Source organism: Dermacentor variabilis, chromosome 9, assembly GCF_050947875.1.
Source record: "Dermacentor variabilis isolate Ectoservices chromosome 9, ASM5094787v1, whole genome shotgun sequence".
Taxonomy (NCBI): domain Eukaryota; kingdom Metazoa; phylum Arthropoda; class Arachnida; order Ixodida; family Ixodidae; genus Dermacentor; species Dermacentor variabilis.
The window spans coordinates 63,614,691-63,686,779 of NC_134576.1; the positions used below are offsets into that span (position 1 = coordinate 63,614,691).

General features: G+C 45.4%; 1 protein-coding gene and 2 long non-coding RNA genes across 7 annotated transcripts; 1 reads left to right on the top strand and 2 right to left on the bottom strand.

The window, feature by feature from the left end:
• Nucleotides 1–31,201: 31,201 nt before the first annotated feature.
• LOC142558035 (uncharacterized) lies at nt 31,202–32,739 on the bottom strand. Of its 2 annotated transcripts, none has more exons than XR_012822931.1 (3): nt 32,403–32,739; nt 32,170–32,257; nt 31,202–31,329 (listed from the first exon to the last, which is right to left on the bottom strand). It is a non-coding gene; the product is annotated as an uncharacterized LOC142558035 (long non-coding RNA). The 2 variants fall into 2 exon arrangements; XR_012822930.1 differs by having other exon boundaries at nt 31,249–31,329; nt 32,165–32,257.
• Nucleotides 32,740–37,046: 4,307 nt separating this feature from the next.
• On the top strand, nt 37,047–41,304 carry LOC142592749 (uncharacterized). 3 transcript variants are annotated; one of them, XM_075704402.1, is made up of 5 exons: nt 37,047–37,371; nt 37,453–37,581; nt 37,893–37,988; nt 38,557–38,616; nt 38,674–41,304. In XM_075704402.1, exons 3-5 carry the CDS (start codon nt 37,935–37,937, stop codon nt 38,731–38,733), a joined length of 174 nt encoding a protein of 57 aa, XP_075560517.1. In that variant the 5' UTR covers nt 37,047–37,371; nt 37,453–37,581; nt 37,893–37,934; the 3' UTR covers nt 38,734–41,304. The 3 variants fall into 3 exon arrangements, with proteins under 3 accessions (XP_075560517.1, XP_075560516.1, XP_075560515.1); XM_075704401.1 differs by having other exon boundaries at nt 38,557–41,304; XM_075704400.1 differs by lacking the exon at nt 37,047–37,371 and having other exon boundaries at nt 37,379–37,581.
• On the bottom strand, nt 41,039–44,753 carry LOC142592750 (uncharacterized). 2 transcript variants are annotated; one of them, XR_012830795.1, is made up of 3 exons: nt 44,418–44,730; nt 43,804–43,877; nt 41,039–43,194 (listed from the first exon to the last, which is right to left on the bottom strand). It is a non-coding gene; the product is annotated as an uncharacterized LOC142592750 (long non-coding RNA). The 2 variants fall into 2 exon arrangements; XR_012830794.1 differs by having other exon boundaries at nt 41,039–43,877; nt 44,418–44,753.
• Nucleotides 44,754–72,089: the final 27,336 nt, after the last annotated feature.

Below are 72,089 nucleotides of genomic sequence, written 5' to 3' on the forward strand. Positions count from 1 at the left end.
CTTCAAATTCTACAAGTTACAGAATGGAAGCGATGTGCGCGTCGTGAGGCTCGGGCTATTGTACTAGAGCAGTCATGCGGGTACGATGAAGCTGTTGTACGTCACTCAAAAGCTGTGGATGCATCTCTTGGTGATGTTGTAGCGGCTGCTGTGGAGAAAGCTATGGCAAAAGCCCTTTATTGACTTTTTTAACCTTTCTGAGACCATTGGGCAAGTTTCCATTGCTCAGATGTCACAAATTTTCACAGGTTGCTGGGCGACCAAGTGTTGTTTCTGAGATTACAGCTTCTCATGAAAATACAGATAAAAAAGGCCTCGCGCCGTATAGTGCTGGCGACACAGAACCTTCCGCATCGCAGTCGAATGCCAGGGTCCCGTTCAGAAAATATTGAGAACATGGATCTGGATGCAAACGTCGCGCTTCTCCGTACTCTCTTAGAACTACTATCCTTCATAAACTAAAGACTAAAAGCAGTCAAAATGACAACCTATCAAAGGATGACTTCCTAAAAGATATTATTTTACAGACGGTAGTTAATACTGCCGGAATATGGTCAAGATATTGTCGATATGCAGCACTTAACAGTGCTGCAGTGGAACTGTCACTCCTCTTTTGCTGCAGCCACTGATTTGTGACATCTTTGTGAAGCACTTTCTCCTGATTTGATTATTTTGCAAGAAACATGGTTATCTACAGAAAAGAGATTACTTTTATAGAGTTATCGTAGTTTTCGTCTACATCGCCCTTCTCGTAGAGAGGGGTTTAGCATTTTTCATCTTATCGAAAATTTGTCACAGTGTTAACATTAGTCACCAGTCATTCTCTGCAGAAAGTGAGGCGCTAGCATTGGACGTGATGCTGCCTGGTTGGGCCCCATTTTCAATAGTAAATGTGTATTTTCCTACAGGAGTCATAAATACAGGTTCTCTTGATTCCGGGGTTGCATCATGTAGAAAGAATAAAATCGTAGCTGGTGATTTCAATTCTCACCATGTATCATGGGGCTATCGGTCCGATTCTTGTGGCAAACTATTGTAGACTGGGTTTCAACAAATGACCTTGATTGTGTGAATTCAAGAACCCCAAATTAAGTATCCGGTAAATCGCGTTCGGTGCTAGACCTGACTTTTTCCACTTTGGGTTATGTCATCCACAGCAAAGATAAAAAAAATATTCTAATTGTCTCCACAGGATTTGCTTAACTTTATAAATTTTTTCATATCAGTAATAATAATATTATTTGTGGTTTTATGTGCCAAAACCACTTTCTGATTATGAGGCACGCCGTAGTGGAGGACTCCGGAAATTTTGACCGCCTGGGGTTGTTTAACGTGCACCTAAATCTAAGCACACGGGCGTTTGCGCATTTCGCCCCCATCGAAATGCGGCCGCCGTGGCCGGGATTCGATCCCGCGACCTCGTGCTCAGCAACCAAACACCATAGCCACTGAGCAACCACGGCGTGTTTTTTTCATATCAGAATGCATGGATTTATCCAGATTGGAAAGTTGCCAAAGTAATTCCGCTACTTAAAAAGCAGGGCGATGGGTACACAATGGATAACATTAGACCTATTTCTGTGACTTCAAGTCTTGTAAAGTTAATCGAGAGGGCATTGTATGGCTATATCGATAGGTGGATGGGCGACAACCAAATATTGAGTGACTCTCAAATAGGATTCAGGCCTGGGTGCTAAATTCTGTTTGCCCATGTTGACTTTGAGAGTCGAATTAAACTCGCTCGCCGCAACAACCAGTATACGCCGCCTTAGCGACATTACACATTGCGAAGGCGTATGAGAGTCTCGAGCACACCATCTTGATCGACAGACTTGAAAGCGCGAATCTCCCGCAGTATATAATTGCATGGATTCGTAGTTTCCTAAGCGGATGTACATTTTAGTGCTATAAAAGCGGTTAAATTCAAATTGTTTACAAAGACGCGGACAAGCGCTTGTCCGCGTCCTTCTTGTCTTCTTTATGTGTCTGTGTATATTTAGCGCTGTCTTTGCAATTTAGAATGTTAGACGGTCTAGCTCAACGGCCCTGGAGTATATTTCTTTATAGAGCGCCGTAGGCTCGACGTGCAGAGAAAATAACTTCTAGAATGTCCCCTTCCCGAACTTGGATTTTGCATTACGCTCCCTGTGACACTGTCTATGGGGCGTCGGCACTTGGACACTGCAACGGGAACGTATTTGACGCCATATTTAATTTTGTAAGTGATACGTAGAGACGGCCATGTTAATTTCATTGGTTTGCTTTCCTCAATATGAACACAAAAATATTAACTTCGAATTTTAAAGCAATACAGCCTGAAAATTGATAATAACAATTAGTGTTCATTTAATATCATTTCTAAATCACAAAATTCTATTTCAGTGTTCTTCCCTGCTTACTTACTGCTTGCCGATTCATGGCCGATCCCCCGTAGTGAGTTGATCCATATCCGTGCGCACCAAACCAAACCAAATCTAGGTGTTGCTGGTATGAGCAATTTAATTTCTTCTTTCCCAGCTGTTAAAATTATGCAGATCCACGCATTGTGGGAATCGATGTAGGCGAAACTTTCCGGGCCGGATGCTTTGATTGATGATAATTAGCGCTGATGCTTACGTCTAAAGCTTATTTTCTTCAACGTTTAGGCTAACACGAGAGTGGTGAGTTGATATTAAACATTAATTACCTTGCACTCCCCACTGCTGTTTGTCGGCGTAGTACACAGATCACAGAGGGAGAGGTGTTTGCTTGAGGCGTTCTTGTGCGCCATATTTTATAACTTTTGAGAGGGTTGAGCGTTGTCATTTCCTCACATGGTCCATCGTATTGTGGCAGAAGTGTTGGATTATGGGGCTGTACTTGCGAAAACCACACTTAGATTACGAGGCAAGCCGGAGTGCCACCACTCCGGATTAATTTTGACACCGTGATATTTTTTTGACGTGTGCCACATTTTAAGTGCACGTGTGTTTTCTATTTCGCCCCCATCGAAATGCCGTTGCCGCGATTGGGATCAAATCCACGACCTCAAGCAATGTCATAGCCGCAAAGCTAACGCGACCGGCTCAGAAGTGTTGAGCGGTCGACTGCTTCCATAGGTCTCCTGGTGCTTGCGGTGCTATTTAAGTAAAGGCCGCCCCACATTCAGCGTTTTCCCGGCGTTTTCTGGCGTTTTGTCACCCGGCGTGGCTCGGCGTCGACGCTGAGGCTGGCGCCAAGCCAAAACGTCGTGCTCAAGGGACACCGGATCTCGCCGCCGCCGTCGGAAGCGGCTCGACAGCGCCGACCAATCAGCGCGTGGCAGGGTGTGGCCGCCCTGCTTGCAACTCTTGCAATAGACTTCCGCAGATTCGCAGTTCGCGCCGCCATTGCTGTTTGTTTGGTTGCTTCAATCATGCTATCGGCGAACATCGATAACGAGCTTCTTATAGCCATTGTAGAAGCAAGGCCGATATTGTGGCAGACCAAACACAAGGAACACAAGAATCGTGTTAAAAAAAACGTTTTGTGGATTGAAGTCGCCGCCATCGTCCTGCCGGGTGTACCAAATGCTTGTAAGATTTCTGCGTTTGAATTGCATGCCTTCCAACTCTCTGAAATGTGTCTTAACGTTTACGAATGTAGGATCGTTTAACAATATTTTACGAAAGTCGTATCAACCTAATATCGCAGTATACCATCGCGACCAGATATGCTAGTCTGCGGCGATGGCAGAGTGAAAAAAAAAATAGGGTTAGTGAAAAAAAAAACAGCGCCAATCCAGACTGTGACGGCTACAGTGCTGCTTCCCGGGAAACTCATGCAATGACCCCACGTGCTTTGCATTGTTCGAACGCGCATGTAGTTTTGACACCTCTTGCGTTTTTTTTATTTATTTGAACGAACACTGGGGTGTGCATTTTTCGCTTCAATTCGTAGATTGATGTGTCGACGGATACGAATGAACCCCGGGTGTCATGTACAGCTTCGCTGTAACAGAAAGCTGTTTTTTCTCTTTGAATTGTCACAGCAGATGCTACTACTATGGTATAAAGTATGCTGCGATGAGTGGACACAGGTCCTGAATCTGTAAATGGTGCCAAACTTTACCCATTGCCGAATTTCGCGATGAAATAATTTATTGCATGTGATAATGTTTAGCCGAGAAAGTGTGGCCAACTGAGCAATGCTTCGTGCTCCAGTGTGTTATGGCCATTGTGGATTGGATTATTATCGCATTTTTGCTTAACTGCAATGTTTCATCATGTACTGTCGGCAACAGAGTACTCGCAACAAAGTATTCGCAACATTTTATTTCAAGATATGACTATTTGATTCGATGATTGATTGCAGTAGGACCATATTCTTCTCGTTATTGGAAAGCTTCCAATTTTTACAAACTTCAAGAGACAAGTTCTTTAAGCAGGCAAAGTTGACAATGTTGAAGCCACTGAAACAGTAACTGCAAACTAAAGACTGCGTTTCTTGTCAGTGGGTGCCGTGCCAATTTTATTTCCCCGCGTGTGCTGCATCCGATGGTGAATGATCTTAAATAAAATGTAAATATATGCGTCAAATAGTGTTCATGGCTAAAAAAAGATGCATGCCATTTTGCCCCCCCCCCCCTCACCGAACACGCAGGTGTAGTGTGGGCAGTTGAGGTTCATGGTTGCCAGGTGTGGAGTTGCGAAGCTAACAGGTGTGTTATGATTATTGCAGAGAATATTGTGCAGACCCGATGGAAATCCCTGCGGGATAAGTTCCGCCACTTGCTTATGGCAATGAAGAAGGAACAAAAGAGTGGAGCCGGTGCGGAGGAGACGGATGCAACAGAGCACGTGGCTTGGCCATATTTCGAACTGCTAATGTTCTTAAAAGACAGTGTTGAAGGAAGGCCGTAAGTTTTTTGGTGTAAATTTTGTGACCTTCTAGAACCAGTCATGTTTTCATCGGGGAACCTCAGTTTAGGCAGCAGTGCCCACTTTGTAAAACCTGTATTGCAGAAAGAACACTCATAAACTGTCTTGAAAGCAAGAAAAAATAACTTAAATTTCCAGATTTAGTGCAGGCTTAAAATAAACTTTAGCATTACAGCTCAGCTAAAGAAAAAAATAGCGACACATTGCTGCTGCACACATTAGTTGTAAGTTCACTTTTAACGGACCAATTATCAGCAGATCAATCTCGCTTCCTTCATGCTGTGTATAGTCGGACTGCAGTTCATTGCACTTCTAAAGTATTTTCAGAGTTCTATCTCTGGGCTTTGCATCACTGGGGGCCTTCATTTATGCATGTTGTGGAATGGTGCAACTGGTTGTTGCGATAAACATTTAAAAATTCATTGCGAATTTTTATTACCAGTCACAGGCTCTCGTGCAAGAATGAGGGGTGAAAATAGATAGCATATTCGGGATGGCTAGCATTCTAACCTGTCTTCAGTGCACACCTGCGGGTTTAATAAGGCAAGTGTTATTCTATTTCGGTCGTAGTTTTGGTTTTTAATGCTTTGCACAGCTTTTTGTGGGAATGCATCTCAACTGATACTTTTTTCTATGTTTATTGGGTGTGCAGAACTTAGTTTTTGTTCCTGCACATGCATAATTTAGACGTAAACCATGGCTCACTTGCTTTTGAATTCTGTAGGGGGCTCGTGCCTTGTCAAGCTGCAATATGCAGCTTTCTTTCCCCACTACCACAACATTTCTCATGGAGAAATAAAAGTACCTTTGACTCATTTACACTCAGGCAGGTAGGATAGCTTGTTCATGGTAGAAGCTACAGTGCTTTCAGCAGCTTTTTCTTTATGATAAACAAATTGGTCAAATGGCTAAGAAATTCTTGTAAACTCTAGAGAAAGGCCGTTCATCTTAAAATAGCTCCCTTAAAAAGGCTGGCAGCCCAACTTATCAAATGTCGCAAACATCATTTGGCAACTCGGAGAAATCATGATGCTTGTTAGTCTTTTTTACTGGTGTTGAATGTGATCACATATACATTTTCAGAACATCTGGCAACATGAAAACGGCCGAACAACTGCTGCTTGATATCAGCAGCCACGGCAGCTGCAGCAATATAGATGCTGTGTCAGTGACATCTGAGTGCACACAAGATGTGCCACTGACACCGGCATCCGGCACAGCAGAGGACACAATCTCGGACGAGAGCACACCGAACGAGCCAACCTTTACAAACATCCAGCCACAACAACAACAACAAAAAAAAAACGAAATAGGGACGTGTATGAAAAGGAGCTGCAGAATGTCGCTCACCAACTCAATAATTACAAACCAAGGGATATGGACGAACATTTCACCCTCGCGTTGTTGGAACACATGCGAACTGTAAGGCCGGAAAAGAAGATTGACCTGCAGCTGAAGCTGCTGCAGGTTGTAAAAGAATCTGAAGACTAGTGAAAATAAATGGAGATATGAAACTTGATTTTGTCTTCCAGAATAAATATCATTTGCATTGTAGGACTACACAAACAAAGAATCTTAAAGGTTCACTTCCATTCACCACATCGGTTATGACTTTGCTGCCCTGTACTAGGAGGTAGTGGAAAAAGGCAGTTACACAGGCCAACAAAAATCAAGAAGCACAGTAATGCTTGCATGGCCTTCTGATGTGATGTCGTGATAATGTCGCAGAATTCTATTTTCTCGCAAAGGCCAGTACAGCTGGTTATTTATTTTACACATACTGCAGCCCCTATATGGGGCTATTGCAACATGAAAACTGCGAGCAGAGTGTGAGCATCTGTGCACACAATGCCACTATTGCTGGCATTGAGTATGACTAGTTTCGCAACACCTGTTGATGTTAGCTTAGTAAAAATGATGAATACAGCCCCTCTCTTCTGAACAAAATCGTGACAGAAACTAGCAATATATACCTAGTTAACTTTTCATGAAATTAGTGTTCATGTGTGTAACGTGGACAATGTAAATTACCTGCTGTACTGAGATGTGCTACACCGATGACCCGAAAACAAACCAGACTTTCACCACAACTGAATTTTTTATTGTCCCGCCATTTTGACAGAAACGGTACAGTTGATGCACATACAGGGGTTGGGAATGTGAAAAGTGATCCTGCAGTGATTTTTCAAGCAGGTAAAAATGATTCTGGAGCAGTCTTGTTTATGCAAGTCTGCAAAGTGGGGTTACAATTGCTACACCTTGCGTTCTGCACCTGCAGCATTAAAGAAGTGTTGCGCAGCCTAAAGACGTTTTTCATACTATTTTTGTATTAGGTGCTGGTGAAGTGGCAAGAGGTGCTTCTCAACAAACGATGTGAAAAAGAAAACGAACACCACAGACATTTTTAAGTAATGCAACAGCATGGCATAGAAGCACCTCAGATACTTTATTATGATTAGATACATGTCTCTTCATGTCTCGAAAGAATTGCAGTTGCATTTCCAATTGCAACCTCAAGGTTCAAGTTTCCCTTTGCTCGAAGTAGGCGGTCTCTCTGAACTTGGCCATATCTTTATTTGTTTGCAATATGCAAAAATCAGCCAGCACGACCAGTGTATGTGAAAGGAGACTGTGTAGCCCGCAAGCTCAGATATTGGAACTGTGAAAAAATGCAGAGTGAAGTTTCTCCTTACGAAACAATCTATAATGGTCACTTCTGCACGCGTGCAGACAGCCGTGAGGTGCACTGTGCAATTAAAACAGCATGCACATAACAGAACAAAACATGGAAAAAACATGCACACAAAGTAACAGCTCAGTAAATATCAAACTAGAAGTCCTCCAAAAAATTATTGACTGCCCTTTGTCCAGCTTGCAGAAAACACAATAAGAAAACGTGTACAATCTGCATCAACTTATAGCACACTAAAGGCATCATTAGAATAACACCAATAAGCTTTTTTGTCATGTTCTCCGTCACTGTAGGATGGTCCATATGCATGATCAGTGAAAAACAAAACTGTTAGCAGGACTACATGAGAGGTGCCCTATGCGGGCAACAAATGCATTTTATATGGAGACGGTGCTAACAATGTGACAGCTGAACAGCTATAAAACCACACAGAAGGTGTATAAACTCACGTGACTGAATGAAAAAGCTCTGCAACGCAAATATATGTGAACAGAGAACACACACAAAGGAATGGACGCCATATTGTACGTGTTCGCTGTCCACGTCTAGCTAGTGCCATAAAATTTCTGGTTTTACACTTCAACTAGCTCAAAGCTCGCTTCTGCTCATGACTGACTTTGCTTTGCCTCTTACTAGACTCGCGATTGAGGCACTGCAACATCTGGAGTTCACACTAAGTGAATGTGTACGCCTGTTCACACCCACTAGTGGCCAGAACATGAAAGTTACGGCCCACACTGCGCTGGCGAATTTTTGTTAATGCCTGGAGGAGCCACAGCTGATTTGGCACAGCATGACGCAATTTCCATTATTTTTTTCACTTTCAGTGCTATTTGTGAGCAGCATGTAGAACGACTGCGGGCTGTCAGGATTGGGAGCTCAATCCCATCGCTCGTGATCCGTTGTCAAGATTGGAGTCCGGCATGAATTCGAAGGTAGCTGGCCCATGCCGTCGTCCAACTTATCCACGCTGAGGACGTTGATGAAGGGAAGAACTGCTTCTCAACGAGAACGAGGAATATGGGTTTATTTACAGTATTTAAATCAGTCTAACATGACTGCTTGAGAAAAAGAGTGTCAGTCCAACATGACTGCACGAGAGAAGTGTATCGGTCTAACATGACTGCTCAAGAGAAGTGTCGAGCATTCGCCCCACAGCACTTTTTAAACACTCGGTCCTGCCGCGATACAAGGTGACGCGAACGTTCGTTTTCTCATTGTAAACTCGCCGCCGCCCCGCAGGACCGTTTACACACACAAAGGCTCACACGTTCGAGCCCACACACACAAAGGCTCACACGGGCGAATGTCCAGAACCGACGTCAGAGGGGAGCCGTTCCGGGTAGCTCGGAGCCATTCTGGGTAGCTCGTTGTCCTGCGTCCCCGTCGGCGCGTGGGAAGCAACAAAAAACGGCTTTCCCGCGGCAGCTCGCGCACGCCTAGAAGATCAAGTCCGCGCTGGGGAGTTTGGGCACAATAGTTCGCCCGCCGAACTCATTCCGTCACAACGGCGATTTAGTCACGCTGTGGCTAGAGGATGGCGGCGGTGTCAGCACAAAGCACGCTTCATCGAACGCATCCTAGCTGAAGCGACGGAGAGTGGAGGATGCGCGTCTTGTTTCCCGGTCGTAACTGGGTGGCAATCTTGCATTGCAGCTCGCCATTCTTAACAGCGCCTCCATGGCCCGAAAAATCTCGACTGTCTAGCGCTGACAACCGCTAGGCAGGAAGAGAACGGCTGGTGATCGGGGGGGGGGGGATTGATGTCTTGGCTCGCAGCGACCACTTGTGTATTGATGTCACCGCCCCAAAACATCCAACAAGGACAGGAAACTGCAAAATGAACCCCATAACACGGCTCTGCGCCGAGATGACGTGCATTGGATCTCACTTTAGACCCGCTAGGCTTAAAAAAACAACATAAGTGCAGAAACAAAAAAAAAATACTGCGTAACTGGGTGGCAATCTTGCATTGCAGCTCGCCATTCTTAACAGGGCTGTGATGAAAGCTATTAGATTAGCAGGTCTGACGATAAAACGCAGAAATATCATTTCGGCTTTCGCGAGCTTCTTTTCCTCGGCCATGTCGTCAGTTCAGAGGACATTCGCCCGGACCCTGAGAAGACTGCAGCAGTGGAGAAATTTCCAAAACCAACCGACAAAAAGGCTGTCAGGCGATTCTTAGGACTTTGCGCCTACTACAGACGCTTCGTCAAAAATTTTTCAAGGATCGCTGAACCACTAACGCAGCTAACAAAGGAGGACATGCCTTTCGGCTGGTTCAATGAGCAGAATGCTTCCAATGAGCTCCGAAAGCATCTTCAGAACCACCCGGTGCTTACTAATTTCCATGAGGAAGCCAAAACTCATATTCACACAGACGCAAGCAATTTAGGCCTCGGTGCCGTCCTCATTCAGTGCCAAAACGGAGAGGAACGAGTCATTGCGTATGCTAGTCCAACACATTCCAAGGCTGAGAGGAACTACTCGGCGACAGAAAAAGAATGTCTCACGGTGATATGGGCCATCAGCAAGTTTAAACCATACTAATATGGCTGACCATTCTGAGCTATCGGCGACCATCATTCGTTGTGCTGGCTGGCGAATCTCAAAGACCCATCTGGACGGCTGGCAAGATGGAATTTACGGCTGCAGGAATACGATATAACGGTCGTATACAAGTCCGGTCACAAGCACAGTGATGCTGATTGCTTGTCACGTGCACCGATTGAATACACGGAATCTACGCTTAGGGAAAATGGACAGGATCGCCCCTTCTTAGGAGCTGTGACAACATCGCAAATGGCTCAGCATCAGCAATCTGAACCGGACTTACGCCTGCTCATTGATTACCTAGAAGGACACCCTGTCGACATTCCACGAGCTTTTGTCCGCAGTTTGTTGTCATTCGTCCTTAGAAATAATGTCCTGTAGAAAAGAAATTTTTAACATAGTGCGGGGACATTTCTGCTCGTCGTACCTTCCAAGGTACGACTCGAGATTTTTGAAGCATGCCACGACGACCCATCAGCAGGACATTTAGGAGTGAGCAGAACATTCGCACGCATTCGCATGAAGTATTACTGGCCATAGTTATTGACTTCTGTGCAACAGTACGTAAGAACCTGCCGGGACTGCCAAAGACGCAAAATACCACCATTCAAACCAGCAGGTTTCCTACAACCGATACAGCCACCGAATACTCCATTCGCACAAGTGGGAATGGACTTACTTGGCCCCTATCCCACATCGTCATCAGAAAAGTGTTGGATCGTAGTTGCAACTGACTACATAACTCGATTTGCGGACACAGGGTCTCTTGTCAAGGGAACGGCCAGTGAAGTAGCCGATTTTTTTTGTCACTATAACATAGTAATACGGCATGGCGCTCCTAAAGTTCTCATCACGGACCGAGGAACCATATTTACTGCCGACTTGACACAGTACATTATGAAATTGACGCACACCAGTCACCGAAAAACCACCTCATATCACCCACGACAAATGAACTGACTGAACGACTTAACAGAACGTTGACTGATATGTTGTCAGTATACATGGACACGGAGCACCGAACATGGGACAGGATACTACCATACGCAACGTTCGCGTGCAATACCGCTGTGCAAGAGACGACTCAAATGACACCTTTCCAACTCGTTTTCGGCCAGACCGTCAGCACGACCTTAGATGCAATGCTACCAGTAGATATGACCTCCGAAATTGACAATGACGTCAGTGACTTCACACAAAGAGCTGAAGCACGGCAGCTGGTGCAACACCGCATACAGCAGCAACAGCAAACCGACGCGGAGCGATACAACTTGCGACGAAGAGACGTAAAGTATGCACCTGGACTTCCGTACGGATGCGCGGCCTATCCGACAAGCTTCTTCATTGTTATTTTGGCCCGTATAGGATAATTCGCCGAATTAGGCCCTTGAACTACGAAGTTGCTCCAGAAGGTCCAGTAACCTCATCACAACAGCGGCATCGAACAGAAATCGTCCATGTCGTCCGAATGAATCCGTACTACGACAGGCAATAACTGCTTCCGCCTATAAGCATTGCGAATTCATGAGTCTAGAAAACGCCGCCCTCTGTATGCGCATCGGGACGATGCACTCTTGGAAGGGGGACAATGACAAGATGATTTCAAATTACGCATGCCAGCCGCCTCCTGGGTCCGTCCAGTTGTTTACTGCTACCTGCGAAAGATAGCGGCACAATAGAAGAAGAGGTGCGGGTCTCTTGTGAAAAGACTGGACGTTCTAGTGAGGCTCTCATTTAGCTGTTTGTCCGGCACAAGTTAGCCCAAGGTAAAGTGATTAAAGTACCGTCACTCAACTGTGCGTTACAATATGAAATTGCCCCAGGATTTATGTTTGCATGTGACGGCTCACGGGTGGATAGGGAATGAAGATGAGGATGGGTGCCGATTGTCAATAAACTGGTGTTCTGATTGACGCCATGACTGATTCATCGCATAAGTCGAAAGGATCTACCGCAACAGCCTCATGGGCACATCTAAGAAGATCGACCTGACCAAGTACACCAAAGATGATGCTTCTGTGGACAAGTGGTTGTGCCTGTTTGAGATGAAAGCAACCAATACTACATAGAGAACATCAGCTTCATCAGAGAGCATCTCAAAGGTGAGGAATCCTGCTGCTACCTGACAGATTTTGAACATCCAAAACTCATGGGAAGGCATGTGACCTATATTTGAATAAATACATTCAATGAAATTTACTTCCTTGCAAGTGGCAAAAGCTGTTGCTCCTGTAGATGCTTTAAAGCAACATCTTTTGACAGGCATGGATGTTGCCACTGCCAAGCAACTTCCCCAAATGTGCTGCAGACGTAGGCAGTGAAGATATTTCTCGCATTAGCTGCCTGTGTGTGGAAATTTCGAGCATGTGTAGAAGCAAGCGAAAAATAATTTGGATGTGATCCATCCTGAGCTTCCCCTCCCACACTTTGCCGCCAGGGGCCTGGTATCACATTTCCAAAGCTATCTTCCCTATCCACATACCCAGGCCTCTGTGCATTTGACGTCATTATGAAGTTGTGCAGGATGCAGGCTGCTTTGATGATATAATCGACGTTAGTCGGATGGAGGTTTATTGTGCGTAGGAGCACTCTCCACCTTGCTGCTGTAATCCCAAAGGCATTCTCGGCACACCTTCTGCAAGGCAAACATGCAGGACACTGTCAGCAAATAAAAAATTATTGTTAAAGCACTCGGTGCATTAACCATCGGTACATTTAAACTTACAGTAGATAAAATGAATAGCCTTTCTCTTCATTTTTTCAATTTCTCTAATGTTATGTTTAGTGTACGGGTCCCACATAATAATAACATATTCTAGCTTGCATCTAATTAAAGTAACATTGCTAAGTAATTCAACACTGGCAGGTTAATTTCTGAGCTTGTGTTCTTAAAACAAGTTTTTCGGAAAACATAATGGAAAATATTGTTAAGATGTAATTTCCAAGAAGGGGTATTAGTGAATGTTACACCTAGGTATTTGTAGTTCTTAACTTCCTTTAGCGGCACGGAGGCCACTGTGCACTCTTATTTTAGCAGCTTCTTATGTGTTTTGCAAAAACGGACCGTTCTGCCTTTGTTTAAAGCTGCGCCCCGCTCATCACACTATATATTGAAGGTTTAAATCAAGTTCAGTTTGCTCATGCACTGAAAGATATTTCACAAAAAATGCAGGCATCCGCAAAGAGTCGAATTTTTGCATCAGCTGTACAATATCATTAATGTACAATAAAAACAGCAATGGCCCCAGGACACTGCCCTGGGGTATATATACCGGATGTAACGGGGAGATTGCTAGAGTTGTTACCATAAATTGAAGCAAACTGCATGTAACCAGAAAGATAATCTGCTATCCATGCAACAAGAATATCAGATAAATTAATATTTCTGCGCTTTTGAATAGTTAATGAAAGCTCAGAGTGCTAAAAACACGAAGGACGTAGAAAAAGAAACATACCACACGCTGTGCATACACGTGCGGTATAGGCTTCTTCAACAGCATCGCAGTGACACACAATACTGAAAGTATTTTCCATGCTTTACCTTGCTCTGCTCAGCCTGTAATTGAAGACCCTCCTTACATCAGTGAGCTGCTTTGCCGGGAAGGGCCTCATGAAATCCTTGCGTAATTGAAATGCCTCATCCCCAACAAAGGCATAGGGTGCGACAGTTCTTGTACCAGGCACGCAGCTTGCAGAAGGCGTACCGAGAGTCCCAATGGCCAGTGCCTTCCCGAATTCCGAGCTTTTTAATGTTCCTCCATCACTCTGCCGACCTTGAGCACCAACGTCAATGATGGTGTACTGATAATTGCTGTCGACGGCAGCCATCAGCACAATGGAAAAGGTGCTCTGAAATAGGTTATCAGTCACCATATTGGTACACCATCTTTGCAAATGTAATGGAAGCACACATGAAAACCGCACTCAAATGACATTCTTTATGACCTTGGAAATATACATTAAGAACAAATGCATCAATTCTACAGAGTAGTAAGATGCCTCAATTTTTAGCATGAAATACCTACATTTCAAATGAAACAGTTGTGACTGCTCCAAGTCACTCACGACTTGTGAAAAGCAGCATCTGTAGTAATTAATCAATTGCAATTTGCAGCAATCATCTGCTTTTACCTAGAAACCACATGCACATCCGCCACCTTGTTCGAGCAACAATTTGAGTTGGGCAAGTTGGTTTATCTTCAATGTATGCTGAAGCAGTGCAATAGGATGCTGACTGTCACCCGAACTTCATTCAAAGCAGCACCAGCCTTTTATTATCTATCGAATAACAAGAATCACCCGGATTGACAGCACGCACGGGAGAGGGGGGAGGGTGGCATCACACATACAGGTATTTAGCCAAAGAAATGTCTCTTCGAATGATAGACACTTTTGCTATTGTTATGTAGTACACTTTCACAATTTTGCTCCTATGGGTCCTTGCAAATTTCAAGAACCTGGTACTATTAAAGAGTGCAGTGCATGCATGTTTCTTATTATTGGCAGCTAGATGGCTACCATACCAATTTTTAACATTGTTATAGTGCTCTCTCGCTCTATCATAGACCATTGTCCATTCTGTCCAATGTATACATTTCTGCAGCTTCAACGAATTTCATGGACGACATCAGAAGTGCACATGGTGAATTTGGTATTGCGACTAGCAGAACATTGTGGCCGTATTCGATGTTTATATTGGAGTCTACAATTTTGAAATTTTGCACTGAGCAGAGAACACTAGGTTTATTTGATGTCTGCTGGCTTAATGTCAACTCAGTATTCGAAGGGGACATAACACTGCCAAAGTAAGGTAAGGTAAGCAGACATTGCCAACATAAGCAGATATTCTCTGCAGTGGAGAAGACAATAGCTGATAAACAGAGAGCACTAATGTGCACACAAAACTAAGTGAAACATAAAATATAGTGAATATGCATATACAACAAAAGAATGCCACAAACAAGAAAGTGATTTGCTGGAATAATTTCACATCTTGTGCAACTGATCAGATGTACGGTTTACTGATGTACTCTTTAATATGTGACAGATGGCAAAAATTGTGTGCTTAAACGTGCCTAGTGAGCAAGCTTACCTTGTAGTTGAAATATAGGCTGCCGGAATTGGGAGGTGCATTGATGGCGACATGCTTGCTCCTCAGCTCCCAAACAGTTGGGAAACTGCCACTGGGAGGCAAAGCATTGGGCAATTTCTGTCCTGTCTGCCTCAGAGGCCACCTGAATTTATTAAAATGTTTTTCAGAAGCCATTACACAGGCAGTGCATATGATTACAGTACAGGGCTTAATACTACTAGATGGTTTTTATTGATGAAGTATATACTATGATCAACCCTGCCAAGACTAATAATATTATGGTGAAGTATAGGAGTATCCACTAAGTGTACTGGTGTAGATTGTTAAAGAATAGGTTTAGTGTGCTAGGCTGTGCTAAAGAATCTTAAGTTAGGGTGACAATATTACAAATCATTTTGTACTCAGAACTGCACACTAATTTATATGAAAGAATGGCTGTTTGGCCAGGACCCCCCACCACTTAATGGTTTCAAACTAAGTGTACATGGGTGCATGTATCACAATTAACATTTCATGTGCATTACTCTACCACCCTGTGCTGAAGAACAGCTGTTTCAAACAAGCAAGATGAATACATGTCACATGCCTCCTTTATGCACTGCCATCACTGCTCAATGAAACAAGTACAAAAGTGCCCGCAGTGGTAAAAGGCAGTTACGTTATGTATGCCTGCATTTAACATGCAAAAAGGTATGTCAGCATATTGTGAAATATGTCGAACAGCATGGAATTAAAATAAGTTCATCCACACTAACACAATCATCAACAGAATGATACTTTCAGAAAGGGAACTGCAAGGACTAATGCAGTACATGCATCAAGGTAAATAAGCTAATAATAATAACATAGGCACACAGATAAGGTCAGCTGAAAGCCATCATTCATGTGTAAATGCCAAATAATGATTGGCAAATGAACTCAAAATCATTTAATGTTATTATGTGCTCCCTACCTTCATGAAGTGATCTTTTAGTCGCGCCCAAATGCTTCGACAGCATAAATGGATGCATAGCGTAGCCGTCTCTATGCCCACTCTATAAGCCAGTGCCACGTCCTTAATTTCCTGGCCAGATGCAAGGTAGCAGAAACAAAAGATGGAAGGCCAGTAAATGTATGCATGGTTATCTACAGGTTTATTAGCAATACTATTATCATTATGTGACAGTAATGATGTCAGGCATGAAGTACTCGTTACACAGATGCTCCGACAGCTTGGGAGTTCCTGTTTACTACTCATAATCTTGAATAAGATACTAAGCACATGTTTCATTGCAATAATTGCTGTTGCATAAATAGGAAGGTATAGTACACAGACATTAGTTAACCACCAATCAACAAATGCAAATCTGACAGCTTACTGAAAGATTGTAATGATTTTTGCAACACCTTGGCTTGTTGTACAGGAAATCAAGTTGTACCAGTAGGTTATTTATAGGCAGTGATAGAGCCACTCAAATTACCAGAGCAGTGCAAACTACACACGTAGCTTGGCTCTTTACCTACAGCAAAATGTACTTGTAAAACCGACTTAAACGTCATATCACCAGCTTTCAACTGATTATTCTAGTGTTCCAAATTAAATACAAATAAACTGAACTTATACCAACATTAAGGTTATTCCAAGCCGTTCACCAGGTTCCAAGGGGCTCCCTCACAACATACTTGCGTTTGAGGTCCTCAACCACAAATGAAAGTAATGTGTCGAAAATTTCTGGAGTCATTCTATAGAACTTAAAAAAAATTAATGGTCCCCCTCTCTCATCCGACGCATCTGTAAGTAAAAAATATATGGTGATTAATGCAATGGTGATTAATGAAAGTTTACAAGCTATGGAAAACTTCCAGAAGTAGTTCATGCACATGCCCAATGCGAGTTGTTGACACAAAGATGTAATGAGGACAAAGACAATGCTTGATGTTTGTTGAGGGAAGAATGGTTGGGAGAGGTTACGAAAAGATAAGTGAGGCACATACCCTGTCGCCCAGGAATGGGGTAGGTTAAATATAAGAGAAGCAAAGCAGGCAATGTAAAACATGCGCAACTAACTGTTTTGCTAGAAATGTGCTCAATTCTGGTGCTTCTGTGTTGTGAAGTTTTATTTCAAAACATATTATACTTGCAACGTACAGTGTCACAAATTAAATTTTATGCTGATCATTCATGCTTTGAATGGTAGTAAAGCAGAAATATTTGCTCAGATACTTTTTGACAATTGTTATGTAAAACTTCAAAGAAGCACCTCATTAAGCGTGAATGCAAGTAATAAATTGATATTTTCAGTATATGCACAGAAAGTAAAAATCTGAAGAATCTGAAATGCACAAAATATGTGCCTTGCTCCTAGTTCTCCACTTTTGCAAGTTAAACCATGGGGGAAAAAAAGTCGTATTAGGTGGCGCGAATATCAGCCATAGTGAACGAAGTACATGTTTTGCGGGAAAGCTGTCTCTTTGCAGGTATGAAAAGGGGTAAGCACCTCTGGTGCAGGGAGCAGTTGCGTAGTCTCTCGAAGCAATGGTTCGCAGATTTGGGAGCTTGCACAAGCCTCCTCGTATTTGATTATTGTGTTCAATCAGCTTTTTTGTGCACAACTTGGTCTAATCATGCCCCAAGAACTAGTGCTGGAGCCTTCACATTCTTTGTACAGCAATAGTACTGCACTCTACAGTTATGTACGAGGTTGCACAGTATTGTACAGTAATAAATTAGGGCATCTGCATGGCTAATTTTCTGAAAGTAAGCAATTACACGGCTAGTGAAGCTGCCAAAGGTAGATCTGAAATGGACTCGGCGCTCTTGTGCGACGAAATACTTGACACAATGGGAAGGATTGCTCATACTAAGTTTATCATATGCTTTTGAAATGTTGATGGTTAAAAGCAGTCCTCAGGCGCAAAAATAAAATAGCACTTCATATTAGGCTAACACAATAATCAAAACAATGCACTCCTCAGCATGTACTGTTTGTTACATTGTTAAAAGTTGCGTAAACATCTGCTCCGCAAAATTAGACAGCCTGACAGAAGCTTGTGTGTATTCCCTGCTGCTGTAATTTAAAAATTATGTTGCATAGCCGATTAAAGCGCCAATTTGGTGTTGGTTGTTTGTGGGAGTGCTAGGAGCAGTAAAAGGCTAGTTTTGACGATGCCCCCTGTCGAAGTTTTTTTTTTCTGACTCCTCAGTCTACTGAACGCTGTCAAATCTGATCAATAGTTAAAGCGCAGTCATCACTTCATGCGTTGCATGACATTGCTCATGGAACATTTCTAATGGGAATGTTTAACAGCGTTTTGAAAGACTGTCAATCAAGTTGATCGATTTCTCTCTAATGAAAGAGATAAGATATCTCTGCACTTTAAAAATACCTATGAGCCGACGTTATACTTACATGTTTTATGTACAACTGTGTAGTTGCTTCGTCTTTGAAAACATAGAACACTACCGCCTTGGTCACTATTCAGTGCTACAAAAACCAGAGCAACTACTTGCACAGTTTTTAAGAATGGAGTAACCCAAATTGACAAAATCAAGTAAGTTGTTCAGCGTTAAGCCTTGTTCCAATAGGAAGCCTGTGTTTTACAAATGCTTTCGAGGCTATATTAAATGCAGAATCATTATGTTGTGATATAGTGTTTATTACACACAACGGTGGTTTGCTGACTGGCGCCACTTTGCAGGGCAACATGCACTGGTATAAGATTGAGTGCGAAGATATAGATCCACAAATATGTCCTGCGAAATAATGAGAAACCGAGCACAGAATTTTTTTTTGTTTTAAAAGGCGCGTACACAAACAGGCACATGCTTTTAGCGGCACTCAGTGACAGTAAATATGCAAAGTCGCGAACACGAATGCACCAATCTTGGAGAAAGCCAAAAAAAGAATTACTTAACCTACAACAAGCGGCCCATTTCCGCACTTGGCATCGCGAACAATGCGCTTCTGTACAATATACATTTGCCACTTCATATAGCTATTTCACTCGAACACTCTTGTGTCGAAAGCTGGGCCATAAACAAGATCAATTGAGCCCGACGAATCGCCCTCAAACAGTATTTACAAGTGCGCAGGAGTTGGCACAACCATAGAGTCGTTGGAAGGTCTACCAATACTCGAGACACGGTAGTAGCACGTTTTAGGACAATTATTACAGGAAGAAAAACAGCAAATGGGACTCACCGCCGTGTAATAAAGCCCTTATTCCTTTCGGTGCATGAACACGGGTCGCACCCGCCAGCGCCGGCGTCGTCGCTCTTGCCGTCTCAAAATAATGAGAAGCAGGAGCTTCTTTTTTAGCAGCAAAAGCTGCTGCCTTCTTTCCATGATGTGGCGTATGGCGTCTAGAAATAAAAGGCACCTACTTCCCCCTCTATCATAGAATAAAGAACCCTCTATGCTCAGCTACGCACGCCGACCGCCGACCGCTCGTAATGTTCGCGCCGATATTGCTGCCAGTTTTCTGAAGCTTAGCCTTGTGTAATTTTATTGCGAAGCAATACTACTTCAGGTCGCACTTCAGCCCGTTCCGTGGCGAGGCTGTGGTAGGCACCATTGACTTTTAGCGTGACCTCGCTGCGTGACGTCATACCACGTGACCTAGAGTGACTTCACACCAGCTGTGTAAAAACGGGGCCCCATCTCACGCCGTCGCGAGGCGAGGCGGCAGCCACCAACGGCGGCCTAACTCCCGCTCCTCTAACCAGGGGCGCTACGGTCACTATTCGCAATCGCTTAACCAAGCTATATATATATATATATATATATATATATATATATATTTGGGGTTTTACGTGCCAAAACCACTTTCTGATTATGAGGCACGCCGTAGTGGAGGACTCCGGAAATTTTGACCACCTGGGGTTCTTTAACGTGCACCTAAATCTAAGCACACGGGTGTTTTCGCATTTCGCCCCCATCGAAATGCGGCCGCCGTGGCCGGGATTCGATCCCGCGACCTCGTGCTCAGCAGCCCAACACCATAGCCACTGAGCAACCACGGCGGGTAAACCAAGCTAAGCCACGGCCGTTTTTCTACACTGCCCTGAATATTTTATTTAGTGCAAAACTATGCAAAAGGCATAAATACTGCATTGAAGAATACTTATGACAGCTCTTTTCATTGACATTACACAATTAGCTTAGGAGGTTTCCGGTAAAATAAATCTGGTCACATTGTGCGACGCTGCACTGGCGCTGGTCCGCGTTCCACTCGTGGGGCTGGACGCCCTCTCTGGCGTCGTTCATGCGACCACGCCTGGAGATGCAACGCCAAAAAACGCCGGTAGAAACGCTGAATGTGGGGCGGCCTTAATGCGGCTCTGTTTTTGAACGCCCTGCGTAATTTGACCGCTAGACATATTTGCATGGCGTTTACTTTTCAGAAATAGCAGCAACGTACTGTACCGTACCTTGAGCTTAAGCTTATCCTGTTTCCCCGCAGCCACTGTCGTATAGTAGCAGGGTTTCCTTGCCTCCTCACGTTAGCACCCCACCCCTTATATGGGAACTGCCCCTTTTCCTCCCTCCCCTTCTTCTCCTATTGTTCTGTTCTCTACAGTTCCGCCTGCATCCCCTCTGGCCTCGCACGTTAGTAGTAAGGGAACCGCTGCAGTTTCTGCACCATGTTTCCCGCCACACCTGCATCGTATTCTGCCTTCATCCTAGCTTTCGCCAGCCAAGCCAACCCCGTGGAAAAACCGGGAATCCAATCGCCTCCTTTCAGCGGCCGCGTTTTGACGGTCGTTCTCCCCCCTCGGCCCTGTCCCGACTTCGTTCCCGTTATCTGTGGCCGTGCTTTATCTAGCTTTTAAGAATTTCCGCCACCCGTTTCTCCTTTCCGACACGAACTGTCCTTGCAAGCCAGAATTGCTGCGACAACCAGAGCAATAGGCTGCGACCACGCGAGCTGCACGGGACGACGCTGCCACCATCGCCTATCACGGAGAAAACCAGCGGCAGGTCGGCGGAAAGGAGTGTGTGACACCCGTGCGCTAGTCGGTCGTCCTTTGACCTCGCCATGGCCAACTCGAATTTCGGCAGCCCCCGCGAAGGCGTCGTCACCGCAAGGGAGGAAGATCAGACGACTTCGGAGTCGGGGGTGTGCGGCGCCTTCGCTAATCTTTCGATGCACTCAAATGACGAAAGAAACGCTGCTCGGCTTGCGGGGCTCCGTTTCCAGGCTTCCCAGCAAAGCCGCCCGACTACCTACACCCTCGCCGGTTTCGACAGTTCCTTGGTAGAAAGGCGGGACATCACGTTTGTGGAGCCGCTACCGATTTCTATGGTCTGCGCCCGCTGCGGCAGGATTTCTGCCAAGGTCCTGGAGCTTCCCTGCGGCCACGCAATGTGCGGCTTGTGCCGATGCGCGGATTTGTTTGCTGAGCTCCTGAGGACCAGGAACGACGTGTTCAGCGGTTTACCCCTCGGCGGCGTGTGCCCTCACGACGGGCTCCCTTTCCGCGATCGCGACCTCGAGCTGCACAACAACACCCTGGAGTACCTGCGGCACCTGCAGGTGTACTGCGTCCACGCGCGGCTCGGCTGCCCCTTCAGGTCCGAGCTGAGTCGTCTGGAAGGTCACTACGACGAGTGCCGCTTCAACTGCGAGACGTGCAACCTCCGCTGAAGGGACGACGTCCCGGTGAACAGCGAGCAGCAGCATTCTGTGTCCTTGCACGCTCTGATGCAGAGTCCGCCAGAACAGAAGACGCGACGAAGCGGCGCCTCCAGGCACGATTGCTGGACCTCTTCTATAGGATGCTGTCTTGTAAGCTGCTAGTGCTATACTTTTATAAAGATGTATGTTCTCTTGCACTACGCTTCCCTCGAGTGATGATTGCACGCATGTTGTGGTTGGCCGGTGATATCCTTGAATATTCACGTGCATGAAGTGTTTTGGCATTGGAATTACTCATGCAAACCGCTGGGAAGCGTTGTCTTTTCACGGCATCATCGGAGGAGATTCAAACAGCACGCTTATAATTCGTGGGGATTGGGACATACCAGGAGAGGCGTGTAGGTTAATTGAAGAAAACCCCAGATGCACGCAATCTACCCTCCTGCTGAAGTCAACTACCGTCTGACTGTCGGAAATGTGATCGCTATAGCGTAAAAGGCCCTTACCAGGTATGATCATTTTGAGCTGACAAGCACAGCGCATGCAATATGTCTTTGCCTTTTTCGTATGGGCCGCGCTCAAGGACGGAGGGAGAGGGAGGGACGTATATCAGCAAGTGCGCCTACGTACAGTCTAGTGCAAAAGTCTAGAGACTAAGGGATCTGCGGATAAACTAGGCTTCTTGAAAACTAAAGGTAGCGACATTCCTCCTCGCCCGGCCTCTCCTTCTGGTCACCTCGCTTCTAGCGCTTTCCCTCGTTGATCGCCCTCGCAATGTGGTCGTCCTTTTCTGGGTGTGCGCGCTTCGCCCATAGAGTTACTTGAGGTGAGACATTAAAAATTGTTGTTGGGTGATAGAACATGGATTTTACCGTATTGAAGGCCGGTTTATTAAGTGCTGTGCTATGAGCGATGATGAATAGTTGAGCATTTGAACCATTGTCGCAATTTCGTCATGACGCCTACATTTCTGCATGCAGGGAAACTGGTCCTACGCCTTTATGACAAACTGGTGCCGATGGCTGTCAAGCGAAACCATCACAGTGAACCTGTACTTCATCTGTAAAGAAAGCGTATGCAAGCTTGAAAATTGCACATAGTAATGGTTTGCATCAATGAGCACCTTCTCCCTTTGCGCAGTTTTCAAGTCAATATTAGTAAAAAAACTCGTGCACCACTTCATTCTGCCGAGGCAGCGAAGGATAGAAAGGTGCTCATAACAGTCAAATGCATTTACACTTGTTAATGAACAGCTTGTTCTCGTAAAATGGATTTGCAGCGCCTAATAAAAGCATGGATTCACAAGGCTACGCACACCCAGTAGCACAACAATAATGCGTGTAACGTTTTTAGCACGATGTATGAGAGCACACAGCCTACGCACTCCATAGCTTCATACATTTGTTGACGATAGCGCAACCAGGAAACTGAACGAACACCAAGAATAGCACTCGGCCATAAGCTTACCCATGTCTGAGCTTCGTAACCCGACAACAAAGAAACAAGCTCCGCTCGTACATGTTTGCACCTTCAGTACCTTTAAACTCAATTCTTAAGATAAAATTTGGATGACGATTACGCTTTGCGTTTAAGAGGAACGTACTGTCCTCAGCTGAACCGTAACGCGTTGGGAAATTTACAAACTGAGCAAGTTCATTGTTCCGTGTTAGTTCAATGAAGGCCAAGTGAAGTGCCGAAGCTCTCGTCGCTACAGTATAGCGATCACGCCGTACAACTTCGGGGATGTTAAAATCGCCCACAAGTAGAATAGTTTCCGATGATAATACCGACAGTGATCGTTCAAGACTGTGAAATGGTTCAATGCTTGTTGAAGATGGTGGCCCGTAAAACGATCCCACCACAAAGCTGTTACAACCAGAAACCAATATTCTGCACCAAATACATTATAAAGAAACATAACAGTATAACGGTACACTTCTGATTCTATCATGTTAGGGTTTCGGCGCGAAATTCAAATACTGGTACTTCGACCTTCATTTTCTCATCTAATAATATTATTTTGAAATGACCGCCTGCAGGGTTCTCGAAGAATGCTTTGTTAGTCTAAACTGATTTATTGTTTCGCTTTAGTGTCCCTTTAATGTTTCCGCAGCCGTGCACTGTGCACGTGGTGCTAGTTACCAAGCTAGCTGTATAAAAACTCTCCGCGGGAGAAAATGCCAAGCAGTTCCTCGCATCCAATAACCAAAGCGGCATTGCAACCTCCATTATCACATCCTTCCTGGGAGATGTTAATTTAGAAACTTGCGAGAATGGTCACACATCAGAGACTCTTGTGCGACATGTAGTGCGTGCTGCAACGAACGACGCTTTGAATAACTTATGTAGTTTGCAAAGTGATATGATTCAAAGCACTGCGCAAAAGGAGACTGCAGTCAAAAAGAGGAAAACACTAAGGAAGGAATGAAATCGATCGGTTTTAGTTCTGTATCCCAATAAGATCATTTGTACAGACGCATTTCTGACTCCCGTTTAGTATCATATCTTAAAGTTAACAAGCAGGCTCAGATATTCGCCCTCCATGCGTTGAAGCTGCAGAAAACTATTTTGTACTTTTTGTACTCAAGTGCGCTGATACGGGTCGTCCAACAACTTTCTAATGCAAAGCCTGTCAAAAAAAAAAAAAAAAACGCCAGGCGGCGACCGAAAGGAGCGGCCGCTCTTCGGACGGGCAACTAGCGTGACGTCACGCGCTCTGTAGGAGGGGCTTAGTCCGGTGGTCTGCATTCTCTGCATATCCTCCTCCTCTCTCCCATTCTGTCTAGCTTCCCTCTGGACTTGTACGTTGGTAGAAATGTAAGCGCTTGCGGGGGGGTCAAGGATAATTACAGCTGTCAGGAGGCTGATGTGCCAATGACCCGGGAGCCCCAGAGGGCATTGTGCACATTCGACGCGGTGCGGTCCAAACGAGTGCCTCGTCTCTGCAACGCTCCTTCGATGTACATACACGCTGTGAATCGCTCGCGATAGGGTGTGCCGACAGCAGCAGCAGTGGGAAAGTCCAAGGAAAAGGCAAAGAAAGCTTAGCTTTAAAAATGAATTCGGGAAAGACACAATTTACGATAACTCAAAGGAAAGCTCATTACTTTTCGAAGCGAGATCAGGATGTCTTAGAACGTGCACTTATAAAGCGAGATATAAGAAGGAAGAAGAAACGCGTACTTGCTGCGGTAAAGTTAAGGAAACGATGGAGCATGTTTTATTAGAATGTGAAAGTATCTGCCCAGCTGCTGATTTAGACCTCCCTGGCCTCCTTGAAGCCCTTGGGTTCTGCGAGAGCAGGGAGAAAGTGAAGATGTCCACAGTAGAGATTGGTAAGCTGCGATTGGAATATTGGTGCAAAAAAGCAGGGAAACGACACACAATGGAGGCGTGCAAAAACTAATTTCACCGTAGGGGTTGAGAAAGTTTGGTTGTGGGAATCCATCTTGGGTTTTTTTTCCTTTCCTTCTTTTTTTCTTCTTTAACATAGGTAGGACACTAGGCAATACGATAAGAAGAGCTTGGTGGGGCAACCCATCGCCCCGTACCAAAGGGGACGCTCATAGCATCCATCCACCCATTCATCTTCTTAGGCTTCTCCTCGTTGAAAAGGAGGAGCGATCTCCAAAACTCCCCAATGTTAACTATAATACTCTTTCGTCGAAGCGGCCTGATACGAAGCGAAAGTCGTGTGCACAGTCATTTGGTACGAACGAAATGAGTTTTACAAAAGCAACGTCAAATTCAATTCGAAGCGGGTAGCCGGGGCCACCGCCATGTTTTACGTAAACCACGCCAAGACAGTAACGCTAAGTCATGAGAAAAAGCGTGCTTATGCTATAGACGATGGGTCGTTAGGCGTTTTGCGCAAGCGCAGTGACGACCTGCTATATTATAGCGTACACAACAATATAGCGCGTGCTAAACTGAAACTGTCTAATAACTGTCTTATAAATGCACCAAAGAGGTCGGCGTGTTTCTTCTAACGTCCTTTGAGCCGGGGAAATCTAGAAGGAGAGAGAAAAGAAAGAGTTCTTTCATTTTTTAGGGGGGAAATAGCATAGAAGTGAAAGGCAAGGAGGATGCAACAAGTACGAACCTAGAACAGGTTGGGAAGCGTTGATTCAGTCAACCAGGCGGTCGACAGTTTGGCTTGGTGTTCTACGGACGCTTTTCCCAGGCGTCGTGCCGCGGGTTATTGGCCAAGAAACGGTGCTTTCATCAGATCTGAGAGTTGGGCGAGTTGGTGGGGTTTCATCTTAACGAAAAGTGCGCGAAAAAGACATAGACGAGAAAAGAGAAACTAGAAACACGGGCGCTACTCGCCACTAACAGTTTATTTACAAAGAAACAGAATAAGTAGAAAACTATGCTGAAAGGAGAAGAAACACCCTCTTAAGTGTGCACGAAGTGGTTGATTTGTTTTTACTTTTGTTTAGTATCTTCCTCTTATAATCTGGTTGATGCCATTGTGAGTTCCTAATGTCTCTTCTCCTGGCCAACGGTGTTACCTCTGGACGGCTTCCCTTCGCACTAGTGATACGTTTATAGAGGCTTTCTTGCGCAGTGGCATTCACAACGTTCCAGTTGCCCTAGTTCCGGCCAATGGGGATTTCATCCGCCTGAAGAATCTGAAGACAGTTCAAGAAGAGCTGCGGAAAACCACCCCGCACTTTCAGTGCATAACCGATGTCCGACAATTTTCCAGAGGGGGCAATCTATGTTATTCAGCAGATCAGACCTGTGTCTCCTACCTTCTAAATTGGGGAGTGTTCGCAAATCATCCGGTAAAGCCTTTAATTCCTGCTCATCTAGGTCGCTTCAAGGGGCTACCGAGGTGCTGCAGATGTTTTCCACGGCAGGTGCCATATGCGTCTACCGATGTTCACGAACGTCTGAGATTCAAGGAGACCCCACGGAGTCGGTCATTGTCACTTTCGCAGGCACAGTTATTTCCCCAGAGGTCAAGGCGTACTCCCCGCCCACTGCAATGCGTTCAGTGTAGGCGATGTGGCCGTAGAATTAAGGGACGTAGACCAGAGCTTCGGTGCCGCTTTTGCTTAAAAGGCCACAACGCGATGACGTGTCCCTCTCTGAACGAGCGATGCTGCCTGTGCGAAGTGTCCCACCCTGCGGACTGTTCGAAATGCCCTGCGAGACACCAAGAGCTTCAAATTCTACAAGTTACAGAATGGAAGCGATGTTCGCGTCGTAAGGCTCGGGCTATTGTATTAGAGCAGTCATGCGGGTACGATGAAGCTGTTGTACGTCACTCAAAAGCTGTGGATGCATCTCTTGGTGATGTTGTAGCGGCTGCTGTGGAGAAAGCTATGGCAAAAGCCCTTGATTGTCTTTTTTTAACCCTTTCTGAGACCATTGGGAGAGTTTCCATTGCTCAAATGTCACAACATTTCGCAGGTCGCTGCGAGACCAAGTGTTGTTTCTGAGATTACACCTTTTCATGATAATATGATATGATAATATGTATTACGTATTATTATGTATTATATGTAATATTATTTATATATTATATGATATGATCAAATAATATAATATGATAATATGATATGATAACATGATATAGATAAAAAAGGCCTCGCGCCGCAGAGCTGGCGACGCAGAACCTTCCGCATCGCAGTCGAATGCCAGGGTCCCGTTGAGAAAACATTGAGAACATGGAACTGGACTCTCGAACGTGCAAACGTCGCGCTTCTCTTACTCTCCTAGAACTACTATCCTTCATAAACTAAAGGCTAAAAACAGTTAAAATGACAACCTATCAAAGGATGACTTCCTAAAAGATTACATTTTACAGACGGCAGTTAATACTGCCGGAATATCGTCAAGATAGGGACCTTAACAGTGCTGCAGTGGAACTGTCGTTCCATTTTCGCTGCAGTCACTGATTTGTGACATCTTTGTGAAGGGCTTTCTCCTGATTTGATTATTTTGCAAGAAACATGGTTATCTACACAAAGGAGATATCGTTTATAGAATTATCGTAGCTTTCGTCTACATCTCCCTACTCGTAGAGGGGGTTTAGCATTTTTCATCTTATCGAAAATTTGTCACAGAGTTAACATTAGTCACCAGTCATTCTCTGCAGAAGGTGAGGCGCTAGCATTGGACGTGATGCTGCCTCGTTAGGCCCCATTTTCAATAGTAAATGTGTATTTTTCTACAGGAGTCATAAATACAGGTTATTTTGATTCCGCGGTTGCATCATGTAGAAAGAATAAAATCGCAGCTGGTGATTTCAAGTCTCACCATGTATCATGGGGCTATCGGTCCGATTCTTGTGGCAAACTAGTGCAGATTGGATTTCAACAAATGACCTTGATTGTGTGAATGCAAGAACCCCAAATTATGTATCCGGTAAATCGCGTTGGGTGCTAGACCTGACTTTTTCCAGTTCACATTATGTAATCTACAGCAAAGATAAAAAGAATATTCTAATTGTCTCCACAGGATTTGCATAACTTTATAATTTTTTTCATTTCAGAATGCATGGATTTATCCAGATTGGAAAGTTGCCAAAGTAATTCCGCTACTTAAAAAGCAGGGCGATGGGTACACAATCTATAACATTAGACCTATTTTTCTGACTTCAAGTCTTGTAAAGTTAATCGAGAGTGCATTGCATGGTCATGTCGACAGGTGGATGTGTGACAACCAAATATTAAGTGACTCTCAAATAGGATTCAGGCCTTGGTTTGCCCATGTTGACTTGGAGAGTGGAATTAAACTCGCTCGCCGCAACAACCAGTACGCCGCCTTAGTGACATTACACATTGCGAAGGCGTATGAGAGTGTCGAGCGCACCATCTGGATCGACAGACTTGAAAGTGCGGATCTCCCACAGTATATAATTGCATGTATTCGTAATTTCCTAAGCGGATGTACATTTTAATGCTATAAAAACGGTTACATTCAAATTGCTTATGAAGACGCGGACAAGCGCCTTTGTAAGTGCGAGTCCGCGTCTTTCGTGTCTTCTTTGTGTGTATGTGTATTTTTTGCGCTGTATTTGCAATTTAGAATGTTAGACGGTCTAGCTCAACGGCCCTGGAGTATATTTCTTTATAGAGCGTCGTAGGCTCGACGTGCAGAGAAAATCATCATCATCATCATCATCAGCCTGGTTACGCCCACTGCAGGGCAAAGGCCTCTCCCATACGTCTCCAACAACCCCGGTCATGTACTAATTGTGGCCATGCCGTCCCTGCAAACTTCTTAATCTCATCCGCCCACCTAACTTTCTGCCGCCCCCTGCTACGCTTCCCTTCCCTTGGGATCCAGTCCGTAACCCTTAATGACCATCGGTTATCTTCCCTCCTCATTACATGTCCTGCCCATGCCCATTTCTTTTTCTTGATTTCAACTAAGATGTCATTAACTCGCGTTTGTTCCCTCACCCAATCTGCTCTTTTCTTATCCCTTAACGTTACACCTATCATTCTTCTTTCCATAGCTCGTTGTGTCGTCCTCAATTCGAGTAGAACCCTTTTAGTAAGCCTCCAGGTTTCTGCCCCGTAGGTGAGTACTGGCAGAGAAAATGACTTCTAGAATGTCCCCTGCGCCAACTTGGATTGTGCATTACGCTCCCTGTGACACTGTCTATGGGGCGTCGGCAATAGGACACTGCAACGGGAACGCATTTGACGCCATATTTAATTTTTAAGTGATACGTAGCGACGGCCATGTTAATTTCATTGTTTTGCTTTCCTCAATATGAACACAAAAATATTAACTTCCAATTTTAAAGGAATACAGCCTGAAAATTGATAATAACAATTAGTGTTCATTTAATATCACTTCTAAATCACAAAATTCTATTTCAGTGTTCTTCCCTGCTTACTTACTGCTTGCCGATTCATGGCCGATCCCCCGTAGTGAGTTGATCCATATCCGTGCGCACCAAACCAAACCAAATCTAGGTGTTGCTGGTATGAGCAATTTAATTTCTTCTTTCCCAGCTGTTAAAATTATGCAGATCCACGCATTGTGGGAATCGATGTAGGCGAAACTTTCCGGGCCGGATGCTTTGATTGATGATAATTAGCGCTGATGCTTACGTCTAAAGCTTAATTTCTTCAACGTTTAGGCTAACACGAGAGTGGTGAGTTGATATTAAACATTACCTTGCACGCTCCACAGCTGTTTGTCGGCGTAGTACACAGATAACACACGGAGAGGTCTTTGCTTGAGGCGTTATTGTGCGCCATATTTTATAACTTTTGAGAGCGTTGAGCGTTGTCATTTCCTCACATGGCACATCGTATTGTGGCAGAAGTGTAAAACTTAGATTATGGGGCTTTACATTCCAAAAGAACACATGGATTACGAGGCAAGCCGGAGTGCCACCACTCCGGATTAATTTTGACGCCATGATGTTCTTTAACGTGTTCCACATTATAAGTGAACGTGCGTTTTCTATTTGGCCCCCGTCGAAGTGCCGTTGCCGCGATTGGGATCAAATCCACAACCTCAAGCAATCCCTTATAAAAATTTCTAGCAACATTTTTTAGACAGTCTATAGACTTTTGTTACTAGAACCTACCAACAGTCAATTGAAATACATCCTAACAACGCTCTAGTAACACCCTAGAAACAATTGGCCACCAACTTTCAATAGAAACATGTTCATAGGATGTCTTTAAACTTCCTACCAATTTCCTATGAACATTTGTCTTTATACACCCTAGTAACATTCTTTCAAAAGAGAAATGTTCATATATTTTCTGTTAACTTCCTACCAACCCTCTATTAACAAGCTTTCTTTATACACCGTATTAACATTCTTTCAAAAGAAAAATGTTCATATATTTTCTGTTGACTTCCTACCAATCCCCTATTAACAAGCTTTCTTTATACGCCATATTAACATTCTTCCAATTGAACAATGTTTGTAAACGTTCTGCCAACTTCCTACCAATCACCTATTAACATTTGTCTTTATACACCCTAGTAACATCCTATCAAGAATTGGATCCTATCAAGAATTGGCTACCGTACTTCAACTGAAGCATGTTCATAGATGGTCTGTAAACATTGTACTAACCGTCAACCAACACAAGTCTTTAGGCTCTTTAGTAACACTCTGGCAATATTTTACTCACATGTGCTTATGTACTTGCTATTGACGTCTTACTATTCCCCTAGTAACATTTGTCCCACATACGACATAGTAGCATAATGTAAACATTTGTCAGTATGTGGGAACATGTTGGTAAAAGGCAGTATGCACCCTAGAAGGTGCATGTAAATGGAAAACAAATGCAAGTTTTCACTGAAAGAAGTTTATTCACACAAAAATATTTACACAGAATTGTGAGAGAAGTAGTAGAGAAATTAAAAGAAAAAATAAATGAATAATGACTTAGTTGGTTACGGCATGGCAGCTGTCGCCTAATCTCTAGCAAGCATCGATTATGCAAGCTGATGTCTCAGAATGCTTGCAGAATGAACCAACCCTGCACAGAAACAAGATGGTCAGTGTTAACACCATGTTCAGGTTAGCATATCACATACATAGAACAGCTTTTTAAGGTTCACATGAATGGTAAAATTGTAACCGTCATCGCTGTTTACTTGCAGAGGAGATGGCAAGGATGGGGCACATTATTCAATGCATATCCTTTGCTGCGTTGTATTTACTGCGTGTTATTAAAATTAGGAAAGTGTACTAAATGGGTTTCTCTACCAATTAACTGCATAAATGAGTTGCTCACAAAAAAGTTAATGAAATGGTTTATTCATGGTGAAATTTGTAGCACGCACAATAGACACGGACGCAGAGAAGGTGGTCACGCGAGCGCTTACTCAAAGCTGGTTATTTTTGGAAGGAATGAAAGTAACAGCGCCAGCTAGCTGCACCGAGCATGTGCAAAACGTGTCATCCATTTTTATATAAGCAGATTACAGAGCTTCAAGCAGTATACAAGAATACAAATGCTTTGTCAGTGATAGCAAGCAATGGCTGACTGATGCATTTTTAAGCAAGCCTTATTATACGGAACGCTTCTGTAATTTGACGTGTTCGTTTATTTTTACTCGAAAACAAAATATCAGTGTCAAAAGATACCGGTTCAGAATGACATAGGTTGCAGTGGTTAAACAGGTGCGAATGACTTTCTTTCACATTCGCACTTGTCTATCCAGTGCAACCTATGTCATTGTGAACCGGTTCGCTGAAAAATATGTAATTGTGAACCGTGAAGCTATACGCTCAATATTTTACTGTTTCTCATCCTGTGCAGCCAGAGTAGGAAAGAGCAAAGAATGAGTTCATGATCAGACAATATTTACCAGACCTTAGGTCATTGCGAACGCTGTGAAAACGAAGTATTTGTACGCTTCGTGTTTATAGCAACTTCAAGCGAACCCCATGACGCGGGGCAGCTGAAAAAGGTAAGAAAATTGTTCTTAAAACATTTCACGTCGTTACAGTTCGCGCTATAATAAACTGCCAAAATGCGGCATTAGAAACTGAAATAAAATAACATCAAAATAATATGTTTATGAAAAATTATGGAAAAGAACATACCTTTTATTATAATTTGGAGATAGAGAAAACTTCGGCGCATAGCAGTCTTGAGGAACAGCTGTTCGCTATTTGTGCAGTTTAAAACACGGACAGTGCCAATATTAAATCACTTCACACGACACTGCATCGCAGCTGGCAGAGAAGTTCCAGAAACGCTCACATCACGGAACGAAGAAAGCACCGTGGGCTTCGCAAACACCTTGCTGGTTGGCTTGCATCGATGAATTAGCTACAACACAGCATAAGCATAAATAGCAGCAAAAACGGCTAGATTGCTGCTACAATACGCCACGAAACACCTACATCGCTGCGACCGTACCATGCTGGCGTCGCAAAGGAACTAATGGCGATTGCGAAGGTCTCCTTCTTTGCCTCGACTCGGCCAACTGTCAAATTTGTGCGCATGCGCGGGGAGGCATGTGACATTCTTTCCATCCACCTGCTTCGCCTTGACCGCCGCGGAACTAAAGACCCTCTTTAAGCCGAAACATGCCCCCCCCCCCTCCCCCGCTACCTTGCGATGGTTGACTCACACCTAGACATTCCTCGCCTCTTGGTGAAAGCTGTGGCCGGCCTTTGTGTACGCACCCCTTTCTGGGAACTGAACTTAGAGGGAGGAATGCACCTCATGGCCGAGGTTGCAAAAAAAAAAAAAAAAACTGAGAAGGCAGCCGGCTCAATTTTGTTGGGCATTAGGGGCTGTATAGTTTTATCTTTCGAAACAATTATTGCTCTGAAAACCGACTTTTTTCTCGAAATGTAATATACATAGAAAAATAAAATCATATTGGGTAAATTATGTGGATATTCTATTTTGCGCAAAAGCATCCTTTAGCACTTGCTGCTTTCAAAGACAAAACATTGCTCCCTGGCGCCCAGCGGTGAAGCACATTGTAGTACTATTTTTTATAGTCAAATACATGTCCGAAGCGTGGCGGCTATGACGCCAGCAGTTTTCAGACGCCCGATGCACGGCAAAAGCATGGCCTTTGATATCCTGGCTGTTGGTATACGGAATGCGATTATTACGGATGTCATGATGACCCCTTGTCGGAGCTCAAAATATTGTCGCCGTGTTGTGAAGCAAGATCACTGAATGTTAAGAGTGCATAATTATTTCTTTTCGATCTGTTTTCACACACAGCAAGCTACCATCGCCATAAAGCACATCAGTTGACATAGTTACTTTGCCTTCACTTTGATGCAAGGTCCTATTTCCTTTAATGTGCAGAAGCCGTCGGTAGGAGGCAGAGACGAAAGCGTGCGAATAGGAACGCGTAGAAAGCTAAATTTTTTATACTGTAAGGGTAATTTAATTATTTTTTTCACAGAAAAGTGTTGCTTGCACAGATTTCAGCTTTTCTTTCTATTCGACCTGTGCGCTTCTCAGGTCAATACCCGCTCTCACTCAGCAGTAGTTGTATTTTGCAGCCTTATGGACATTTGAGCGGCAACGTTCCAGCGCCGTGTTACCCTGAGTTTCGGCTCTTTTTCTTCTTTTTAACAAATATCATGACGCTACTATGCTTACACGTTCCAGCTTAGGGCGTACTATTTATATCGCAGATTGCACTGACCTAATTATCTCGTTGCAAAGCTAATTGGTGGCATTGCAATAGCAGTGCGTGGTAAGGGCAAATTTACGCTCGAGCCTTATACCACACCACCCGCCTGCCCGCACGCATGTGGTCGGGTGAAAATTTGCACATTTCGTAGACCGGTACACACACTTCGGCTTACACTGCATGTGCGAGCCCAGTGTATGCCAAAATGTGTGAACCAGCGGGCGAAATGCACAGTTTTCTGCACGACCGCACGCGTCACGGCTCAAGCGTAAATCGGCCTTTAATTAACCAGCCCCAAGGTCGGGATAAAGCTCTGCAACTGGTGTGCGGCCTGCACAGTAGTCCGCTATCACACCGGTCAGGTGGTGTAGCGCAAGCAAATTTTCTCGGAGTGTGCTGACGTCACCGCACGCTCACGTAGTCCAGTAGATCCTCTAAAAGATTAGTTCTAATAATTTACGAACATATTTCTTTAAACATTTTAGGAGCACTCCGTCAACAATTGGCTACCGACTTGGATTGGGACTATGATTTAAAACAAAGAGCTTGACTCCTGAGCATGTCATATATCGGCATTAATGTGTGTTAGAAAAATTTATCAAAAACTCTCAAGTTACTTCCTATCCTAAATATTTTTTGGCAAACAGTACGAGCTGTGGACGTACTGAGGATACATGTCCTTCAAACAAAAAAATATAGTTCGATGATGTATAGTACAACATTCTTTACACAAAAGTAACGAGCCTTCTGACGCAGTACTGAAGTGGTTATAGAGATAAAAGTTAGAAAAATACATGTTGATGGGGACCTTAAAATATTCTATGTGCAAAAGTAAGAAGGAAGTCTTTTACGGTGTATTATATATATTCTTTATACAAAAGTAAGAACGAAGTCTATTAACAGTGTATTTAAAACATTCTTTATACAAAAGTAAGAAGAAAGTCTGTTAACAGTGTATTATATATATTCTTTATACAAAAGTTATACGAACCATTTAGAGTTCCTGTACCGATAACTATCATTATTTGTTTGTGTTTGTACGTTGATGCACTGTAATTAATCTTTTCCCAGTTTTGTTTTTCCATTGTATTTACATTACGCACTGTTCACCTCTCCTATGTAACATTTACCCTATGTAATACCCTCCCTAGAGGGCCTTTAGGGTTATTGTGAAATAAAATAAAAAAAATAAAAAAGTAAGAAGGAAGTCTATTAATAGTGTATTTAAAACATTCTTTATACAAAAGTAAGAAGAAAGTCTGTTAACAGTGTATTGAAAATATTCTTTATACAAAAGTAAGAAGGAGGTCTTTTAACGGTGTATTTAAAACATTCTTTATACAAAAGTAAGAAGAAAGTCTGTTAACGGTGTATTGAAAATATTCTTTATGCAAAAGTAAGAAGGAAGTCTTTTGACTGTGTATGAACAAATGTTACTAGAATGTAAATGTTAATAGACTGTCAATAAAGTTAATAGAAAGTTGGTAGGAGTTCTAAAGAATGTTAACGTTCATTTTTATAAGGGATGCCATAGCCGCAAAGCTAACGCGACGGGCGCAGAAGTGTTGAGCGGTCGACTGCTTCCGTTGGTCTCCTGGTCCTTGCGGTGCGCTTTAAGCAATGCAGCTCTGTTTTTGAACGCCCTGCGTAATTTGTCCGCCAGACATATTTGCACGGCGTTTACTTTTCAGAAATAGCAGCAACGAACTGCACCGTACCTTGAGCTTAAGCGTATCCTGTTTTCCCCCAGCCGCTATCTTATAGTAGTAGGGTGTCCTTGCCTTCTCACGTTAGCACCCCACCTCTTATATGGGAAGTGCCCCTTTTCCTCCCTCCCCTTCTTCTCCTATTGTTCTCTTCTCTACAGTTCCACCTGCGTCCTCTCTGGCCTCGCACGTTAGTAGTAAGGGAAGCGCTGCAGTTTCTGCACCATGTTTCCCGCCACACCTGCATCGTATTCTGCCTTGATCCTAGCTTTCGCCAGCCAAGCCAACCCTGTGGCAATACCGGGAATCCAATCGCCTCCTTTCAGCGACCGCGTTTTGACGGTCGTTTTCCCCCTCGGCCCTCTCCCGACTTCGTTCCCCTTATTTGTGGCCGTGCCTTATCTAGCTTTTAAGAATTTCCGCCACCCGTTTCTCCTTTCCGACACGAACTGTCCTTGCAAGCCAGAATCGCTGCGATAACCAGAGCAATAGGCAGCGACCACGCGAGCTGCACGGGACGACGCTGCCACCATCGCCTATCACGGAGAAAACCAGCGGCAGGTCGGCGGAAAGGAGTCTGTGACACTCGTGCGCTAGTCGGTCGTCCTTTGACCTCGCCATGGCCAACTCGAACTTCGGCAGCCCCCGCGAAGGCGTCGTCACCGCAAGTGAGGAAGATCAGACGACTTCGGAGTCGGGGGTGTGCGGCGCCTTCGCTAATCTTTCGATGCACTTAAATGACGAAAGAAACGCTGCTCGGCTTGCGGGGCTCCGTTTCCAGGCTTCCCAGGAAAGCCGCCCGACTACCTACACCCTCGCCGGTTTCGACAGTCCCTTGGTAGACAGGCGGGACATCACGTTCGTGGAGCCGCTACCGATTTCTATGGTCTGCGCCCGCTGCGGCAGGGTTCCTGCCAAGGTCCTGGAGCTTCCCTGCGGCCACGCAATGTGCGGCTTGTGCCGATGCGCGGATTTGTTTGCTGAGCTCCTGAGGACCAGGAACGACGCGTTCAGCGGTTTACCCCGCGGCGGCGTGTGCCCTCACGACGGGCTCCCTTTCCGCGATCGCGACCTCGAGCTGCACAACAACAGCCTGGAGTACCTGCGGCAGCTGCAGGTGTACTGCGTCCACGCGCGGCTCGGCTGCCCCTTCAGGTCCGAGCTGAGCCGTCTGGAAGGTCACTACGACGAGTGCCGCTTCAACTGCGAGACGTGCAACCTCCGCTGAAGGGTCGACGTCCCGGTGAACAGCGAGCAGCAGCATTCTGTGTCCTTGCACGCTCTGATGCAGAGTCCGCCAGAACAGACGACGCGACGAAGCGGCGCCTCCAGGCACGATTGCTGGACCTCTTCTATTCGCGCTTTCCAGAAACGCTAGCGCCGCCGCGCGGATCTTTTCGGAAGCCGGGAGGGGGTGATGGATTTCTCGCTCACGCGGTTTCTGCAGCTGCGTTGGCGTACTTGTGCTCTTCGTTATGGAAGAAAACAGTCGACGAGCGAAGAGCAACCGCATGTGCAGTGTGCCGCAATGCACAAATCGTGCAATTTCCGGAAAAGTGAGCCTGCACCACTTTCCAAAAGATAAAAAACGGAGGAAGTTGTGGGCGATCAAGCTCCGCATCGGGAAGCAAGTGAGCGAAGAAATGGTCGTATGTAGCGATCATTTTAACAAAGACGACTTCTTTTGGGGCCACCTTGGTGAGTAATTGACTGTTGCGATGCTCTCAATGATTTCATTTTATTCTTGTGGTGAGCTGATTGTGAAATTTTGCCTTAAAGACGGGTTGAAGCCCTTACGAAAGCGGCTGAAAAGAAACGCCGTGCCTTCGCAAAAGATCCCTATGCGCTCCCACGAAGCAAGTGTGAGGCCTAGGGTTCCCCGAAGAAAGCCCCCCACAGATTCTCAAGGTAAGTTTAAGTACGCAAGTGTCACCGTTTATTAAATGTTCTGCCTGCACTCGCGCTGTTTCGGTAAATATTCCTCGACGGTGCCTGACGCTGCGTAGTGAGCATTTCACACTAGCGAACGTATTCTGCATCTGTTCTTAGTCGTTCTGTGTGAAAATCAAACAGGCGGTCAATGTGCAAGGCGTTCGCTACTTTTTTTGGCTGTAGTGAAAGTTGTGTACCGATCGGAGGTACTGCGCAAGCGTTTGTGATCTTGTATTTGTTTTGCTTGGTCTTAAAGCATCTCTTCTATTGACCTAACAATGTTGCAGGAAACGAGGGCCAACAGGACGACGTATCTGAAGTCGTCATTAATGAAGATTGCGCATGCGAGCTTCCTGATAATTTGGAAGAAAGTGAATACAATGGTGAGAATTTTTTTTCCGACCTTCGCACCCAAGTTTTGATGATGCATAGGCGTTACCGCATGTTTAAGTTTGCCGTTTCACCAAACAAGGCGAGTCCGGTTGTGCAACTGCAAAGGGCAATATATCGAGAGTGGTATCGCCGAAAGATTTTGGGCACCTAGATAAATACACGTTCTACTATTAAGAGACTAAGGCTTTTCTAATGTCACCTTAGGCAAGTAACCTACTGGAGTGACTCTGATGCAATAGTGTTCTGTGTGTGTGAATGTGTTTTTTTCTATGATCTTTCTCACTTTTTGTGCTTTTCTTTGTAATATTTCGGCACCCCCCTTACCCTTTCACCTGTGCACCAGGTTAGCAAAGTGGATGTTTACCTTCCAGGTAACCTCCCTGCCAACCTCCCCGCCTTTCGCATCTGATACTTTCTCTCTCTGCTCTTGAATTTTAGAGCAAAGGCAAGCCAGTGCAATGCATCTTGTTTTATTTTGCCGTAGGACTGAATACACCGTGTTGTAGGACACTTCACATGGTTTTATGAAGGATTTAGTTCACCATCATTGTATTGCAGACCCACCTGTGCAGGATTGGCTTCCCCCCCTTTCAAGCTCTTGCTCACGAACAACAGCAGGTAACTTTTTGCTTAAAACTGTACCAATTTCGCTCTAAATTTTTTCTTGCGTTACAGAACGAGACGCTGCAAGGGCACTTGTTGAACTTCAAGAGCTGGGCCACACACCTGAGCTAAACAAATCCGTTCAAGTGAACTCACTGGACTTCACACAAAAATTTAGGATTTCGGACGTGCTTCTTTCTGATGCTCACCTAAACACTTTGACTGGCGTACCTTCTCATGCACTTCTAAACAAGATTGTTTCACTCGTAGAGAAGTATGAGGCGGCAAATAGGATGGAAGCTTCTGTGAGGGACAGAGTTATTTTGGTGTTCATAGTTCTGAAACAGGCTATGTCATTTTCCTGTCTCAGTGTACTTTTTCAATGCAGCATTTCGTCCATACACAGATATTTTGTGCACACACTGCCTCTTGCTGCTGCAGTGCTGAAAGCTGCCATTGAGTGGCCTTCAAAGGAGGAAATTTTAAACAATATGCCTTCGCACTTTAAACAGTATCCGAGAGTGCGAGGTGTTGTAGATTGCACAGAAATCCCAGTTGAAAGATCTCGCTGTGTGAAATGTCAGCTACTGACATATTCACAATACAAGTCGACTTACACTGTAAAATTTCTCATATGTGTAAGTCCAGCTGGCACAATAACATTCATCAGTGAAGCATTTGGTGGACGAGCCTCAGACAAAGCCATTACAGCTGAGTGTGCAATACTGGAGAAGTTCGAGTCATTCACAGATGACATTATGGTCGATAGGGGTTTTTTCATTGATGACTTGTGCACTGCCCGTGCAATTGGCGTAATTCGGCCACCTTTTGCTAAAAAGGACTGCCAGTTTGACCGCAATGATGCCCTTAGGACAGCTGATATTGCTAGGGCACGGGTTCATGTAGAACGAGCAATACAACGAGTTAAAATATTTAAGCTCTTCAACTCAACTCTGTCCTGGGAAATGCTGCCTTATATCAATGAGCTGTTCACAGTTGCGTGTGGGCTAACTAACTTGTGCGCACCAATACTGGCTGATGATAAATTTCAGTAAGCACGCTTGCAAAGCTGACACAATTCATCCTCATCATTGCAATCCTATTTTATGTCCACTGCAGGACGAAGGTCTATCCCTGCGACTTTTCAATTATCCCTGTCCTGTGCCAGCCGATTTCAACTAGTGCCTGCGAATTTCTTAATTTCATCACCCCAGCTATACTTCTCCCGTACTCGACTGAGCTTCCTTTCTCTTCGCACCCATTCTGCAACCCTAATGGTCTACCGGTTTTCTAACCTACGCATTACATGATGTGCCCAGCTCAAATTTTTCTAATAATGTCAATAAGTATATTCGGTATCTTTGTTTGCTCTCTGATCCACACCACTATCTTCCTGTCTCTTAACTATATGCCTAACATTCTTCGTTCCATCGCTCTTTGCGCGTTCCTCAACTTGTTCGCAAGCTTCTTTGTCAGTCTTCACGTTTCTGCCCATATGTTAGCACCGGTAGAATGCGCTGATTGTATACCTTTCTTTTTAATGATAATGGTAAGCTTCCAGCCAGGATCTGGCATGTGCTCCAACCCATTTGTATTCTTTTGCTGCTTTTACTATAACTTCGAGATTGCTGGTGCCATTACCCTGCTTATCTTTTAGTGCATACATCTTGGTTTGACCTACGCCAAGCTTCCTTCACCGATTTCATGCTGCGTCCATCTTTTACGGCTTTTTTCAGTCTTTATCGCGTTATAATTTCGAATCAATTATTTTCGCCTTGTTGATCAGTTTTGACAGTTTCGCAAATTCTATCTTATCTCTTGAGTTGGACACTTTCATTCTTTGTCGCTTCTTTATTAGGTCCTTTGTTACTTGGGAGAGCTTGCCTACTGGTTGCCTTGGTGCCTTGCCTCCCACTTCAATTGCTGCCTCTGAAGCCATCCTCGTAACGGTTTCATTCATTAGCTCTATGTCATCTTCATCTCTGTTCTAAGGCTGCATATTTGTTTGCAACTACCAGCCTGAATTGGTCTGCTTTTACCCTTACTGCATCTAGATTGGCTTGTTTCTTCTTGACCAATTTTAATCTTTCCCTGTTCAAATTGAGGTGAATCCTAGCCCTCACTAACCTATCAGTGTTGATCAGACACATATTGCTATGGTTAACGGAACACAAACTGGCGAATGTTAATGTTACTTTAACAGAACAATCTCTTTTGGTGTATTTTCCACTTAATTTGTGCGACATCATCAGCTGTTCAATTATACATACTGTCTATAGTATGCGCTGTTGGGTCAAATAGGCGTGATGGTTATTTTTTTTTTATTTTTTCATCACTTTGTCGTGTACATTGCAATGTGTGACTAAGTACAGCTGTGAACTTGTGGGCATTGCAACCACAAAGACGTGAAGAATGTGAACCGAGAGCAGGTGGCAAATATACGAGCATGCGAGAGCCTCGCATGTGGCATACATTTATTTGCAGACAACCTATACAAATGGAAGTGATGTGTACACATTCAGTTAAGAGACATATGAAAGTTGAGAGGAGGGCGAATATCAACATTTTCTAACAAATAGTAAATATTGAATATCACATAGCAAAACGCAGACACACATTTACAGGAGGAATGTTTATTGTGGTATGTTTATAGGTGTGATACGTGTACTGACAAGTAAAAAAAAAAAGCAGCCAAGTATATCAGGTACAAAGGACCAGTTATAAACACAGAAGCACTAATTTTCAAGTAAAAAACTACTTGTATTCGCTCAAGTACTTTAGAGTGACTGCAAACAAGCTCTTCAGGAATTATGAGCTGCTGTGTGACTAGCTTTTCGAAGAATGCAAAATAAATAGTTGCTTAAAAAAAGGATCAACAGCTTTCTTCTCTTTTTTGCAACATGTGCACTGTAGACACTTGTAAAGGTGTCATTTGCAGAGAAAACATCACAGGTTGTAGAGTAAAAAATGAAACTCCATGACTAGACATCCAAAAGCACTAAATGACAGAATACAAGCAAAATTTGCAGCTGGCCATTTATGCATATGCTGCAAAACCTAGAACCAAACTTGAACTCCTCATTTTGCTTCTTCGATGCTTCAAAAACTCTTGCCATTTCAGTTCTCACAATTTGCTATACTTTCCTTAGCAGACATTGAACAGTAAATATAATTAACAATTGCTTAATTGCTGCTACATATATTGCAATTCACGGCGGCCGCATTTCGATGGAAGCGAAATGCGAAAGCACCCGTGTACTTAGATTTTCGTGCACGTTAAAGAACCCCAGGTGGTTGAAATTTCCGGAGTCCTCCACTACGGCGTGCCTCGTAATCAGAAAGTGGTTTTGACACGTAAAACCCCATAATTTAATTTTTTAATATATTGCAATTCGTAAATATTACAAAGTACTGAATAGCTTTTCTTCTAAGTATCCCCCCTCCCACTGAATGGAAGTGATCAACAACGAAAAAAACCTATGAACACCAACATACTTTCAAGCCTTGCTAATCTGCACAAGCTTAGGTAGTACCCTTTTGAAGTAGACATACTGCAGCCTGTCTACAAGTGCCTGAATATGCTCGGTGTCTCTCGGCACATGAATGACAAGGCTCTCAACTTTCGAATATACTATAAAATGACACAGATTCATGTTAAGGAGGAGCATGCCCAGTTGAACCTGGGAATAATACTTGTGAGCACGTCTCAATGCATAATTTTCTCCATCACACACAATAAATGCCAGCTTCTTAGCATTTACAAGGTCTTGTATGCTAGAGTGCTTGCCTAGAACAGGACACTTCACTTCCAGCAAGATGTTCGTTCCCCTCTGCTCACTTATTCCATCCGGGCTGTAGCCAAGCCAAGGAACATCTGGAATGACGACGAGTCCCAGCTTGCTCACGCTTTCGTTATGAGTCTTCTCGTACTCTTCAAGTGCAAGAGGCTCGTTGTCTTTTCCATACATTGTGGCTTCATTTCCCTTGAAAGGCTCCCTGCAGTACAGCCTGTCCAGCTTTGCTTCCCAACTGCGTGTACCTCTTTCTTCAAACGTGTAGAGTTCTCTGCAGATGCTTCCAGTAATTCTTTTTTTTCTTTCGCTGTGCCACAGAGTGGATGACTGATCAGTTGTCTCGCGGCATATTTCCCTAGCTTTGGCATAGGAGAGGCACACATTTTGAAGATAGAAACTCTTTTCATTTTCATTGAGATGTTCAAGAGTAAACCTTTTCAGTACTGTTTTTTCACCATCTAGCACCGATTCAAAAAATGAAAATTTTGTGTGCTCTCTCAAGTAGCAACCTTGTGTGAAAATTGTGTCGATGGCGCGGACTATGTTCAAATTGCTAGTGAAAGGGATTGACTTTCTTGCACGAGTTTTGTGTTTTGCCAGTGCAGAATTTGGTACTGCATCGATAAGTTCTTTCCTAATCAGGGCTTGAACATCTTCAGGGACACTTATTGGTTGAAGCTGCTCGACGTGGCAAAACAAACTAATTGGCCTTGGTTTGTAGATGCTGGCGGCACTGGCACGTCCCCACTGTTGTTGCACATCCGTGCATGACAATGCATCCAGGGAAGTGGCACTTGTCCTGTACATCAAAATAAACATACCTTGCTGAAATACTCTGTGTATTGGCTTTTTTCTGCATCTTTCATATGATTCAAGAAAATGTTTCCTAACAGTGTCGCGATGGGGCTAGTTGGAATTCTATGATGCAACTTGGTAGTGCGGAAAAAAAAATGAGACAGACGGGAACCATTTCAGTTTTGAGTTAGCGCTTGTGTACATTGGTTCCATTTTGTTTCATCCTTTGTTTCCGTGTTAGTAAGTTACATCAACAATATTTTACAGCAGATTCAGAATCAAAATCCTACAGTAAACAAATAAAAAAGCCCAGAACGTTTAAAACATTTCTGGGCATTCTGTGGTTATTAATACAGCCTGTGCCCACCTGAAGTGACTGAAGCAACACATACTCAATTGATTGCTGTGTGCATGTTCTTGAAACTCTGTTCCTAGTGCAACAACAAGCCCCAGATGGCATTGAAAAGGCATCATTGCCACTGACTTCTATGTTCGCCTTTTACAATGTGGCTCTTAGTTCGACATAAGGTAAACATATTCACTGTCACTTGATGCACATTACAGGCAAGCCAACTAATGAAAATAAATAAACACATGATGTATAAAGTTTTACCTGTTCAAATATATCAAAGTGGCAAACAAATGTTTGCATTGACCAGAGAGACCGGCCTTGCACGTGCATTCTCCCTGAAAACAATCAAACCAATGTTAAGCACGCAAACGACCTTAAAACCGCGCTAATTATTTACAGGGCAAATGCGTAGGCTCCCACATGCACATTGAATTCTGGAAGCCGAAAACAACACATTGGTGCTTTTATGACACTAGAACGACGAAATTGCGCGTTTAAGCCCGAGAAGTAAGTAAAAAAATAATTGCATTTAACGCGTTGCACTTTGGCGAAATCGCCGTACAGCACGCGAAAACGCTAATCATGCTGGAAACGGGGCGCGCTGGCACACCTCATTGTCTCGCTCATAGCTTCTAAATCGGCACTACTGAAATGTTTCCGTGTTACCTGGCATTTTTAACAAGCATTCCACAAATAAGCCATTGCAGGGAGCCATGAATGCACATAACGTCATCAATGCACACAACGTTTATATTATGCAGCGGCATGAGGGGTACTGCGCTTTGTTTACATCCGAGCGCCACCAATTAACTGCTTGGTGTCAATTCTCGTACATCACGTATATCTTTAAAAAAAACGTAAGGTGAAATACTGACCTTTACGGCGCCGGTTTCATTGCAGACTTGAACTTTTATAGTATGCGGGGGGCCTCTCACGGCGCTTGTCTGCAGGCATAGTGACTCGACCTCGACAGCCGCGCTTGTCGTCGCTCGTATACCGCAGCATATTATATGGCCAGCGTTAAACGCAGCCTCTCCTTCTACAACACATCTCTGCGTTTCCTTTGCAAGATCAAGGATCGCGCTTAGAGATACTAGAGGCCCGTGAGCCGCCTGCACCTGTAGACGCGCACGCTTTCGTGTCGGCTCCATCACCTCTATCCCCGCCATATTGAAACGTTCTCCGCGCCCCCTATAGTCGCTGGAAAGTGCGAATAGGATGCTGTCTTGTAAGCTGCTAGTGCTATACTTTTATAAAGATGTATGTTCTCTTGCACTACGCTTCCCTCGAGTGATGATTGCACGCATGTTGTGGTTGGCCGGTGATATCCTTGAATATCCACGTGCATGAAGTGTTTTATGGCATTGGAATGCAGTGTGCAAACAGCTGGGAAGCGTTTTCTTTTCACGGCGTCGTCGGAGTAGATTGAAACAGCGGGCTTATAGTTTGTGGGAATTGGGACATACCAGGAGAGGCGTGTAGATTAATTGAAGAAAACCCCAGATGCACGCAATCTACCCTCCTGGTGAAGTCTTCAACCGCCGTCTGAATGTCGGAAATGTGATCACTATTTCGTAAAAGGCCAAAGTATGTTCATTTTAAGCTGACAAGCTCAGTGCATGCAATATGTCTGCTCAGAATTACCTCACTACGTGCCGCGGAAAGAGCTTAAATTTCCGACTAAACCCGGTTTGCCCTTCTCGTAGGTGCCGCGCTCAAAGACGGAGGGAGGGGGAGGGGTGACGTATGTCAGCAAGTGCGCCTATGTACAGTCTAGTGCAAATATGACTAAAGGTAGCGACATTCCTTCTCGCCCGGCCTCTCCTTCTCCTGATCTCCTCGCATCTCGCGCTTTCCCTCGTTGCTCGCCCTCGCTGTTTGGACGTTCGTTCCTGGGTGCACGGGCTTCGCCCATAGAATTACTGAAAGTGAGACATTAAAATTGTTGTTGGGGGATAGCACATGGATTTTTAACGGCTTGCTTATTAAAGGAGTACTGACACAACATTTCGAAGTCGCGTTAACGTGTGAGATCGAATTATGTGCGCACACACACATCGTCTGCAAAATATAAACGGTGAATATAGCTTGGAACATATTTAAAATCAATTTGCATAAGGGGTCCGAGTTCGTGCGCGCCGCTGCACGCTTAGAATGGGACCCACTGCAGAGCAGCCAGATTTGCTCGTTTACTTTCGAGCGTGCTTGTGTAAACGAAACCGGCCGAGCTTAGAGCAGTCCGATGATCTTCCACCAAGAGTACGTACCCCGAAGCCTGATGCTGTCCCGACTTTTGCCTCGCCTTGTGTCCTGCTCCGGAATATGCTTCATTCCCGAAGCGCCCTCGACGAATTCCTCGTACTATTTGTACCGCTGCGTACGCATATTGACAGCTTTCGCTAGCCGCACTTTCCGTGTCGTTGCTTTGTAGTGGATCCATTCAAATGGGGTTGGCCACGCCTAGTTCGGCGGTGACTGTCGCAAGCAGGAAATAGTCGCCACTGGACGACGAAAACAAGGACGGCGATGATGGTGAGGACATCGTAAAACACGTGCAGGAGTAGCAGACGAATTAGCAACACGAAGCTCGCGCGTCGACAAGCGCGTTGCCGGGTGCACATCCCAGTTTTGGGCGATAACGTGTCCAGCTGTGTTTACATCCCTCTTTGGCCCATCTCATTGCTCTCTGAAACCGAAACTTGGACTGGTCGCTACAAACAAGACTCCAAATAATTGCCTTTCGCGCTATGAAGTCAATGCAGTTTCGTGCGGTCGCGGGATCGAATCCCGGCCACGGCGGCCGCATTTCGATGGGGCGAAATGCGAAGACACCCGTGTACTTAGATTTAGGGGCACGTTAAAGAACCCCAGGTGGTGGAAATTTCCGGAGTCCTCCACTACGGCGTGCCTCATAATCAGAAAGTGGTTTTGGCGCGTAGAGCCCCACATTTTTCTTTTTAATGCTGTTTCGTGCGGTGATTATTGGGTCATTAGCTACTTATTGCGGCAGAAAAACAAAGATCGAAAAATTTTGTCGGTACTGCTTTCAGTGCTGTGCTAGGAGCGACGATGATTGGTTGATCATCTGAACTATTCTCGTCATTTCGTCATGGCACTGGCATCTCTGCATGCAGGAAAACTGGTCCTACGCCTTTATGACAAACTTGTGCCGCTGGCTCTCAAGCGCAACCATAACCGTGAACCTGTACTTCATCTGTAAAGAAAGCGTATGCAAGCTTGAAAATTGCACATAGTAATGGTTTGCATCAATGAGCACCTTCTCCCTTTGCGCAGTTTTCAAGTCAATATTAGTAAAAAAAACTCGTGCACTACTTCATTCTGCCGAGGCAGCGAAGGATAGAAAGCCTACTCATAACAGTCAAATTCATTCACCCTTGGTAATGAACAGCTTGTTCTCGTAAAATAGATTTGCAGCGCCTAATAAAAGCATGGATTCACAAGGCTACGCACACCCAGTAGCACAACAATAATGCGTGTAACGTTTTGAGCACGATGTATGAGAGCACACAGCCTACGCACTCCATAACTTCATACATTTGTTGACGATAGCGCAACCATTAAACTGAACGAACACCAAGAATAGTACTCGGCCATAAGCTTACCCATGTATGAGCTTCGTAACCCGACAACAAAGAAACAAGATCCGCTCGTACAAGTTTGCACTTTCAGTACCTTTAAACTCAATTCTTAAGATAAAATTTGGATGACGATTAAGCTTCGCCTTTAAGAGGAAGGTACTGTCCTCAGCTGAACCGTAACGCGTTGGGAAATTTACAAACTGAGCAAGTTCATTGTTCCGTGTTAGTTCAATGAAGGCCAAGTGAAGTGCCGAAGCGCTCGTCTCTAGAGGATAGCGGTCACGCCATAGAACTTCAGGCATGTTAAAATCACCCACAAGTAGAATAGTTTCCGATGATAAGACCGACAGTGATCGTGCAAGCCTGTGAAATGGTTCTATGCTTGTTGAAGATGGCGGCCTGTAAAACGATCCCACGATAAGGCTGTTACCACCAGAAACCAATATTCTGCACCAAATACATAATAACGAAACATAACGGTATAACGGTACACTTCTGATTCTGTCATGTTAGGGTTTCGGCGCTAATTTCAAATACTGGTACTTCGACCTTCATTTTCTTATCTAAGAAGGACTGCCGCTAGGGGGCCAACGGAGGCGCATGTGCTTCGTTTGGGCTCCGTGTTCGAGCACCTGCTGCGAAGGAAAACAACAGGATACGCCAACGCCGACACACGGACAAGAAGAGTGAGTGTATAAGGCACCTTTCAAGACCTCTTTTATGCAAATCGGAGCTCGGGCGACCGAGCTCCGACTGTCTCAAGCCAGCGTCGCCCCGGCGCCCTAACTTACCCGAACGCCAGGCCTAGCGCGGCGCGAACGCCTCGGCGACAGTCATGGAGTACGTCGTAGTTGGGACTAACGCCTCCCCAGTCGAATTCGATCCGACCGATTGGAAAACGATTGTTTCCTATCGTAATAAGAACCCCAAAGCTGAGTCATTAACAGCTCAGAAGCCAAATAAGCAGACCGAGAAGCCGCAGGCGCAACCTGTCCCTCCACTGCATCCCAAGAAACGGCTTCCCCGACTCCCGGAGGAGGACTATAAAATCATCTACAGACCAACGGGTGGTGTTGATTTCACGCGCTACACCGAAAAGTCCATCAGGCACGCGATCGCAACAGCGAGTGGCATCACCGCGACCGAGGCTGATAAGGACCAATCTAGAACAAATTCTGCAAAACATGTGTTCACCATATCGACGCCGGTGCAGGCAAACGCACTACGCTACGTCACAGTCAAGCAAATCAAGATAGAAGGCAAAGACGTCATCATGACGTCGTACATCGCCCCTCCAGACAGGGTCCTGCAAGGCATCAACTATCGGGCTTACGATGGCGAAACTCAACAAGAAATGATGACAGAATTCCACAAAAGAAACCCTGAAATCGTAAAAGCACGAACCATGGGAAGAACATCAAAGTCCCTTCTGCTCCACTTCGACGCGGACGAACTACCAGGCAGCATCGTATACTTCGGAGTCCTGTACCCAGTCTACCCCTTCATTCCGAAAGTAAAGGCGTGCACGAACTGCAGAAGAGTCGGACACAGAAGAGACGCATGTCCGGTGCCACCGCAACAACGGTGCCCGTACTGCGGCAACCAGCACCTAAAGGAAGAAATCTGCGACCCAGTTTGCATTGTCTGCGGAGGAGGGCGCCGCACAGGCGATAACAGTCGCAAGAAACGATTTCAACGACCCCAAACGAAAACATCGGAGCACCAGTCAAGATCCAAATCCCGGAGCTGCGACGACGCAACATCCACCCAAAGGAAGGATCGCTCGAGCTCCTTCCCGTCCTTGGACAGCGGACGCAGCAGCAGCCGCAGCGGAGGTGGCAACAGCACCAGCAGCCGGACTCGGAGTCCCGGACCGAAACAGGTGAGCTGGGCGGGAGTGGCCTCTCACGGAAAGGGGACGGAGCTGCAGTTATTACAGCCTAAACTCGATCAGGCACTCCACCACATGCAAATGCTCACGGACTGAATCAAACACTTGGAACAAGAAAACAGTAAACTAAAAGCCCCCACAAATTCTAAGGACACTCTTCCACAACCACTCCCAATGCCGGAGGTCACAGAAATGGAAACTACTGTAGCCGCATCAGTCGAAACACCAGTAAGCGTAGTAAGCAAGGAAGAAACACCTCGCAAAAAACGAGCAATAACTGACGTAAGAAATCCCTCACTCGAAGATAGAGTCCCAAAACTCAAACAAAAAGTGGCAGAGCACAGCCAGAAACTCGATAACCTAACACAAAGAGTTAACAATCTAACACAAAGCCTTGAACAACACATACAGGATGTAAATAACAAGTTCGGAGTGCTCGACACCGTTTTACAGGAAATTTTACGTCGGCTTCCCCCGTCAACTCAAGGGGCGCCAATCGATCAATCCCAGCAAAATGGCCAATCCTAAAACCATAACAATTTGGCAGTAGAACTGCAGGTCTATGCGCAATAAAAAAGCACATCTGCAGTTACACATTCAATGGCAATCCGAAAAACCTGACGTAATTGCGATCCAGGAACCCAGAATGTCTCGACTAAAACTGCCAGGGTATCGGGCAGTTCTGCCATGTCACATCGCAAAACAGCCATTAACCACAACGATGGTACCTAGAAATCTTACCGTGGTTAACCACGAGATTGAAGACGTAGAGCTCGATTGTATATTACTCGAAATTCTACCTAGCAAAAAAAAACTCCTCTTCTCTGTTCATACTTAACGCATACAGCCACCCCAGGGCACAGGCTGGACCAGCGAAAGCCGCTATACTCAAAGCCCTACAAATCGCAGGCCAGAACCTAATCCTAATTGTGGGCGACTTCAACGTTCAACACGTGCGATGGGGACACGCAACAATATCCAGGAAAGGCACGGCCCTAATGGATTTTATCCAGCAAAGAGGGCTAACCCAATACACGGACCCCATGCAACCTACCAGGATAGGCAACAGCGTGAACAGGGACACGTGCCCGGACCTCACGATAGGCAAAAATCTCCCAGACTTAAGCTGGAGCAACACGAGACAAAATCTGGGAAGTGACCATTATATCATGACGTCTAAAATCGTCATTGGCAATCTCAAACCCCAACCTAGAAAAAACAGAATCACCGACGGGGACAAATTTAGGACGATCCGTGGCCACAATCAGGAACCGATCGCAGACCTAGAACAGTGGACACAAACCCTCCTATCAGATGTGGGAAAGGCCTTTAAAGACGTAGTACATGACATAGGCGTAAATACGATTGACCGCCGCCTCACACACATGTGGGAGGCAAGGCAAAGCCTAGAAAAAAGATGGCTTAAGCAAAAATAGAAGAAAAAGCTTAGAAACAGGATAGTCACACTCACGGAAGCAATTCAACACCACTCCGCAGAACTCGCAAGACAGCAGTGGAACCATATCTGCGAAAATGTAAATGGCAATCTTGGCACGAGAGAGACGTGGAATATTTTGCGGCATCTCCTTGATCCGGAATCGAACAAAGCTACGACTCAAAAGGAAATCACCAAAATTTTAAACATAGACCCAGGCACGGATCAAGATATTATAAACACGCTACAGCAGAAATACTTCTGCACAACTCGAGAGACGAAGTCCCTACCCGATTATAAAAGACAACCTAACCCCATCCTGGACGCTGACATAACAATGGCGGAAATAAGAGCAGCCCTCCTTAAGATACGCACGACATCCGCTCCGGGAGAGGACTGCATTAACAATAAGACACTCAGAAACCTAGACGACGCTTCCATCACAGCCCTCACGGACTTTGCGAGCGGGTGTTGGAGAGAAGGAAAACTCCCAGCGTCTTGGAAACATGCCATCGTTAAATTCATCCCAAAACCGAGCAAAAGCTCGCGCTCGAAAACCTCAGACCTATTTCGCTTACATCTTGCATAGGAAAACTGATAGAGCACGTCATACTAGACACACTGCAGTCCCACATGCACAAAGAGAATTTATATCCAAAAACTATGGTCGGCTTTAGACCACATTTACCAACACAGGATACGATGCTCAGACTAGGAAACGAGGTCCTTTCTCAGGAGGAAGAAAGGAGCACAAGGGCAATCCTAGCTCTAGATTTAACCATAACATTTGATAACGTCAAACACAAAGCAATCCTAGATTCTCTTTCACCGTTGAATGTAGGCGAAAGAACGTTTAACTACATCAAAGACTTCCTCTCCGATAGAACGGCTAAAATTCAAATTGGCACAATCAAATCCGACACCTTCACTTTAGGAGACAGAGGAACGCCGCAAGGATCGGTCCTCTCCCCCTTCTTATTCAATATAAGCCTCATCAAAATGGCACACGAACTCGCCAAAATCCCTGACCTAGAACACTCCTTGTACGCGGACGATATTACCCTTTGGACAACCAAGGGGAGTATCGGCACGATACAAGATACGCTACAACAAGCGGCAGATGTAGTAGTAGAGGAGGCACTAGCCGCGGGACTTGCGTGGTCCCCCCCCCCCAAAATCTGAACTCCTCATCCTCCACCCAAAGCGTCAAAGAAAAAATAAAGCGCCTGAGATCAAAATTTACGCGGAAGGGGCAGCCATCCCAGAAGTGGAAACCCTAAGAATCTTGGGAATGCTGATACAGTCAAACAAAAAAAACGACACACTAATTGAGAAGCTGAGAAACACCGTCAACCAAATCTCCTTCCTCATCAGACGCATCGCGAATAGGCGAGGAGGAGTTAAAGAAGCCGAGACCAGGAAACTAATTCAGGCTTTCGTTCTTAGCAGAGTCATCTACTCTACACCATACGTCACCCTCACAGTCAGAGAAAGGAACGACGTGGATTCTCTAATTCGACAATCCTACAAAATTGCGCTCAACCTCCCTCGTCATACCCCAAATGAAAAACTACTACAGTTAGGAATTCATAACACCTTAGCGGAAATGATGCAAGCACACCTCACCGCACAATACGAAAGACTATCAGGAACTGAAACGGGACGTTTCATCCTAAAGAAGGCAGGCATACAATATGAAGGAATCCGTGCACACACCTTGCCGATTCCAAGACACGTGCACGAACACTTAATCGTCCATCCTCTGCCCAAAAACATGGATCCACAGTCCGATACAAACAGAAGAAAGGCTAGGGCACAAAAACTTCACGAAAGATTTTCAGTTCAGAAAGATACGGCGCATGTGGGCGTAGCAGAACATGCGGACAGAGACGCCTTTTCCCTGGCAGTTGGCGATCATCGAGGTTCTCCCCTCGCATCAGCGACAATCGATAAAACAAAATTTCCAGAGGAGGCCGAAGAAGCTGCCATAGCTTAAGCTATTACCTCCACCACTGCCAAATACATCATCAGCGACTCTAAAACCGCAATTCGAAATTTTTGCAAAGGAAGGGCCCACTCAGCAGCCATCAAAATATTACGAAAAATCTCCAATACCCGCCAGATCACATTGATCTGGGTCCCCGCCCATTCAGGCCATCCTGGAAATGAGGCGGCGCACCAATTTGCCCGAGGATTCGCATTTAACCGGGAGGTGCGTTACCCCGAGCTCAGGTCGGCCAAGGAGCGAATGACGACCTACAAAGAAATTACTGCCCACTTTAAGAAAGAAAGACAAATCTTCCCAGAACCACATAGATCTCTAAGTAAAACACAAGTCAGTTGGCCACAGCTCCAAACAGACACTTTCTTTAATCCGTACATATACTCCATATGGTTCCCAGAGCAGTTCAGCCCCGTCTGTTCTCTCTGTGGGCACCATAAGACAGACACGCCACACATCCTATACTCATGTAATCAAGACAAGCCGTCGAACAGTCTGCAGCTCTCTACCCAATTGCAGTGGGAGGCCGCGCTGCTCAGCTCGGACCCGGAGGTTCAACTCCGAGTCACGGAGCGGGCCGAAGAGGTCGCCGAACGACATCGTCGGTCGGCCACCTGGCGTCCGGCCTAGAAGAGGAGCCCACTGCGGGGAGGGGAACGTCACCCCAACCCCCGCCTAAGACCTCTTCTATAATAAAGTTTATCTCCTCCTCCTCCTCCTCCTCCTCCTCTCATCTAATAATATTATTTTGAAATGACCGCCTGCAGGGTTCTCGAACAATGCTTTATTAGTCTAAACTGATTTATTGTTTCGCTTTAGTGTGCCTTTAAAGTTTCCGCAGCCGTGCACTGTGCACGTGGTGCTAGTTACCAAGCTAGCTGTATAAAAACTCGCCGCGGGAGAAAATGCTAAGCAGTTCCTCGCATCCAATAACCAAAGCGGCATTGCAACCTCCATTGGCACATCCTTCCTGGGAGATGTTGATTTAGAAACTTGCGAGAATTGTCACACATCAGAGACTCTTGTGCGACATGCAGTGCGTGCTGCAACGAACGTCGCTTTGAATAACTTATGTAGTTTGCAAAGTGATATGATTCAAAGCACTGCGCAAAAGGAGACTGCAGTCAGAAAGATGAAAACACTAAGGCAGGAATGAAATCGATCGGTTTTAGTTCTGTATCTCAATAAGATCATTTGTACAGACGCATTTCTGACTCCCGTTTAATATCATATCTTAAAGTCAACAAGCAGCCTCAGATATTCGCCCTCCATGCCTTGAAGCTGCAGAAAACTATTTTGTACTTTTTGTACTCTAGTGCGTTGATACGGGTCGTCCAATACCTTCCTAATCCATACCAGTCAAAAAAATAAAAACACGCCAGGCGGCGACCGAAAGGAGCGGCCGGTCTTCGGACGGGCAACTAGCGTGACGTCACGCGCTCTGTAGGAGGGGCTTTGTCCGGTGGTCTGCATTTTCTGCATATCCTCCTCTCTTCCATGCTGTCCAGCTTCCCTCTGGACTTGTACGTTGGTAGAAATGTAAGCGCTTGCGGGGGGTCACGGATAATTACAGCTGTCAGGAGGCTAATGTGCCAATGACCCGGGAGCCCCAGAGGGCATTGTGCACATTCGACGCGGTGCGGTCCAAACGGGTGCCTCGTCTCTGCAACGCTCCTTCCATGTACTTACACGCTGTGAATCACTCCCGATGGGGTGTGCCGACAGCAGCAGCAGTGGGAAAGTCGACGGAAAAGGCAAAGAAAGCTTAGCTTTAACACGAAATCGGAAAAGAAACAATTTACGATAACTCAAAGGAATCCTCATTACTTTTCGAAGCGAGATCAGGATGTTTTAGAACGTGCACTTATAAAGCACTAGGAACGAAGAAGAAGCACGTGCTTGCGGCGGTAAAACTAAGGAAACGATGGAGCATGTCTTATAAGAATTTAAAAGTAATTGCCCAGTTGCTGATTTAGACCTCCCTGGCCTCCTTGAAGCCCTTGGGTCCAGCGAGAGCAGGGAGAAAGTAAAAATGTCCACAGTAGAGATTAGTAAGCTGCGATTGGAATATTGGTTCAAGAAAAGTAGGAAAACGACACACAATGGAGGTGAGCTAAAACAAATTTCACGGTAGGGGTTAAGAAAGTTTGGTTGTGGGAATCCATCTTGGGTTTTTTTTCCTTTCCTTCTTTTTTTCTTCTTTAAAATAGGTAGGACACTAGGCAATACCATAAGAAGAGCTTGGTGGGGCAACCCACCGCCCCTTACCAAAGGGGACGCTCATAGCATCCATCCACCCATTTATCTTCTTAGGCTTCGACTCGTTCAAACGGAGGAGGGATCTCCAAAACTCTCCTATGTTACCCATAATACCTTGTAGTCGCAGCGGCCTGATACGAAGCGAAATCCGTTTACACAGTCATTTGGTACGAATGAAATGAGTTTTACAAAAGCAGCGCCAAATGCAATTCGAAGCGGGTAGCCGGGGCCACCGCCATGTTTTACGTAAACCACGCCGAGACAGTAACGCTAAGTCATGAGAAAAAGCGTGCTTATGCTATAGGCGGCGTGCACGCCGATGGCCGCGCCACTGGTGGCGGCCTTGCGCGGAACGCACGGGAGAGGAGCGAGCCGCGCGCCGTAGCACGCCGTAGTTTGCTGCGTCGCTGATAGTGCTTCTCCATCTTATTTGTGTTTTGAGAGCAAAATAGGCAACACCCGTCGCATGTGTGGGATGGCCAAAGCTTCCGAAGAATGTCGAAGAAGAATTGTTGCAGGGTGGGGGCTCAAATACCGGCGAAAACGTGCCGGCGATAGGGTTCTAATTATTCCCCGCAAAGCCTCATCAGCAGGAGCAACGGTGGCAATGGATCGTCGCTTCGGCGCGAAATTTCTTGTTCTCATCCTTTCCTTCGTCGCTTCGGTTTCTTTTATTAATATTTTTTTACTCGATTGTAGTTAGACGCATAAGCGACGAAGTCCTTCTGCAGTGCAGCATGTGGTTTAAAGGCATTTTGCCAAAGTTCGGAATGCTGTTTGCCGCTTATATTGTTTTCCGCTTCTTTACCGCGTTGGGCTAGCTAGGCAGCACGACTGCATGAGCGCATTGTGTTGTATGTTAAAGCTACAGAAGTTTGCAAGAACTGAAATTGTTAGTTTTATGTGGCCCGGTAAATCCTCGCACCAGCTGTCGCGGACTTCATGTTTTTACATCTATTTTATGCGTGGCTTCGCACATGTTTAACTGTTGCTAGTTGCTTCATGCATAGCTCTTGATTCTTTTGAGCTGCGAGGTTTTCACCCTGCCTCGTTTGTAAAGGGTATAAATCACGCTGTGTCTTATCGGAATGACACCAAGCAAGTGCTTCTTTAACAGCTTTATTCATTTCGCCCGAGGGCATCTTAGATATCGTGGTTTTTTGGGAAATGTGTTTAGAAAATAGGTAGCTCAGGGCGAGAATTGCTAATAGTTGCTGCATATGGTATTTTGGTCCATTTTTCGCTGATCCATTTTTCGCTGAATAGTTCGCGTCACGTAAGTCATCACACCTTGATGCTGTCAGAGCAGACTTAACACGCCGAGTGATTTGTTTGTTTCACAACGTAGTCGCTTCTTGCAAGTGAATTTTGTACTCAACTGAATTATTTCTTGTTATGCTTACGCCGCATAGGGCTAAACCCGGCCTTGCCGCCAGCGCTGGATCTAATTTGACTGGCGCTGCTCTGCCTTTAAATATATCATGTGGCACCTCTTTCTAGTAACATTAAAAAAAAGTACTGCAACGTTAGACTATAACTTTGTACGTTTCCAAGCAGCTCCCTTAGGGAATTTAAAATTTAGAAAACTGCAGCGCGAACGGCGGTTCATCGGCGGTACAGCGATAACAGGCGCTTTTATTAAGGCGCGTTTCGTGGCTTCGTTGACTACAGTGTACGCGTTTCTATCAATAAATTCGCAATTATTCTTCTTCTGGCGACTTTCACTACACTTATTCGGCGGCGTCACATGTATTCATCGGCAGAAAAATCACAACGGCATGCAGACATCGCACCGTGCGGATTTGTTATCTAAGTGTGCACTAACGACGGGTGCTTATTATTGAAGTACAGAAGCAGCATTACGGCAAGGGTAGAATTAAAGAAAAAACACGGTCGAGACATCGCATTAGTCAATAAAATTTGTCGGCTAGTTTACATGAGCTCCACTTCATATAAATGGTCTTCATGGCGTTTGTCTGCGGGACGCACCTGGCGCGTATGTGGACCATGTTGCCCCAAACACCGGTAACATCTTGTTCATACGTGCTCCCACAGAGGTCTGCGTCTTCCCTACAGCTGTCACCGCAGAAGAACCAGTCTGGCGCCCGAACAAAGGACAAATCGCAGCCGCGAACTTCAGTCACCCTTGCTGCAAAGCGTTGTCGTCTGCTACTGCTTCCGCGCGTATTGTTGGAAGCGCCCGCTAGGTGGCTATCAGTGGCGCCTCTATAGGCGGTGCACGAGGCCTATAGACGATGGGTCGTTTGGCATTTTGCGCATGCGCAGTGACGACCTGCTATATTATAGCGTACACAACACTATAGCGCGTGCTAAACTGAAACTGTCTAATAACTGTCTTATAAGTGCACCAAAGAGGTCGGCGCGTTTCTTCTAACGTCCTTTGAGCCGGGGAAAATCTAGAAAGAGAGAGAAAAGAAAGAGTTCTTTCATTTTTAGGGGGAAAATAGCATAGAAGTGAAAGGTAAGGAGGATGCAACAAGTACGAACCTAGAACAGGTTGGGAAGCGTTGATTCAGTCAACCAGGCGGTCGACAGTTTGGCTTGGTGTTCTACGGACGCTTTTCCCAGGCGTCGTGCTGCGGGTTATTGGTCAAGAATCGGTGGTTTGATCAGATCTGAGAGTTGGGCGAGTTGGTGGGGTTTCATCTTAAGGAAAAGTGCGCGTAAAAGACGTAGACGAGAAAAGAGAAACTACAAACACGGGCGCTACTCGCCACTAACAGTTTATTTACAAAGAAACAGAATAAGTAGAAAACTATGCTGAAAGGAGAAGAAACACCCTCTTAAGTGTGCACGAAGTGGTTGATTTGTTTTTACTTTTGTTTAGTATCTTCCTCTTATAATCTGGTTGATCTCATTGTGAGTTCCTAATGTCTCTTCTCCTGGCCAACGGTGTTACCTCTGGACGGCTTCCCTTCGCACTAGTGATACGTCTATAGAGGCTTTCTTGCGCAGTGGCATTCACAACGTTCCAGTTGCCCTAGTTCAGGCCAATGGGGATTTCATCCGCCTGAATAATCTAAAGACAGTTCAAGAAGAGCTGCGGAAAACCACCCCGCACTTTCAGTGCATAACCGATGTCCGACAATTTTCCAGAGGGGGCATTCTATGTTATTCAGCAGATCAGACCTGTGTCTCCGACCTTCTAAATTGTGGAGTGTTCGCAAATCATCCGGTAAAGCCTTTAATTCCTGCCCATCTAGCTCGCTTCAAGGGGCTAGTTCGGGGAGTTGACGCGAGTCTGTGTACTACCGAGGTGCTGCAGATGTTTTCCACGGCAGGTGCCATATGCGTCTACCGATGTTCACGAGCGTCTGAGATTCAAGGAGACCCCACGGAGTCGGTCATTGTCACTTTCGCAGGCACAACTATTTCCCCAGAGGTCAAGGCGTACTCCCCGCCCACTGCAATGCGTTCAGTGTGGGCGATGTGGCCGTAGCATTAAGGGATGTAGACCAGAGCTTCGGTGCCGTTTTTGCTTAAAAGGTCACGACGCGATGACGTGTCCCTCTCTGAACGAGCGATGCTGCCTGTGCGAAGTGTCCCACCCTGCGGACTGTTCGAAATGCCCTGCGAGACACCAAGAGCTTCAAATTCTACAAGTTACAGAATGGAACCGATGTTCGCGTCGTGAGGCTCGGGCTATTGTACTAGAGCAGTCATGCGGGTACGATGAAGCTGTTGTACGTCACTCAAAAGCTGTGGATGCATCTCTTGGTGATGTTGTAGCGGCTGCTGTGGAGAAAGCTATGGCAAAAGCCCTTGATTGTATTTTTTTAAACCTTTCTGAGATCATCGGGCGAGTTTCCATTGCTCAGATGTCACAACATTTCGCAGGTCGCTGAGAGACCAAGTGTTGTTTCTGAGATTACAGCTTTTCATGATAATATGATATGATAATATAATATATGATATATGATATGCATTATGTATAATGTATGTATTATGTATTACGTATTATTATGTATTATGTATTATATGTAATAATATATATATATTATATGATATGATCATATAATATAATATGATAATATGATATGATAACATGATATAGATAAAAAAGGCCTCGCGCCGCAGAGCTGGCGACGCAGAACCTTCCGCATCGCAGTCGAATGCCAGGGTCCCGTTGAGAAAACATTGAGAACATGGAACTGGACTCTCGAACGTGCAAACGTCGCGCTTCTCTTACTCTCCTAGAACTACTATCCTTCATAAACTAAAGGCTAAAAACAGTTAAAATGACAACCTATCAAAGGATGACTTCCTAAAAGATATTATTTTACAGACGGCAGTTAATACTGCCGGAATATCGTCAAGATAGGGACCTTATAAGAGTGCTGCAGTGGAACTGTCGTTCCATTTTCGCTGCAGTCAGTGATTTGTGACATCTTTGTGAAGGACTTTCTCCTGTTTTGATTATTTTGCAAGAAACATGGTTATCTACACAAAGGAGATATCGTTTATAGAATTATCGTAGCTTTCGTCTACATCTCCCTACTCGTAGAGGGGGTTTAGCATTCTTCATCTTATCGAAAATATGTCACAGAGTTAACATTAGTCACCAGTCATTCTCTGCAGAAAGTGAGGCGCTAGCATTGGACGTGATGCTGCCCCGTTGGGCCCCATTTTCTATAGTAAATGTGTATTTTTCTACAGGAGTCATAAATACAGGTTATCTTGATTCCGCGGTTGCATCATGTAGAAAGAATAAAATCGCAGCTGATGATTTCAAGTCTCACCATGTATCATGGGGCTATCGGTCCGATTCTCGTGGCAAACTAGTGTAGATTGGATTTCAACAAATGACCTTGATTGTGTGAATGCAAGAACCCCACATTATGTATCCGGTAAATCGCGTTGGGTGCTAGATCTGACTTTTTCCAGTTCGCATTATGTAATCTACAGCACAGATAAAAAGAATATTCTAATTGTCTCCACAGGATTTGCATAACTTTATAAATTTTTTTCATTTCAGAATGCATGGATTTATCCAGATTGGAAAGTTGCCAAAGTAATTTCGCTACTTAAAAAGCAGGGCGATGTGTACACAATCTATAACATTAGACCTATTTCTCTGACATCAAATCTCGTAAAGTTAATCGAGAGTGCATTGTAGGGTCATATCGACAGGTGGATGTGTGACAACCAAATATTAAGTGACTCTCAAATAGGATTCAGGCCTGGGTGTGCCCATGTTGACTTGGAGAGTCGAATTAAACTCGCTCGCCGCAACAACCAGTATGCCGCCTTAGTGACATTAGACATTGCGAAGGCGTATGAGAGTGTCGAGCACACCATCTTGATCGACAGACTTGAAAGTGCGAATCGCCCACAGTATATAATTGCATGTATTCGTAATTTCCTAAGCGGATGTACATTTTAGTGCTAAAAAAACGGTTACATTCAAATTGCTTATGAAGACGCGGACAAGCGCCTTTGTAAGTGCTAGTCCGCGTCTTTCGTGTCTTCTTTGTGTGTACGTGTATTTTTTGCGCTGTATTTGCAATTTAGAATGTTAGACGGTCTAGCTCAACGGCCCTGGAGTATATTTCTTTATAGAGCGTCGTAGGCTCGACGTGCAGACAAAATAACTTCTAGAATGTCCCCTGCGCCAACTTGGATTGTGCATTACGCTCCCTGTGACACTGTCTATGGGGCGTCGGCACTAGGGCACTGCAACGGGAACGCATTTGACGCCATATTTAATTTTTAAGTGATACGTAGAGACGGCCATGTTTATTTCATTGTTTTGCTTTCCTCAATATGAACACAAAAATATTAACTTCGAATTTTAAAGCAATACAGCCTGAAAATTGATAATAACAATTAGTGTTCATTTAATATCATTTCTCAATCACAAAATTCTATTTCAGTGTTCTTCCCTGCTTACTTACTGCTTGCCGATTCATGGCCGATCCCCCGTAGTGAGTTGATCCATATCCGTGCGCACCAAACCAAACGAAATCTAGGTGTTGCTGGTATGAGCAATTTAATTTCTTCTTTCCCAGCTGTTAAAATTATGCAGATCCACGCATTGTGGGAATCGATGTAGGCGAAACTTTCCGGGCCGGATGCTTTGATTGATGATAATTAGCGCTGATGCTTACGTCTAAAGCTTAATTTCTTCAACGTTTAGGCTAACACGAGAGTGGTGAGTTGATATTAAACATTACCTTGCACGCTCCGCTGCTGTTTGTCGGCGTAGTACGCAGATAACACACTGAGAGGTGTGTTCTTGAGGCGTTATTGTGCGCCATATTTTAGAACTTTTGAGAGGGTTGAGCGTTGTCATTTCCTCACATGGCACATCGTATTGTGGCAGAAGTGTTAAACTTAGATTATGGGGCTTTACATTCCAAAAGAACACATGGATTACGAGGCAAGCCGGAGTGCCACCACTCCGGATTAATTATGACGCCGTGATGTTCTTTAACGTGTCCCACATTATAAGTGAACGTGCGTTTTCTATTTCGCCCCCGTCGAAGTGCCGTTGCCGACTGGGATCAAATCCACAACCTCAAGCAATGCCATAGCCGCAAAGCTAACGCGACGGGCGCAGAAGTGTTGAGTGGTCGACTGCTTCCGTAGGTCTCCTGGTCCTTGCGGTGCGCTTTAAGCAATGCAGCTCTGTTTTTGAACGCCCTGCGTAATTTGTCCGCCAGACATATTTGCACGGCGTTTACTTTTCAGAAATAGCAGCAACGAACTGCACCGTACCTTGAGCTTAAGCGTATCCTGTTTTCCCCCAGTCGCTGTCTTATAGTAGTAGGGTGTCCTTGCCTTCTCACGTTAGCACCCCACCTCTTATATGGGTACTGCCCCTTTTCCTCCCTCCCCTTCTTCTCCTATTGTTCTCTTCTCTACAGTTCCACCTGCGTCCTCTCTGGCCTCGCACGTTAGTAGTAAGGGAAGCGCTACAGTTTCTGCACCATGTTTCCCGCCACACCTGCATCGTATTCTGCCTTCATCCTAGCTTTCGCCAGCCAAGCCAACCCCATGGCTATACCGGGAATCCAATCGCCTCCTTTCAGCGGCCGCGTTTTGACGGTCGTTCTCCCCCGTCGGCCCTCTCCCGATTCGTTCCCCTTATCTGTGGCCGTGCCTTATCTAGCTTTTAAGAATTTCCGCCACCCGTTTCTCCTTTCCGACACGAACTGTCCTTGCAAGCCAGAATCGCTGCGACAACCAGAGCAACAGGCAGCGACCACGCGAGCTGCACGGGACGACGCTGCCACCATCGCCTATCACGGAGAAAACCAGCGCCAGGTCGGCGGAAAGGAGTCTGTGACACTCGTGCGCTAGTCGGTCGTCCTTTGACCTCGCCATGGCCAACTCGAATTTCGGCAGCCCCCGCGAAGGCGTCGTCACCGCAAGTGAGGAAGATCAGACGACTTCGGAGTCGGGGGTGTGCGGCGCCTTCGCTAATCTTTCGATGCACTTAAATGACGAAAGAAACGCTGCTCGGCTTGCGGGGCTCCGTTTCCAGGCTTCCCAGGAAAGCCGCCCGACTACCTACACCCTCGCCGGTTTCGACAGTTCCTTGGTAGAAAGGCGGGACATCACGTTCGTGGAGCCGCTACCGATTTCTATGGTCTGCGCCCGCTGCGGCATGGTTCCTGCCAAGGTCCTGGAGCTTCCCTGCGGCCACGCAATGTGCGGCTTGTGCCGATGCGCGGATTTGTTTGCTGAGCTCCTGAGGACCAGGAACGACGCGTTCAGCGGTTTACCCCTCGGCGGCGTGTGCCCTCACGACGGGCTCCCTTTCCGCGATCGCGACCTCGAGCTGCACAACAGCCTGGAGTACCTGCGGCACCTGCAGGTGTACTGCGTCCACGCGCGGCTCGGCTGCCCCTTCAGGTCCGAGCTGAGCCGTCTGGAAGGTCACTACGACGAATGCCGCTTCAACTGCGAGACGTGCAACCTCCGCTGAAGGGACGACGTCCCTGTGAACAGCGAGCAGCAGCATTCTGTGTCCTTGCACGCTCTGATGCAGAGTCCGCCAGAACAGAAGACGCGACGAAGCGGCGCCTCCAGGCACGATTGCTGGACCTCTTCTATAGGATGCTGTCTTGTAAGCTGCTAGTGCTATACTTTTATAAAGATGTATGTTCTCTTGCACTACGCTTCCCTCGAATGATGATTGCACGGATGTTGTGGTCGGCCGGTGATGGCCTTGAATATCCACGTGCATGAAGTGTTTTGGCCTTGGAATTACTCATGCAAACCGCTGGGAAGCGTTGTCTTTTCTCGGCATCATCGGAGGAGATTCAAACAGCGCGCTTATAATTCGTGGGGATTGGGACATACCAGGAGAGGCGTGTAAGTTAGTTGAAGAAAACCCCAGATGCACGCAATCTACCCTCCTGCTGAAGTCAACTACCGTCTGACTGTCGGAAATGTGATCGCTATTGCGTAAAAGGCCCTTACCAGGTATGATCATTTTGAGCTGACAAGCTCAGCGCATGCAATATGTCTTTGCCCTTTTCGTATGGGCCGCGCTCAAGGACGGAGGGAGAGGGGGGGACGTATATCAGCAAGTGCGCCTACGTACAGTCTAGTGCAAAAGTCTAGAGACTAAGGGATCGGCGGATAAACTAGGCTTCTTGAAAACTAAAGGTAGCGACATTCCTCCTCGCCCGGCCTCTCCTTCTGGTCTCCTCGCTTCTAGCGCTTTCCCTCGTTGCTCGCCCTCGCAATGTGGTCGTTCTTTTCTGGGTGTGCGCGCTTCGCCCATATAGTTACTTGAGGTGAGACATTAAAAATTGTTGTTGGGTGATAGAACATGGATTTTACCGTATTGAAGGCCTGTTTATTAAGTGCTGTGCTATGAGCGATGATGAATAGTTGAGCATTTGAACCATTGTCGCAATTTCGTCATGACGCCTACATTTCTGCATGCAGGGAAACTGGTCCTACGCCTTTATGACAAATTGGTGCCGCTGGCTCTCAAGCGCAATCATAACAGTGAACCTGTACTTTATCTGTAAAGAAAGCGTATGCAAGCTTGAAAATTGCACATAGTAATGGTTTGCATCAATGAGCACCTTCTCCCTTTGCGCAGTTTTCAAGTCAATATGAGTCAACAAACTCGTGCACCACTTCATTCTGCCGAGGCAGCGAAGGATAGAAAGCCTACTCATAACAGTCAAATTCATTTACACTTGGTAATGAACAGCGTGTTCTCGTAAAATGAATTTGCAGCGCCTAATAAAAGCATGGACTCACAAGGCTACGCACACCCAGTAGCACAACAATAAAGCGTGTAACGTTTTTAGCACGATGTATGACAGCACACAGCCTACGCACTCCATACCTTCATACATTTGTTGACGATAGCGCAACCAGGAAACTGAACGAACACGAAGAACAGCACTCGGCCATAAGCTTACCCATGTCTGAGCTTCGTAACCCGACAACAAAGAAACAAGCTCCGCTCGTTCAACTTTGCACCTTCAGTACCTTTAAAATCAATTCTTAAGATAAAATTTGGATGACGATTAAGCTTCGCCTTTAAGAGGAACGTACTGTCCTCAGCTGAACTGTAACGCGTTGGCAAATTTACAAATTGAGCAAGTTCTTTGTTCCGTGTTAGTTCAATGAAGGCCAAGTGAACTGCCGAAGCACTCGTCTCTAGAGGATAGCGGTCACGCCATACAACTTCAGGCATGTTAAAATCACCCACAAGTAGAATAGTTTCCGATGATAAGACCGAAAGTGATCGTGCAAGCCTGCGAAATGGTTCTATGCTTGTTGAAGATGGCGGCCTGTAAAACGATCCCACCACAAAGCTGTTCTCACCAGAAAGCAATATTCTGCACCAAATACATAATAACGAAACATTACAGTTTAACGGTACACTTCTGATACATGTCATGTTAGGGTTTCGGCGCGAAATTCAAATACTCGTACTTCGACCTTCATTTTCTCATCTAATAGTCGAAATATTATATTGAAATGACTTCCTGCAGGGTTTTCGAACAATTTTTTTTAGCTTATTGTTTCGCTTTTGTGTCCCTTTAATGTTTCCGCAGCCGTGCACTGTGCACGTGGTGCTTGTTACCAAGCTTAGCTGTATAAAAAAAATTACCGACGATTACGTTACTTCCTAATGCGAAATTTGAGCGCAGCAAATAAGCTGTTTCACCTTTTCGATAGATTGAGGCAAAGAAATCGAGCAACACATGTATGCGCTATCACAGAATTTTTTTTTTATTTTTCACACGTATTCCTTTAACAAAGACTCCACTAACAGTTCTTGACAGTCATGAAGGAAGCTTTGTGGTCGGAGAAATAGACTGATATATGTTCGACTTGGTACACCAATGCTTGATTCTCAAAGACGAGATCTATACAAGTGCCTCGCGAGGTTGTCACAGCCGTGGGACGCGTTAAGAGCGAGAGGAACGGGATGTTCTCCCGCATAAGTGTTAGGAAATTGCTGTTTGTCTTTATGTCAAGCCGCCACCGATCTGGCTCTCTGATTGCCACCGCACAGGGCGAACGGCAGCGGCAATTTCGGCTCGGGCGGTGCACATATACAGATCCGCCGCCACCGATCTGGCTCTCTGATTGCCACCGCACAGGGGTTGCATTGGAGGAGGAGCGAAGAAAGGAATTAAGTTCGAGCCGGCGCTTTGACAACCGGAGACCCGCAGGAAGAGGGGGGAGGGGGGCTGCGTGTACACCCAGCGGCAAACGATGGGGGCAGAAGCGCGCGCAGCAAGCGGACAACACGATAAAGGGAGGAGGGAAGAGATAGCAGCGACTGACTGATGCAACTGAAGAGCACCCTATCCGCCACACAAGAACAGGGGGGGGGGACCCTTTCCTCCTCTTTCTGCATGGCGGCGACGGTGTTCTATGCAGTCACGTTATCTTGACTCTCTAGCGGCGACAGCGGCATCCAGCGGTATCAGTCGGTCGCTGCTTGCGCTGGGGGGATGAAAGGGGGGCGGAGCTGGTTACGAGGCCGACGACAACGCCGACGACGACGCGAAACCCAGGAACGGACGCCAAAGAGCTGCGCTCTAAAACTCGCCGCGGGAGAAAATGCCAAGCGGTTCCTCGCATCCAATAACCTAAGCGGCATTGCAACCTCCATTGGCACATCCTTCCTGGGAGATGTTGATTTAGAAACTTGCGAGAATGGTCACACATCAGAGACTCTTGTGCGACATGTAGTGCGTGCTGCAACGAACGTCGCTTTGAATAACTTATGTAGTTTGCAAAGTGATATGATTCAAATCACGGCGCAAAAGGAGACTGCAGTCAGAAAGATGAAAACACTAAGGAAGGAATGAAATCGATCGGTTTTAGTTCTGTATCCCAATAAGATCATTTGTACAGACGCATTTCTGACTCCCGTTTAATATCATATCTTAATGTCAATAAGCAGCCTCAGATATTCGCCCTCCATGCCTTGAAGCTGCAGAAAACTATTTTGTACTGTTTGTGCTCAAGTGCGCTGATACGGGTCGTCCAATACCTTCCTAATCCAAAGCCTGTCAAAAAAATAAAAAGAAGAAGAAACACGCCAGGCGGCTACCGAAAGGAGCGGCCGCTCTTCGGACGGGCAACTAGCGTGACGTCACGCGCTCTGTAGGAGGGGCTTTGTCCGGTGGTCTGCATTCTCTGCATATCCTCCGCTTCTCTCCCATTCTGTCTAGCTTCCCTCTGGACTTGTACGTTGGTAGAAATGTAAGCGCTTGCGCGGGGTCACGGATAATTACAGCTGTCAGGAGGCTAATGTGGCAATGACCCGGGAGCCCCCAGACGGCATTGTGCACATTCGACGCGGTGCGGTCCAAACGAGTGCCTCGTCTCTGCCACGCTCCTTCCATGTACATACACGCTGTGAATCACTCCCGATGGGGTGTGCCGACAGCAGCAGCAGTGGGAAAGTCGAAGGAAAAGACAAAGAAAGCTTAGCTTTAAAACGAAATCGGGAAAGAAACAATTTACGATAACTCAAAGGAAAGCTCATCACTTTTCGAAGCGAGATCAGGATGTCTTAGAACGTGCACTTATAAAGCGAGATATAAGAAGGAAGAAGAAGCGCGTACTTGCTGCGGTAAAGTTAAGGAAACGATGGAGCATGTTTTATTAGAATGTGAAAGTATCTGCCCAGCGGCTGATTTAGACCCCCCTGGGCTCCTTGAAGCCCTTGGGTTCTGCGAGAGCAGGGAGAAAGTGAAGATGTCCACAGTAGAGATTGGTAAGCTGCGATTGGAATATTGGTGCGAAAAAGCAGGGAAACGACACACAATGGAGGCGTGCAAAAACTAATTTCACCGTAGGGGTTGAGAAAGTTTGGTTGTGGGAATCCATCTTGGGTTTTTTTTCCTTTCCTTCTTTTTTTCTTCTTTAACATAGGTAGGACACTAGGCAATACGATAAGAAGAGCTTGGTGGGGCAACCCACCACCCCGTGCCAAAGGGGACGCTCATAGCATCCATCCACCCATTTATTTTCTTAGGCTTGGACTCGTTCAAAAGGAGGAGCGATCTCCAAAACTCCCCAATTTGATCCATAATACTCTTTCGTCGAAGCGGCCTGATACGACGCGAAAGCCGTTTGCACAGTCATTTGGTACGAACGAAATGAGTTTTACAAAAGTAGCGCCAAATTCAATTAGAAGCGGCTAGCCGGGACCACCGCCAAGGTTTACGTAAACTACGTAAACCACGCCGATACAGTAACGCTAAGTCTTGAGAAAAAGCGTGCTTATGCTATAGACGATGGGACGTTTTGCGTTTTGCGCATGCGCAGTGACTACATGCTATTTGATGGCGTACACAACAGTATACCGCGTGCTAAACTGAAACTGTGTAATAACTGTCTTATAAATGCATGAAAGAGGTCGGCGTGTTTCTTCTAACGTCCTTTGAGCCGGAGTAGATCTAGAAAGAGCGAGAAAAGAAAGTGTTATTTTATTTTTTAGGGGGAAAATAGCGTAGAAGTGAAAGGCAAGGAGGATGCAACATGTACGAACCTATAACAGGTTGGTAAGCGTTGATTCAGTCAACCAGGCGGTCGACATTTTGGCTTGGTGTTCTACAGACGCTTTTCCCAGGCCTCGCGAGCTGCGGGTTATTGGTCAAGAATCGGTGGTTTCATCAGATCTGAGAGTTGGGCGAGTTGGCGGGGTTCCATCTTAACGAAAAGTGCGCGAAAAAGACGTAGACGAGAAAAGAGAAACGACGAACACGGCCGCTACTCGCAACTGACAGTTTATTTAAAAGAAACAGAATAAGTTTAAAACTATGCTGAAAGGAGAAGAAACACCCCCTTAAGTGTGCACGAGGTCGTTTATTTGTTTTTAGTTTTGTTGAGTATCTTCCTCTTATAATCTGGTTGATCTGATAGTGAGTTCCTAATGTCTCTTTCTTCTCCCAGCTAACGGTCTTTCCTCTGGACGGCTTCCCTCCGCACTAGTGAGACCTCTATAGACTGTTTCATCGGGCGAGGAGGATAGGGCGTGCGGAGACACCTAGAGGGTGTTGTTCTCTAGAGGGTTCTCTAGAGGGAGTTGTCTAGAGGGTGTTGGCGGAGAGCCTTTCCTCCTATCTGGCTTGGGCGATCCGGCGCGGCGCTGCTTGAACCTATTGCTGTCGCGTGCTGCGGAACGATTTTGAGACGTTTCAGACCTTACTTTGTGAAATTTACGCCATGTTCGTTCATATAAGGTCGCTAGGGAACCCTTTCGGTGCATCGGTCACTACTGTAGGCAGAAATATGTCTTGGGGGCGCAAGAAATGTGACGCGCATAATCAGCCGCGGTGTACGCGCATTATCAATCGCGGCGCGTCTATGTGTTGTTTACTATTACTATTAAACAAAGAAAACCGGCGTCTCTTTATTACCAGCATTAAATGGTAAATCAGCTCACTCTCTGATCGATTGGCGTAGGGAGAAAAACATAAAACATAAGGGCGCATGCTCGTGCACGGCCAATCTAAGGTAACCACGAAACATCTGAGCGGCAGGCGCTATCAAATATTTGTGATACACTGGCGTCGTTCTCACGCATTTCAAGTCTAGCATGCTTGAAATTACCATATGTCTAAACTTGCTGCATGAGGCCCATGGCGCTGCTCAACACAGCGATCACTGCGGTTGGTGAGCCAGCAGGATACTAAGCTGTGTGCTTCGGCATTGCCTTTCTGGTCTGCACACAGCCATAATATATGACAGGGTTGGCATAAAAAGAATGCGATGGCTATTTTTGAGCGCAAAATTTTCGTAATACGTGTGAGCGCGTCGTAGAGAACTGAACGAAGACAACCGAAAAAAAATTCGGTTATCATCCTCTTTCTCTAAAACGAAAGAGAAAACGGGCTAACGCCGCACAATGTTTATAAATATATAACCACTGATGCCGTATGCTTGGACCATGCGCTATATAGAACAAGGATATCTAATCCAGCACCTACTACTGCTTAGAACGCTCGCGCAGTTCGTAAACGGTCGCTTTGCTGGACAAGCTTAATTCAGACTGTAAGGTATGCCGCTATTACTAGCCGAAACTATTGTATTCATGGGTGGAAACCTCATCCATTCAACCAAGTAGTCACGCAATGTAACTTGCAGCGAACAGTTTGAACGCTTGTCAAAGTATAACAGCACGGTACCCTACTGTGGTCGCGTATGTTTCATGGCCCATAAACACCAGCTTAGAAATAGAGGATAATACTGCAATAAGGTCACATTAGTGATTGGAACATTCAGAAATACGCAATTGATCTCCGAGACTGATTATATATATATATATATATATATATATATATATATATATATATATATATATATATATATATATATATATATATATATATATACATGCTCAAACATGCGCGCGCACATCGCGCTGAGTGTTCCGGCCATGACGCCTTAAACCATTTCAGCACGTCTCAGAAAATCGTTCACGACGTAGAAGACGCCCGTCATACTAAACAGACCGCACGACCGCGTAAACAAACGCCAGAACCTACCGGAGTATACCTGCCATGCAAAAGACCGCTTTCACCCAAGCCAGTATGGCGCTGCTCGCAGGCGGCCCCACTGCGTTCACAATATGGCGGCGCCTACGAAAAAACAGTCTACAGAGGCTTTCTTGCGCAGTGGCATTCACAGCGTTCCAGTTTCCCTAGTTCCGACCAATGGGGATTTCATCCGCGCGAAGAATCCAGAGACAGTTCAAGAAGAGCTGCGGAAAACTACCCCCCACTTTCGGAGCATAACCGACGTCCGACAATTTTCCAGAGGGCTCATTCTATGTTGTTCAGCGGATCAGGCCTGTGTCGCCAACCTTCTAAATTGTGCAATGTTCGCGAATCATCCGGTAAGCCCTTTTATTCCTGCTCATCTAGCTCGCGTCGAGGGGCTAGTTCAGGGAGTTGACGCGAGTCTGTGTGCTTCCGAGGTGCGGCAGATGTTTTCCACGGCAAGTGCCAAAGCCGTCTGCCGATGTTCACGAGCGTCTGAGAATCAAGGAGTCTTCACGGAGTCGGTCATTGTCACTTTTGCAGGCACAAATATTTCCTCAGAGGTCAAACCGTAGTCTCTATTATACAGCACTGAAGCACTTTCTCCCCGCCCACTGCAATGCGTTCAGTGTTGGCGATGTGGCCGTTGCATTAAGGGATGCAGACCCGAGCTTCGGTGGCGCTTTTGCTTAAAAGGCCACGACGCGAAGACGTGTCCCTCTCTGAACGAGCGATGCTGCCTGTGCGAAGTGTCCCACCCTGCGGACTGTTCGAAATGCCCTGCGAGACACCAAGAGCTTCAAATTCTACAAGTTACAGAATGGAAGCGATGTGCGCGTCGTGAGGCTCGGGCTATTGTACTAGAGCAGTCATGCGGGTACGATGAAGCTGTTGTACGTCACTCAAAAGCTGTGGATGCATCTCTTGGTGATGTTGTAGCGGCTGCTGTGGAGAAAGCTATGGCAAAAGCCCTTGATTGTCTTTTTTTAACCCTTTCTGAGACCATTGGGAGAGTTTCCATTGCTCAAATGTCACAACTTTTCGCAGGTCGCTGCGAGACGAAGTGTTGTTTCTGAGATTACAGCTTCTCATGAAAATATAGATAAAAAAGGCCTCGCGCCGCAGTGCTGGTGACACAGAACCTCCCGCATCTCAGTCGAATGCCAGGGTCCCGTTCAGAAAACATTGAGAACATGGATCCGGATGCTCGAACGTGCATACGTCGCGCTTCTCCGTACTCTCCTAGAACTACTATCCTTCATAAACTAAAGACTAAAAACAGTCAAAATGACAACCTATAAAAGGATGACTTCCTAAAAGATAATATTTTACAGACGGCAGTTAATACTGCCGGAATATCGTCAATATAGGGACCTTAACAGTGCTGCAGTATGGAACTGTCGCTCCATTTTCGCTGCAGTCACTGATTTGCGACATCTTTGTGAAGGACTTTCTCCTGATTTGATTATTTTGCAAGAAACATGGTTATCCACAGAAAAGAGATTTCGTTTACAGAATTATCGTAGTTTTCGTCTACATCTCCCTACTCGTAGAGGGGGTTTAGCATTCTTCATCTTATCGAAAATTTGTCACAGAGTTAACATTAGTCACCAGTCATTCTCTGCAGAAAGTGAGGCGCTAGCATTGGACGTGATGCTGCCTCGTTGGGCCCCATTTTCAATAGTAAATGTGTATTTTCCTACAGGAGTCATAAATACAGGTTCTCTTGATTCCGCAGTTGCATCATGTAGAAAGAATAAAATCGTAGCTGGTGATTTGAATTCTCACCATGTATCATGGGGCTATCGGTCCGGTTCTTGTGGCAAACTATTGTACATTGGATTTAAACAAATGACCTTGATTGTGTGAATTCAAGAACCCCAACTTAAGTATCTGGGAAATCGCGTTTGGTGCTAGACCTGACATTTTCCAGTTCCGGTTGTGTCATTTTGTCTTGGTCTGCTATCACCTCGGCCACAAACAGTGACCACCTTGCAGTAATTTTTGAAATCGCGTGCCAAATTAAGTTGGTGAATAAGCATGTCCGCACCTATATTAACAATAGCAAATTTCAAGATTGAGATCAGATTTAAATAAACAGGGAGGGCTAAGTGACAAAGCAAAGGAAGTTAGATTGTGTCACGTGATAAGCGAGAGTTATACAAAATCCAGATTCAGTATGCAGTCAACCGAGAGTGGTTCTTATTCCCCTTGGTGAAATCCTCACTGTGAACGCGAATATAGAAGAAAAGCTGCATGAAAAAAGTTACTCTATAACCAGTGGCCACTTAATCGGAATGACTATAAATTTGTTCCAGCTACATTCAGCCAGACAGTCGACAAAGCGAAAAAAAAT

Excerpts from the sequence above, each read along its gene's own strand:
- LOC142592749 (XM_075704400.1), top strand. The coding sequence starts at position 37,392 with ATGCTCTCAATGATTTCATTTTATTCTTGTGGTGAGCTGATTGTGAAA. Across the intron at positions 37,989-38,556 it reads GGAAGAAAGTGAATACAATG|ACCCACCTGTGCAGGATTGG; the intron begins GTGAGAATTTTT and ends ATTGTATTGCAG. Across the intron at positions 38,617-38,673 it reads TTGCTCACGAACAACAGCAG|AACGAGACGCTGCAAGGGCA; the intron begins GTAACTTTTTGC and ends CTTGCGTTACAG.